At 37.5% G+C, this 71,041-nt stretch overlaps 6 protein-coding genes across 10 annotated transcripts; 4 read left to right on the top strand and 2 right to left on the bottom strand.

Annotated features, from left to right (window-relative positions):
* Positions 1-21,104: 21,104 nt before the first annotated feature.
* LOC133789284 (THO complex subunit 3) lies at positions 21,105-24,574 on the top strand. The gene is made up of 11 exons (XM_062227065.1): positions 21,105-21,222; positions 21,292-21,387; positions 22,434-22,563; positions 22,663-22,754; positions 22,937-23,005; positions 23,108-23,165; positions 23,253-23,352; positions 23,444-23,530; positions 23,622-23,700; positions 23,800-23,932; positions 24,008-24,574. Exons 1-11 carry the CDS (start codon positions 21,160-21,162, stop codon positions 24,043-24,045), a joined length of 945 nt encoding a protein of 314 aa, XP_062083049.1. The 5' UTR covers positions 21,105-21,159; the 3' UTR covers positions 24,046-24,574.
* Positions 24,575-29,761: 5,187 nt separating this feature from the next.
* Positions 29,762-33,213, top strand: LOC133789283 (probable ribosome biogenesis protein RLP24). Of its 3 annotated transcripts, none has more exons than XM_062227063.1 (6): positions 29,762-30,038; positions 30,481-30,603; positions 31,212-31,352; positions 32,292-32,405; positions 32,549-32,685; positions 32,778-33,213. In XM_062227063.1, the coding sequence occupies exons 3-6, from the start codon at positions 31,272-31,274 to the stop codon at positions 32,956-32,958; spliced, it is 513 nt and encodes a 170-aa protein (XP_062083047.1). In that variant the 5' UTR covers positions 29,762-30,038; positions 30,481-30,603; positions 31,212-31,271; the 3' UTR covers positions 32,959-33,213. The 3 variants fall into 3 exon arrangements, with proteins under 3 accessions (XP_062083047.1, XP_062083045.1, XP_062083046.1); XM_062227061.1 differs by having other exon boundaries at positions 29,763-30,038; positions 31,261-31,352; XM_062227062.1 differs by having other exon boundaries at positions 29,763-30,038; positions 30,478-30,603; positions 31,261-31,352.
* Positions 33,214-36,058: 2,845 nt separating this feature from the next.
* Positions 36,059-38,921, bottom strand: LOC133792662 (zeatin O-glucosyltransferase-like). The gene is made up of 4 exons (XM_062230569.1): positions 38,911-38,921; positions 37,207-37,627; positions 36,986-37,104; positions 36,059-36,884 (listed from the first exon to the last, which is right to left on the bottom strand). The coding sequence occupies exons 1-4, from the start codon at positions 38,919-38,921 to the stop codon at positions 36,059-36,061; spliced, it is 1,377 nt and encodes a 458-aa protein (XP_062086553.1).
* On the top strand, positions 38,834-41,196 carry LOC133789281 (small ribosomal subunit protein uS7-like). Its single transcript, XM_062227060.1, has 4 exons — positions 38,834-38,991; positions 40,178-40,449; positions 40,562-40,765; positions 40,858-41,196. Exons 1-4 carry the CDS (start codon positions 38,920-38,922, stop codon positions 40,910-40,912), a joined length of 603 nt encoding a protein of 200 aa, XP_062083044.1. The 5' UTR covers positions 38,834-38,919; the 3' UTR covers positions 40,913-41,196.
* A 673-nt stretch (positions 41,197-41,869) lies between these two features.
* Positions 41,870-50,419, bottom strand: LOC133789280 (uncharacterized). Of its 3 annotated transcripts, none has more exons than XM_062227059.1 (9): positions 49,956-50,419; positions 49,475-49,806; positions 49,189-49,341; positions 48,971-49,063; positions 48,764-48,822; positions 48,251-48,344; positions 48,011-48,133; positions 47,186-47,344; positions 41,870-42,286 (listed from the first exon to the last, which is right to left on the bottom strand). In XM_062227059.1, exons 1-9 carry the CDS (start codon positions 50,311-50,313, stop codon positions 42,272-42,274), a joined length of 1,386 nt encoding a protein of 461 aa, XP_062083043.1. In that variant the 5' UTR covers positions 50,314-50,419; the 3' UTR covers positions 41,870-42,271. The 3 variants fall into 3 exon arrangements, with proteins under 3 accessions (XP_062083043.1, XP_062083042.1, XP_062083041.1); XM_062227058.1 differs by lacking the exon at positions 41,870-42,286 and adding an exon at positions 42,610-42,748; XM_062227057.1 differs by lacking the exon at positions 41,870-42,286 and adding an exon at positions 46,850-46,987.
* Positions 50,420-56,012: 5,593 nt separating this feature from the next.
* LOC133792661 (protein ABSCISIC ACID-INSENSITIVE 5) lies at positions 56,013-58,485 on the top strand. The gene is made up of 4 exons (XM_062230568.1): positions 56,013-56,657; positions 57,914-57,985; positions 58,100-58,129; positions 58,389-58,485. The coding sequence occupies exons 1-4, from the start codon at positions 56,013-56,015 to the stop codon at positions 58,479-58,481; spliced, it is 840 nt and encodes a 279-aa protein (XP_062086552.1). The 3' UTR covers positions 58,482-58,485.
* Positions 58,486-71,041: the final 12,556 nt, after the last annotated feature.

Below are 71,041 nucleotides of genomic sequence, written 5' to 3'. Positions count from 1 at the left end.
GGTCCGTCAGTAAACGCGACCGAGGTCGTAAAAATACTGGAAGCCGCAAGACCCAACCCGACCTGCGGAATCATCTGAATCAGAGCAGGGGGAAGGGAGATCAGACGAATCCGGACCTAAGGAATCACCTAAATGGGCGTAGAGATCCCTCACGGAGATGCGAGCCTGGGATCATAATCAATGACCGGCAATTCCAGACACCCCCTAAGGACCCAGTCCAAGAAAGGATTGATCAGCTCGAAAAAGCCTTTAGGCTTTTGAAGAATGAACGAGCGAGTGGTCGATACGAGGACTCTGATGAGGAGCTCGAGCCGTTTGCTCCCAATATTTCTAATACTCAGTTTCCTCAAGGGTTCCGGATTCCTCACGTCCCAGCATTTGAGGGAAAAACTGACCCATGTAGCCACCTGAGTACATTCAACACTATCATGAGAGCTAGTAATGTGGGCTACGAGCTCAGATGCATGTTGTTTCCAACGTCGTTAGCCGGACCTGCCAAGAGTTGGTTCGAGAAGTACAAGAGACACTCGATAACCTCATGGGATCAGTTGTCTAGGGACTTCAAGAAGCAGTTCCGGGCTATGATGGGAGTCAGACCAGAGGCATCCACTTTGACCAACATCCGACAACAGTCTGGCGAAACACTGAAGAGCTACCTGACAAGATTTAATCTAGAGGTCGCCCGGGCTCGAGATGTGGATGACAGTGGGCACCTAATGGCTATCCGAGCTAGTGTTTTACCCGGGAGTGCCCTTTGGGATGACATGCAAGGGAAACCGGTGAGGTCGATAACCGAGTTTAACAGACGGGCGCAGAGATTTGTCAATGTAGAGGAGGCGAGGTCAACGCTCAAGGCGACCTCGCAGACCGAAACTACAACGATAAACATTAACTCCGCCTCAACCTCGGCTGACCCAGCAGCTCCACAGCCTACCTCGGAGAATCCCTCCAAGAGGAAAAAGAGCGAGGGAAATAATCCCGAGGCTGATGGAGGAAAGAAGAAAAAAGGAGAAAGATATTTCTCCGTATATAAAGTGCACACCGAGCTCAACGAGTCTCGGGAAAACATATACCTGGCTAATGAAAACCAGGTCCCCTTCAGGCGTCCGGACCCTATGAGGAATCAAAAGTCCAAGAGGGATTCCAGCAAGTATTGTCGGTTTCATAGGGACACCGGACACACAACTGATGAGTCCCGACAGCTGAAGGACGAGATCGAAGGGTTGATCTCGAGAGGTTATTTCCGGCAGTATGTCAAAAACCAGAATACTGGACAGGCTACTGCCAGCCAGAGAGTAGCCGCGCTTCCAGCAGCACAGAATAATAACTCCCGATCTCGGGATGAAGACAGGCCTCCGCCGATAGATGGAGAGGACGTAATAACCATCTCGGGAGGTCCTCATCTCGCAGGAGGGGGTAGAAATGCTCAAAAGCGATATGTGAATGAGCTGAAGACAGGGGACGGGTCTCCTTATGAACCCGAACCAAGGGCACCAAAAAGCCAAAGGGTTGAAACTCAGCCTATAACCTTCACCGAGGAGGATGCCTCCCATGTCCAATTCCCTCATCATGATCCACTTGTCATCACCCTACAGCTTGCCAACAAAAGAGTGCGCCGAGTTCTCATAGACAATGGGAGCTCAGTCAACATTCTTTATAAAGCAACACTAGAAAAAATGGGACTCTCCCTTCGCGACCTGAAGGCTTGTGCAACCACGTTGTACGGCTTTTCTGGAGAAGGAACCGCCTGTATGGGGTCCATCGAACTCCCTGTGACCTTGGGAGACTATCCAGTCTCAGTTACCAAGATGATGGAGTTCGTGATAGTAGAGTTACCATCTGCCTACAATGTATTGCTCGGGAGACCCGCCCTGGTCGGGCTGGGGGCAGTTTCATCTGTAAGGCATCTAGCCCTTAAGTTCCCAACTCCAAGCGGAGTCGGAACATTGAAAGGAGATCAATTGGCAGGAAGGGAGTGCTACAGCATTTCCTTGAGGGGAAGGAAACAAACGAGCGCTCAAGCGCTCGTCGTCATACAGAATAAAGATGGGACAATTTTAGAAATTGATGAGGAGATCGATCCGAGGATTGAGGAGAAGGTTGACCTCCAACCATTGGAAGAGCTCGAAGAGGTTCAGCTCGAGGAAGCTGATCCCTCAAAGAAAGTGAAGGTCGGGAAACACCTCCAAGACGAATCAAAATAGCAATTAATTTGCTTTCTGAAGAAAAACCAGGATGTCTTCGCGTGGTCACACTCTGACATGGTGGGAATAAGCCCTAATGTAGCGAGCCACGCATTAAATATAGACAAAAGCTTTCCCCCGAAGCAGCAAAAGCGAAGGCAGCTGGATGAAGACAGAAAGAAAGCACTAAAGGAGGAGGTGGACAGGCTGAAAGCAAATAATTTCATAAGGGACGCTTTTTACCCGGACTGGGTGGCCAATCCAGTGTTGGTCCCGAAACCCAATGGGACGTGGAGAACGTGCATTGACTACTCAGACCTCAACAAGGCCTGCCCGAAAGACTGTTTTCCCCTGCCGAGAATTGACCAGCTCGTAGACGCCACGGCGGGGCATGGTCTGATGTCGTTCATGGATGCTTATTCTGGATATAACCAGATTCCCATGCATGCCCCCGACCAAGAGCATACGAGCTTCATCACAGATAAAGGGCTCTACTGCTACAATGTCATGCCATTCGGACTCAAGAATGCCGGAGCCACGTACCAGCGGCTCGTAAACATGATGTTCTCAGAGCAAATAGGGAACAACATGGAAGTTTATGTTGATGACATGCTTGTAAAGTCTCAATTTAACAAAAACCATGTTGATGACCTCGAAGAGTGCTTTGGCGTGCTCAGAAAGTACAACATGAAGTTGAATCCTCAGAAGTGCACTTTTGGGGTGTCTTCAGGGAAATTTCTGGGTTTCATTGTCAACTCTCGTGGAATCGAGGCTAATCCCGATAAAATAAAGGCCCTGATCGATATGCCTTCACCTCGGAAGCATAAAGATGTTCAAAGCTTGACTGGCAGGATGGCAGCTCTGGGCAGGTTCATTTCGAAGTCAACGGACCGCGGTCTCCCATTCTTCAACTTATTGAAAGGAGGTAAGAAGTTCGAATGGACAGATGATTGCGAACTAGCCTTTCAGAAGCTCAAAAGGCACTTAGCCGAACCACCCATCCTATCGAAGCCTGAGACGGGAGAAGTATTGTTCCTATACCTCTCAACAACTGAACACGCGATAAGCGCGGTGCTAGTTCGAGAAGAAGAGAGAATACAGAAACCCGTCTACTACATCAGTAAAAGAATACTGGGGGCAGAGTCAAGGTATCCACTGATGGAGAAGCTCGCCCTCAGCCTAACCCACTCATCTCGCAAGCTCCGCCCTTACTTTCAAGCGCATCCTATCCATGTACTAACAGATCAACCACTAAGGCAAGTCTTGTCCAAACCAGAGGCGTTTGGTCGACTCCTTAAATGGGCTGTTGAGCTCGGACAGTTCGAGATCACCTACCATCCGAGAACAACCATTAAGGCACAAGCGTTGGCGGATTTTATAGTGGAGTGCACCGGTACAGTCGACGACGAAGTAACAACCACGGCCCACGAGCTGTGGAAACTTTACGTCGACGGGTCGTCAAATGAAAATGGAGCGGGGGCAGGAGTTATTCTGATCACTCCTGCAGGGAGCAAATTTCACTCTGCTTTAAGGTTCGGCTTTAAAGCATCTAATAATGAAACTGAGTATGAGGCTTTACTTGCGGGACTGCGAATAGCAAAAGAACTCAAGGCCAAAGCTATACATTGTTACAGCGACTCCCAGCTCGTGGTAAATCAAATCTTGGGAGAATACCAGGCTCGTGGCACAAAAATGGCAGCTTATCTGGAGAAGGCAAAATCCGCATTGGATTTTTTCGAGTTTTATGCGATCGAACAGGTTCCCCGAGAACAAAACTCAAATGCAGATGCCTTAGCTCGGCTCGCCACTTCCGCCAAGAATGAGGAGCTGAATGTTGTACCCGTAGAACACCTGTCAGCACCCAGCATTACTGAGCCAGACGAGGAAGATGTGTGTATGATCGAGACAGAACCGACCTGGATGAGCCCGATCGTTGAGTACCTCGAAAATGGAATTCTTCCAAAAGATCGAAATCAGGCTCGGAAACTAATGTATCAACTTCCTCGTTACACCATCCTGGACGGAAGGCTATACAGAAGAGGGTATTCCATGCCATTGCTCAGATGTGTGACTCCCCCCGAGGCAAAGAAGATTATTGAAGAAATTCATGAAGGGTTCTGCGGAGATCATACCGGGGGGCATAGCCTATCCAAGAAGATTATACGCCAAGGATATTTCTGGCCAACCATTAAAACGGACTCTTTCGAGTACGTGAAAAAGTGCGACAAATGCCAGAGATTCGCCACGATACCCCGAGCTCCACCTTCCGAGCTGACCATGTTGACATCCCCATGGCCTTTTGCAGTGTGGGGGATCGACCTCATAGGCTCGCTCCCAACTGGCAAAGGAGGAGTAAAGTATGCTGTGGTCGCGGTTGATTACTTCACAAAATGGACGGAGGCTGAACCATTGGCGACCATAACTTCGAAGAAGATCCTAGATTTCGTGATAAAGAACATCGTATGCCGATATGGAGTGCCAAGAAAGATTGTGTCTGACAACGGAACCCAGTTTGATTGCGACTTATTTACGAACTTTTGTAACAAAAACGGTATAATAAAGAGTTTTTCGTCAGTAGCTCACCCTCAGGCGAATGGTCAGGTCGAAGCCGTTAATAAAACTCTCAAAAGTTCTTTGAAGAAAAAGTTGGAAGAAGCAAAGGGACGATGGCCTGAGGAATTACCTCAAGTCCTTTGGGGATATAGAACTACAGCTCGGACGTCAACTGGACATACCCCATTTTCTATAGCATACGGCTGCGAGGCAATGTTGCCCATTGAGGTCGAAATTCCAACGATTCGAACTCAGATTTACGACCAGAGCTCCAATCATACTCAGCTCAAAGAAACCCTAGACTTGATCGAAGAAAAAAGGTAGGAGGCTCAGCTGAGAAATGCTGCATACCAGCAACGAACCACGAGATATTTCAATAAAAGGGTTCGAGATCGAAAGTTCGGAATAGGAGATCTGGTATTGAGACGCGTATTCTTAGCAACTCGAGATCCAGCAGCAGGAGTACTCGGGCCAAACTGGGAAGGACCATACCAGATAGAATCAGTCATCCGCCCTGGCGTATACAAACTTGCGAGATTAGATGGGAGCCTCCTACCACGAGCATGGAATGGCGAACACCTTAGACCTTATTATCAATAGTATAGGAAAAGTGTTGCCTGTAACCATGATTTCCTATCTATGTTTCTTTGTTTTTGAATGACATGTCTACTTTGTTCCACATGTAATTTATTTTTTATTTTTGCAATCTCTCTTAAGTTAATAACCTATGGTCACACTCATAGGATATTAAGGGGGCATCATTGGTATACATACCACCAGCTTAAAAAATAAAAAGTGATAAATAAAACATGAAGTATTTGGATATAACCAAATATGCAAATACGCGAGCTTAGATAGTTCGGACTTAACCGAGTTATCATAAAACATGAAGTATTTGGACATAACCAAGTACGCGATCTTAGATAGTTCGGACATAACCGAATTATCAAAAACAAAGTATTTGGATATAACCAAGTACGCGATCTTAGATAGTTCGGACATAACCGAACCATCAAAAACATAAAGTATTTGGACATGACCAAATACGCGAGCTTAGATAGTTCGGACTTAACCGAGTTATGATAAAACATGAAGTATTTGGACATAACCAAGTACGCGATCTTAGATAGTTCGGACATAACCGAATTATCAAAAACAAAGTATTTGGATATAACCAAGTACGCGATCTTAGATAGTTCGGACATAACCGAACCATCAAAAAACATAAAGTATTTGGACATGACCAAATACGCGAGCTTAGATAGTTCGGGCATAACCGAACCATCAAAAAACCTAAATATTTGGAGTTAACCAGATGTGCAAACAACAGATTTGGAACAAACCAGCCAAATTATCGATCAATGATAAATGGGAGCCTAGACCTATTGCGAAATATGTCGAAATCGAGGCTGGAATATCTTAGAAAAATAGTTTCGAACTCATAACCTCGGAGCCAAGATACTGAGGATGAGGAAAAGTGACAGAGATATAACCAAATCATTCATATTACATGCCATATAAGTACTTTTCAGTTCATGGTTAAAGTAATATCCGACCTTGATAAATAACGAGGTTGGAAGCGGATAATTCGAATAAACTATGCATGAATGCATCGAATTTCGAGCCTAAATCTAAACTATGTTTGTATGAATTAAATAAACATAACTCATCAATGTAAAGCATATAATAGAAAAAGTTAAAGAAATTGTGTCAGCCCCGTGGGCGCAAATTTAAATAGTTACAAGAATGAGGGGACGCAGCCCCGATAACTGATCTCTCCGAGATCAGATTTAAGGAAGAGGAGTATCCTTGGCCTTCTCAGCATCAATATCACCAGACCCTCCAGGACGAATAGCATGACTATCCTGCTGGGCCACCTCTCGAGCAGCTGTACTTGCCAAAAGACGAGCATTCCACCGCTCAACATATGTGGCTTCGAGAGGACCCAGGAAGCTGGTGTCAAGATCGTCATTGTCGGCCCAAAGTTTGTACATGGCCTGGTCGACCGCTTTCTCCCTCTGCTCCTTAGACTCATTCAGGAGGCGGGTCTTCTCGCTCTCCATGAAATTGAAGGTGGCAGACTTCTCCTCTTCGAGCTTGGCTTTGGCCTTCTCGAGCTCAGCGTTTGACTTTTCAAGCTCCTCGAGACGGGTCTTCAATCTTTCAATTTCAGACTTCGAGTCTTTGAGCTCGTCAACCATCTTCAGCTCGAGATCCTTCGACTTTTGAGCCAGAGATAAGCTCGTTTGCACCTCGTTGGTCAGCTTGTAGTTGAGTTGCGCTGAAACAACAAGGGCCTGAAACACAAAGAATGAATCAGAATTATAATCAGAGACATAAATACTCTTAAGACATAAATACCCTAAACAGAATTGAGAAGGCTACCGCGGCGGAGAGTTCGATACTCTTCTCATAAAGAGTGTTGCAGTCCGAGGCCTTGCGCACGAGGTCCCAGTGGTCAGCACCAAAGCCAGAAAAGCTCTGACCCACCCGAGAAAGGACGTCCGAGCTGAGAAGCGCCCCTTCTGCCCCAGCGGCGCCATCAAGTACATATTCCTCAGTATGAGTTCGGGCCGTTGGCAGCTGAACCGTTGAGGTAGAAGGTTTCTTCGGAGGCCGAGCAACTATTAACCGGGTCTCGGTGGGAAGCTGCGAGATGGATGCAGTAAAGCCTGACCCATCGACCTGGGCAGTCGGCTCCTTGGAGGTGTCCGCAGTGATCTGGGCCGTGGGAGTCGTCTCGTGACGTTTAGGTACCTTGGACTGTCGGTCGGGCCTCTTTGGTATCCTCGGGCGCTTGCTCTTCTGGGCGCCAGCTCCCCCATCACTAAAGAGCACGGCGTCGAGGTCGGGATTCATGGCACCTGCATAATGACAGTGAGTTAAACAATGATAATAACTTTGGGAAAAGATGTAAACCAGTTGAAGAAAAAACCTAACTGGGACTCTTCCCCGAGCTCGAGCTTGGGGACCATGAAATTCCCCCGTCTTCAGAAGAGGAGGGGGGAGTGCCTTCCCTATAAGTTGGTGACAACCTCGAGAGGTCCCTATAGACATTGGTCCCATAATGCACCGCTATCCCATTCCACACCTCGTCCGTGGTGTACATGGTATCATATTTCCCGAGCCCACTATCAAACCTATGGACACAGTCATCTACCCAACTCCATATGTAGAAGTGGTATCTATCCTGTGGGCACGAGACTAGTCTATTGGGCCTGTGTTTTAACAGAGTGGGGGACCACATTCGCGAAGTAGGAAGGGTTTTACCTCCTCCGGAGTCCGAGCTCGAGGCTTCGTCATTGGCCTCATTTCCCGACCGCGGACTTCTCGAGCGAATTGGGAGAGATGCTTTCCTTTCTCTCCTCGGAGGAAGGATGCCTGTGGGCAGAGGCACTTCCTTCCAGCGTTCATATTTTTTACTGGACCAGTCAGAGGTTGACTGGCCCTGTCCCAACAACCCACAAGCTCGCAGCTTGTCCTCATGTAGCAGAAATGAGAAAGATCTCCTGCCGTAAGGGAGTCGGAGCAGGCTCTCTCTGTGCTCCTTCATTGTCTCATCAGGGGTAGGACGCTGAAAGTTAGCTGAAAGGCGAGATACACTTCAACTAAACATGGATTCAAGGGCTAAAAGTTCGAGCTCAAAAATAGAAAGTAACGAGAATACTTACGAATCCGCCTAAACGAATGATGTCGAGACGGGAACAGACCGTCTGTCCAGAAAAAAGCCTTCTTGAAGTCAGGGGGGTGGTTCGGAAGGTCTTCAAAGATCTTTGTCTCTTTGGGGTAGCTCGAAAGATAGTAGAAACCATCTCCTCCCCGAGCTCGGGAGGGATTACTCTTTAAACAAAAGAGATATAAAATCTCTTGGGGTGAAGGTCCTATCCACCCCAGCTCGTGGAATAAGGACCTCAGGGCAGACAACACCCTGTATGAGTTGGTGTTGAGTTAGAATGGAGCCAACCCAACGAAATCGATGAAGTCTATGAAAAAGGACTTCAGGGGCAGCAAAGCTCCTGCCCTTATATGTTCCTGGCTCCAGGCCGCGTATTTCACACTGGAATCGCGGCCCCCAGGAGCGAAACAGCTCCGTTCATGCCTTGTCGGAGCTCGACACTTCAGTGTGTCCAACGAGCTAAGGCCATGGATGGCCAGGATGTCAGTTATCTGGTCGGAGGTGGTAACCGAGCTCTGGTAGAATTCGGCTTCAAACATCTCCCTCCTAGGCTGCGAAGACGAAGGCTCCGCCATTAAGGAAAACTGAAGTTCCCCCGGGTGGTATGCTACCGTGACTTTTAACGCAGGGTCAAGGGGAACTGGCCTAGGTCCTGGGTTAGGCTTCGGATAGATGGCTTCCCGAAGAACCCTTCTCTTCTTTTCGATGACCTCGTCTATCTGGCGACGATAGTGGGCTCGAATGTCTTCTTGCTCGCGTGCGATCTCGTATTTTTTAATCCGACGCTGGTTCCGGGCAAAGATCGATTCCGGGCTCGGAGATTTGGGCTCGTAAGGAATTGCTCGTAATGACCCCCACCGTCTTTCCGGATTCTGTGACATCTAACGAGAAAGAAAAAATGGTGAGGGCCATGCATGCAAGAATCACGAGCTCGATGGATGAGCTCGGAGATCTAAGGACAAGAAACTAAGTATTTAGACCCTCACTAAGGGATCAGAGCGCGTGTTCCACAGGAAAGGAAAAGGGGCGTGGATGATTTTTTTTTTAAAGTCCCGAAATTCAAGGGAAAGGAGAGTGGCGGTTAGCCAAGAAAAGCGTTTTTGGGCTTCGTGTATTTGTCAAAGCCCATGTTTTTATCCGAAAGCTTAATGTACAAGAAATGCTGCCTAAGAATTTCAAAACCCAGAAAATGGGAACCACATTCAAACGTCGAAACTGGGTATAAACCAGAGACGAACATCTAGAGTGAAAGTCCAGAAAGCCTAAAAACCTATCAGTTCAAAACCTCCTATCGCATCATGCTAAGAACATATACTAACATACACAGCAAACACAGTATAAAAAGAACAACAAAAATGGCGTACTTACACAGTGATGGTGATTGCAGCGAAATCGTCGAGTGGAGAAGAGGTTGCAAGAAAGAACTCACTGACTCGTACAAACCAGGATTCTTTTGTTTTTTCGGCCTAGAAAACATGCAATGAGAATAAACTGTGGAAAGAAGTTTAGGGGGTGTTTTTCCTTTTTCTGGCTTGTGATGAACAAATGTGAAGAAGACGAAGAGGGAGTCTTGTATATATAGGTGGGAAAACTAAATTAATCAGGAGCGTTGATTAAATTCCTCAACGGATCGAATGGATGGGAATCGGTGACATGATGGCGCCGAAAAGTTGTCAGACGAACGATCGTGGGCGTGTTCCCAAGGTACTCAAGTACCTAAAGTGAGCAATACCCATCTGGCACGTGTCCATTTTCAAGAGTGTGACGGTATGGTTCCCGAAAAGAGTAGTTCAAAAGTTTCCTTCTCTTAGGATTCGAACAAATACTTTTGAGGGGGCAAAATGTTATACCCAGATTTCGAGCCATAGTAAATATGACCTCGAAAGCTGAGTTCGCAACAAATGGTCTCGTGAGTATTAGTGATCTAGGATTGTAAGTCGAGCCTGCAAAGTATGATGTATGATTTCGAATGCGGTGATCTCGAAATGACCTCGATCTCGAAAGGTAGCTCCGAGAACACCTTCATCTTCAGGAACTTCGGAGCATGGTTCTTGAGCTCGATATCCCATCTCGAAAGAAACGTTAGCTCGGGAGATGTCAGTGGCTCGCACAATGACATGAGACCAGAAATGCTGGAGACTTGAAGATACGCCATAACCACCTTGAGTATCTACAAGTGTAATAACTATGAGATGTAGTCCTCATTAGTTGATGTAAATCCCCAAGAATTGTGGGATATTAATTAATACAGTTATACGCCCCCTGATCTTTGGGGGACGTTTCCTTTAATATCTGATTATTGGCATTTAAAGCCATTTATTTGTATTCACAAAAGAGTAACTACCCAAAATATGTGGGATAGTATTCTGCATCCTTCTCTATAAATAGAGAAGGCATGCAACATTGTAAAGGGCGAAATCCTAATCCTTGAGAGAAAACTCTGGAGAATTCTTGCTAAAGAATTGTTTAGAGATAATCTTGAGATTAATAACAGAGACTCGTGGACTAGGCAGATTTAACTGCTGAACCACGTAAAAAACCGTGTTTGATTCGTTTGTATATTTTTGGCCATTGTCTTAAATTGTTTGCGTGCTCTATTCTTTTATCTGTTGACGAAAAACGGCGTCAACATAATTAAACAAGTACGGCCCTCCCGGCCTACTATTCACGCCGTTAAACACATCGAAGAATTCGGGGCATTACAGGTAGTATTTGATGTCTCGGGGGCTGGGATTTGGTTTGGGAACCCTCAGTTATCATTTTTATTGATGAATCCTATAATTTGGTTATGACCAGGTGACCGTCAAGGAATTTAAAGGTTGATCGTTCTCAGGAGTCGTTCATATAATAATTCTCACTCGAACCAGAGGTAAGAAAACAGTGTATGAATACAAATGCACCCTGTATAGGTATATGACATGCATGGCTTGATATTAAGGCATGTTGGTTGGTATATGTGGACGTGGATTGCATATTAAATGCTAGTGAACGCTGATTACCTGTTTATGACACTGACTAGTCAGGGACCGACTCTAAAGTCGATGATCACGCATTGAATAGCTCTATGGCGTTAATGCGGGAGCGACCCTAAGGTCGAAGAACTTATAAGCGTTTGTCTGGTCTACGACCAGATGTCTATAGCCAAGGTATGTGACCCCGGTGATCGTTTGTCACATGGCTAAGGGACATTGTCCATAGCTTCGACTCTAGAGTCGTGAGGAAGGTTATGTTGGTGACTAATCACCTTGCACCTGTCCTGATCAAACTTACGAAAGAACCACTCATCAGTTGAGCCCTGGTGACCCTATCGTCACATGGCTAGAGGAGGTTGTACTCATTATTGTGACTTTTGGCTATTGTCACCTATTTGTTGGACTGATAGTCCCGAATGGTTATTATGATCGTTGTTGATATTATATCATGCTTTATTGTGTTTTCTTGTTGGGTCTTGGCTCATGGGTGCTATGTGGTGCAGGTAAAGGGAAGGAAAAGCTTAACCAACCCTGAGTGGAGAGCTTGGGCGATGTGGTGTACATATTGGGCCGCTTGACCGCCACAGTCAAGGAGTTCTCAAAGGGACTAGGGGTTTACCCTATTTTTGCCGCTTAGGCCGGCGGGGACTGTAAATATGAAACAATAGCGACTCTTTTGTATTATGGACATCTTGTAAACATTTTAAAAGGCTCATGAGCAGTTTATTTACTTAACGAAATGTACCCTTTCCTTTTTACTGGTTTTTCTCCTTAACCTGATAATAACACTTAGATCAAGTTTTTAACCAAAGGACTCGGGTAGCGAGTCAAATTTCCGGTTCACTGTTCACCGTAACTGTTCTGGGGTAACCAGGGCGTTACAACTTGGTATCAGAGAAATGCCAAGGTTAGGGTTCCTGTAGACTGGTTGGGTATGTACACACATCACCGAAGTCAAGCTCGACTCATGGTTTGGTAACTATCTATATGGTTACATGTATAATTGTTTAAATGTGATATATATGCTTTACTTGTGTGCATGAGATACCATGTTGAGCCTGTGCCTTGAAATATTATATCTTCAGCAAATGTGTACTGATTAGTACTGAGATTGCTGGCACCTGCTTATTAGTATGGTTGTTTATGAGTTATTATGTGATACATGTTGAGTGATGAATGCCATAAACATGTATCTGATTGTGAATATTGAATGACTGTGGAATGTGATAATTGTCTGTTGTTCTTGGACCGTAAGGCGGCAAGAGGTTTAGTTATTACTATCTGACTAGCCGTATTGATTATTGTTTCAGTAAGGTATCAGTGATAGAATGAACCCAGGACAGATAGACATGTCAGCTGGCCAGAGTGATCCAGGCCAGAACAATAACAGTCAGGGTCAAGAGAATGACCAATCTCAGGTTCCACAACCAGCACCTGTAAACTGGCAGCAGATGTTTAATGATTTGCACGCTATGGTGTTAAAACAGGGAGAGGAGCTTCGTCTCCTAAGACAGCAGCAAGTGCCTGTTGTGGCCAATGTTGCAGAGGCACCTTCTGTGTCGGTGCCAGTTATTGGACAGCTGCCTGGGGTTGAAAACAGATTGGAACCTCTTTATGAGTGGTTCAGGAAACAACAACCTCCTGTGTTTGAAGGCAGTGCTGATCCCACCAAAGCTGAACAATGGATGAGCATGATTACCACTATTCTTGACTTTATGAGGGTAGTTGGTACTGAGAGGGTGGCCTGTGCTGCCTATATGTTTCAGGATGATGCCCGGATTTGGTGGGAAGTGGTTGGCCAGACCAAGGATGTTAATCTCCTGAGCTGGGAGGAAGTTCAGACCTTGTTCAATGAAAAGTATTACAATGACGTTATTAGAGTGGCGAAGGCTGATGAATTTATGAGGCTACTTCAGGGAAGCTTATTAGTAACCGAGTATGCCCTAAAGTTTGACCGTTTGGCAAAGTTTGCCAAGGAGTTGGTGCCCACTGATGGGACCAGGAAAGAGCGTTTCTTACAGGGGATACAGCCCAGGTTAGCCCAAGATGTGCACGTCACCACTGTGGCAGGAGTGACTACTTATGCACAGGTGGTGGAGAAGGCACTTACAGCTGAAACTGCAGAGACTAAGATCTGGCGTGACAATGCAGCCAGAAGGGATTTCAGGAGGCCAGGTCCTCCATTTGTGGGTTCTGGTAAGGGTGTTGGCCCCAGTGATCAGAAGAGGAAGGTTCCTAACACCTTCCCAGTTCCAGGTCCTGACAGACGGCCCCGTGGTATTTCTGTGGGTCGTCCAGGTGGTAATGAAGCCTGGAAGTCTTATCCCGAGTGTCCTAGATGCAAGAGGCATCACTTGGGAGAGTGTAAGGCAAGGGCCTGCTTCTCTTGTGGAGCAGTGGGTCATCTAAAAAAGGATTGCCCTAAGGCAAGAAAGGAAGAACCCAGGAAGGCAGACAGCTCGGCCCTAGCGCGAGTGTTTGCATTGACTCAGGCAGAAGCTGAGGCTTCCCCCTCAGTTGTTACAGGTCAGCTTCTTAGTGCAGGAACTGCTTATAATGTATTGATTGACTCTGGTGCTACACATTCCTTTGTTGCTAGTAGTGTTATTGATAGATTGTGTAGACCTTGTGATTTCTATGTTGTGGGGTTTGGTACCTTGTTACCCACTGGGGAGCTGGTTGTATCCAGGAGGTGGGTCAGATCTTTGCCAGTGTTAGTGGAGGGTAGAGAGTTGTCAGTGGATCTCATAGAGTTGGTTATGACTGACCTCGATATGATACTGGGTATGGACTGGTTAGCCAAGTATGGGGCAACCATTGACTGCAGAAGGAAGATGGTCACCTTTGAGCCTGAAGGTGAGGATCATTTTGTATTTGTTGTTGTTGTGCATGGACCCCGTATTCCTATGATTTCTGCATTGAGGGCTAGGGATTTATTGCAAGGGGGTTGCATTGGATTCTTAGCCAGTGTGGTTGATACCACCCAGGTCATGCCAGTGAGACCAGAGGATACTAGACTTGTGTGTGAGTTTCTGGATGTGTTTCCAAAAGATTTACCAGGGTTGCCACCACTCAGAGAGATTGAGTTCGTTATAGAACTGGCCCCAGGGACGGAGCCAGTGTCTAGAGCACCATACAGAATGGCCCCAGCTGAGTTGAAAGAATTAAAGGTACAGTTGCAAGAGCTGTTAGATTTGGGTTTTATCAGACCTAGTTTCTCACCCTGGGGTGCGCCAGTTCTGTTTGTAAAGAAGAAAGATGGTTCTCTGAGGATGTGTATAGATTATAGAGAACTGAATAAGCTGACAATTAAGAACCGGTATCCTTTGCCAAGGATAGACGATATGTTTGATCAATTGCAAGGTAAGACGGTATTCTCTAAGATCGACCTTCGTTCTGGTTATCATCATTTGAGGGTCAAGGAGGGAGACATACCGAAGGCCGCTTTTCGTACTAGGTATGGGCATTATGAGTTTCTAGTTATGTCATTTTGGTTGACTAATGTCCCTGCTGCTTTCATGGATATGATGAACAGGGTGTTCAAAGATTATCTAGACCAGTTTGTGATCGTCTTCATCGATGATATTCTAATATATTCTCAGACTGAGTCAGAGCATGAGCAGCATCTGAGGTTGGTTCTGCAGAGATTGAGAGAACACAGATTGTTTGCAAAGTTCAAGAAATGTGAATTCTGGTTGTCTCAGGTGTCCTTTCTTGGGCATATTGTCAGTAAGGAGGGGATTAAAGTGGATCCAGCAAAGATTGAATCGGTCAGAGATTGGCCAAGGCCAAAGAATGCTTCTGAGGTTAGAAGTTTCCTTGGATTGGCAGGGTATTACAGACGTTTTGTGGAAGGGTTCTCAAAGATTACTACTTCGTTGACTGAGCTGACACGCAAGGGTCAGAAGTTTGTGTGGTCAGATAAATGTGAGAACAGCTTCCAGGAACTGAAACAGAGATTGATTACAGCTCCAGTCCTGCGTCTTCCAACAGACCAGGAGAAGTTTGTGATATACTGCGATGCTTCTCATCAAGGTTTGGGCTGTGTTTTGATGCAATCAGAGAGAGTTATAGCCTATGCTTCTCGTCAGCTGAAGGAGTACGAGAATAGGTATCCTACTCATGACTTAGAGTTGGTAGCGGTGGTTTTTGCTTTAAAGATATGGAGGCACTATCTCTATGGAGAGAAGTGTGAAATTTATACAGACCACAAAAGCCTGAAGTACTTCTTCACTCAGAAGGACTTGAATATGAGGCAAAGGCGTTGGCTGGAATTAGTGAAAGATTATGATTGTGAGATTCTGTATCACCCAGGGAAAGCCAACGTGGTAGCCGATGCTTTAAGCCGGAAGGGTCCGGGACGGATTCATGGTATTAGGCTGATAGCCAGGGAGTTAGCTGATGATATGACCAGAGTTGGTATAGAGTTACTGGTGGGCCAGTTGGCCAATATTACGCTACAGTCTACGCTGCTAGGGAGGATTAAAGAGGGTCAGTTGGGTGATCCACAGCTGATCAAGATTAGAGAGGATGTCTTGGCTGGAGTATCCAGGGATTATACAGTGTCTGATTTGGGGTTGTTGAGATACAAAGGACGAATATGTGTTCCGTTAGACACTGCATTTAGGCGGGAGATTCTGGATGAATCTCATACTTCACCTTACTCTTTGCATCCAGGCACCACGAAGATGTACCAGGATGTGAGATCATTATACTTGTGGCCGGGGATGAAGAGAGATGTAGTAGAGTATGTGGCTAAGTGCTTGACATGTCAACAGGTCAAGGCTGAGCATCAGAGGCCGGCAGGGTTATTGCAGCCTCTGGATATCCCAGAGTGGAAGTGGGAAGACATCACAATGGACTTTGTGGTGGGCTTGCCCAGGACTGTTGGTCAGCATGATTCCATTTGGGTGATAGTGGATCGCTATACCAAGTCAGCTCACTTTCTGCCAGTGAGGACTACTTATACTGTTGACCAGTATGCAGATCTCTATGTGAGAGAGATCGTGCGCCTCCATGGAGCTCCTAGGTCGATCGTGTCAGATCGGGACCCTACGTTTACTTCCAAGTTCTGGAAGAGTTTACAGACAGCCATGGGTACACGACTGAAGTTCAGTACAGCTTATCATCCTCAGACAGATGGGCAATCTGAGAGGACGATCCAGATATTGGAGGACATGCTACGGGCATGTGTGCTGGACTTTGGTGGGTCATGGAGTAAGTATCTGCCTTTGATAGAGTTCTCCTATAATAACAGTTATTAGTCTACCATTGGAGTTGCACCTTATGAGATGCTGTATGGTAGGAAGTGTAGATCTCCCATTCATTGGGATGAGACAGGTGAAAGGAGATACTTAGGTCCTGAGGCAGTTCAGAAGACTAGTGAGGCTATAGACAAGATTAGAGCTCGGATGCTTACTTCTCAGAGTAGACAGAAGAGCTATGCAGATCCCAAACGCAGGAATGTGGAGTTCCAGGTAGGAGACTATGTCTTCCTTAGAGTCTCGCCATGGAAAGGGGTGAGAAGGTTTGGGAAGAAGGGCAAGCTGAGTCCCAGGTTTGTAGGTCCATTTGAGATCCTAGAGATGATTGGTCAAGTGGCTTACAGGCTAGCTTTGCCTCCGGCGTTGTCGGTCGTGCATAATGTGTTCCATGTATCCGCTCTTCGGAGGTATGTATCTGATGAGAGACATGTTTTGAGTTATGAAGATCTGGAGCTTGAACCAGATCTCTCCTTTGAGGAACAGCCTGTTCAGATACTTGATCAGAAAGATAAAGTCCTCAGGAACAAGACAGTATCCCGAGCTGTTCAGGTAAATTTCGAGGACGAAATTTCTGTAAGGAGGGGATAGTTGTAATGCCCCAGATTCCTTATTATGGTTAATGGCTGGATTAGTAGGCCGGGAGGGCGACAACTGTTTAATTATGCCATTAAATGTGTTTATGCATGTTTATGAGAATTATATTATAATATGATGTTAAATACATGCATGTGAGTCCACATTTGTTTACAGGGGTGTGTTGGTAATCTGGCCCGTTGAGGGTGTAATTGTATATTTGTTTGCGTGTTAATGATATATTGTGAGACCACATTATAATGTGGATTGGTTCGAGTATTTCGACATGAGACGATCTTTAAACATGATTTATCGGTTTGGTCATAAAAGGTTTGAGCTCGGGGCTCGGGGTGAGTCTCAGGGTGATATTAATGACTATAGCGTTACCGGGGATTTTAGGGTAACGGGATATGAATTATTAGTGTTTGAGGATATTGAGATTAGCGGGAATTGGGAAGCGTTAATTATGATTAACGGGTTAAGCGGAAAGTGCCAAAATTGTCCTTGAAGTGGTTTTAGAAACTTTAAAAGACTTGGGGGTATTTTAGTCTTTTGGCTTTGATATATGTAAAGTTTGGAAGGCTGTAGAATAAACATAGTAAAAACAGAAGCATTTCTTTCCCTTCCCGTACCTTCTCCTTGCTTCATCTTTCTTGTGAATCCTTGTGATCTTGTTGAGGATTTGAGCTTGGGAGGTAGGCCTTGGTACTTTGGGAGAGTGTTCCACTATTGAAGAGCACCATAACCTGAACTTGAGGTAAGCTTTTAGCCACTAGTTTTCATGTATGCTCTGTTTTGGTTGTTAGTTTCAGCCTTAGAATTTTGATGTGGAAAGTGGGAATCAAAGGGAGTTTTAGTGTTGGTTTGATTGGGGTTTGATGAGGGTGAGTTATGGGTGTTGTTTGGGGGTTTAATTTTATGTTTGGAGGAGGATTAGAGATGGTTTGAAGGACTGGTTTGAGAGGAAAGAACACAGGGGAAAAACTGGGTTCGTATAAGGGCGTATTGCTGGTCTGGGCTGGGCGCCGCAGTGCAGCAGGGGTGCGCCGCAGCCCTTGGCGTCTGGCAGGGGGAGAGCCCTCTCTGTTTGAGGGCGCGCCGCGGCGCAGTAGGGGAGGGCCGCGGCTCTTAAGGTCAATTTTTCCAAAATAATGTTTTTAGCTTGGGGATTCAAACCTTAGGCCTCGGGGTTGGACCTTGTACCCGGTTAGGTAGTATTTGATGTCTCGGGGGCTGGGATTTGGTTTGGGAACCCTCAGTTATCATTTTTATTGATGAATCCTATAATTTGGTTATGACCAGGTGACCGTCAAGGAATTTAAAGGTTGATCATTCTCAGGAGTCGTTCATATAATAATTCTCACTCGAACCAGAGGTAAGAAAACAGTGTATGAATACAAATGCACCCTGTATAGGTATATGACATGCATGGCTTGATATTAAGGCATGTTGGTTGGTATATGTGGACGTGGATTGCATATTAAATGCTAGTGAACGCTGATTACCTGTTTATGACACTGACTAGTCAGGGACCGACTCTAAAGTCGATGATCACGCATTGAATAGCTCTATGGCGTTAATGCGGGAGCGACCCTAAGGTCGAAGAACTTATAAGCGCTTGCCTGGTTTACGACCAGATGTCTATAGCCAAGGTATATGTTGACGCGGTTCTTCGGCAACAGATAATTAAGAGAAGAAGAGAAAGAGATTAGTACTAAAATTAGAACCGTCACAGATATGAAATCTTTTGGAAAGAACTAGGTGACTCAAGACACGTTTTTAAGTGGTTCGAAGGTTAAAATCCCTCTACTCCACTAGTCAATATTATTGATCTTCTCTGGGTATTTGGTTTACAAAGTATATAGTTCTTCAAAGACTATTTTTTCCAACCCCTATCAACTCCCAGGGTCTCCCTATTTATAGGAGAAGGCACCTGGAAGTTGGTAGGGAGGTCATCCCGTGACCTTACCATTTGTCATATCAAATCTGTGACATTCATGATTAATTCCTAAACCTGACACACAAGTGTGGTCTAATCAGCATGGAAGGAGATAATGGGCCGCACGGCCCAACCCGTCCGTGGGTGTCTGAATACGCACGTTCCTGCTGCGTGTCCGAGAAGTCAGGGGGATATCGGGCACGTGATGGCAGGAATATGCACGTTTATCTTGCGTGTTGACTTCCCATAGGGTCGGAGCTTCCTGAGAAGCTCGTGACCTGAGCAGTTCGTAACCCGAGCTGCTCCCGTCCGTGGCCTTCGGATGTCACTCTCAGCTCCTGGGCAACAAATGCGAGCTGGAAACAGGACCCCCTCGAGCTGACAAGGGTCCGTCTTGGAAATAGAACCTCCGGCCTGCGGGAGCCTCGGACTAAACCTGATTAGTCCGAGGCTCGTCCTGCTAAACAGCCCGTGGGAAAACCAGGGCGTACAGTATATGACCCCGGTGACCGTTTGTCACATGGCTTAGGGACGTTGTCCATAGCTTCGACTCTAGAGTCGTGAGGAAGGTTATGTTGGTGACTAATCACCTTGCACCTGTCCTGATCAAACTTACGAAAGAACCACTCATCAGTTGAGCCCTGGTGACCCTATCGTCACATGGCTAGAGGAGGTTGTACTCATTATTGTGACTTTTGGCTATTGTCACCTATTTGTTGAACTGATAGTCCTGAATGGTTATTATGATCGTTGTTGATATTATATCATGCTTTATTGTGTTTTCTTGCTGGGCCTTGGCTCATGGGTGCTATGTGGTGCAGGTAAAGGGAAGGAAAAGCTTAACCAACCCTGAGTGGAGAGCTTGGGCGATGTGGTGTACATATTGGGCCGCTTGACCGCCACGGTCAAGGAGTTCTCAGAGGGACTAGGGGTTTACCCTATTTTTGCTGCTTAGGCCGGCGGGGACTGTAAATCTGAAACAATAGCGACTCTTTTGTATTATGGACATCTTGTAAACATTTTAAAAGGCTCATGAGCAGTTTATTTACTTAATGAAATGTACCATTTCCTTTTTACTGGGTTTTCACCTTAACCTGATAATAACACTTAGATCACGTTTTTAACAAAAGGACTCGGGTAGCGAGTCAAATTTCCGGTTCACTGTTCACCGTAACTGTTCTGGGGTAACTAGGGCGTTACAAGATTTATTCATAGATGGGAAAGTGAGACCTAGACCACAGTTCAGGTTCACTGACAGACAACAACAACCATCTAGGAACAGGCCTCGAGCACGGACTGATAGGCGTAGAGAGCCAATGCAGAGTGAAAGGAGAGGACCAAACAAAAGATAGACTGACGATGAGTTGTGTTGAAGGTGCTTGTGCAGCATCAGCAGATGCTCAGGGTGAGGCCCAGTGTTTAATCAAGGAGATGTTTCAGAAACAATGTCTGAGATCTTCAACAACTTTTTTTTAATGGGAAAATCAGAGGTTAGGATATTGAATAATGATCTTACTTCTTTATATAATGGTTTAAGATTCTCTTATTGTAATTATGTAAGGTGAACTTGTGCATGTTATCATCTGTGTCTGTACAAGTTCATTAAGATGGTTTCCATTTGCTAGTGTTTTTTTTTTCTTTTTTAAATATTTAAAATTCTGTGGCACGATTTTGTAATATTTATAGTTTGGGTGGCAAAAATTATATATATTATTTAAATTATAAATGAGGCATTGACGTGGTAATACCACATCGGTGCCTAAAATAACACATTACCATTTTATTAGCGAAATTGGATAGAAGTTCCACAATTCAATAATGTAAGAATTCAAGGACTATTTAGAAAAAAACCTAATAAGCCTTTAGAATGAAGTGTAATTTCTTGGGCCATTAACCCACGATTTTGGGCCCAAGTCAAGGCCCAGAAAGGAGAAGGGTGAAAGAGTCAAAATTAGAGAGTAGAGACTGAGAAAAGTCCGAGCTTTGAGCTGAAGAAAGAATGGAGGAGTCAGTTCCATGGAAGACTCTGCAGAGCAGAGAGTACCAAGGTCACAAGAAGAAGGTATTATTCTCACTCAGTATTCCACAGCTTCTTTTTTTATTAATTAATTAATTTATTTATTTATTGAAGGTCCATTCGGTGGCTTGGAACTGCACCGGCACTAAGCTCGCCTCCGGCTCCGTCGATCAAACTGCTAGGGTTTGGCATATCGAGCCCCATGGCCATGTAAGCTCTCCATTCAAGTTCAATTTCAATTTCAATTTCAAATTCACTTTTTTCTTCTACTTTTACAGACACCACCACCTTAATTTCCATCATTTTTCTCAAAATGCACTGTAAAGCACTATATTAAACTATATAAATTTTCTAAAGATTTGAGCTTTTTCTCATTGGTTTTTTTTTTATCAGTTTGAAGGAATCTTTGGTATACTATGATTTCCTTTTTGGGTCCTTAGTTCTGTATTTTCATTTTGGTATTTATAATAATTTTAGAATTGGGTGCTGTTGTTGGATTTATTAGCTTGATGTTTTTCTGTTCTCATTTGCTACTAAAGAAAATACATTCTTTTTCTGAAAGTGGGCTTCTTCGGAAAGCTTTGTTTCAGTTGCTTTTTACTGTTGTTAGCACCATATAGTTATGAATGAGTGAACTCACTGGACATGAATAATGTTGTAAGTTGAACCTCAAGATCTAAGAACCTGTTCACACAATGCGACCCAAACACAAATAATAGAACAGAAAAATAAAACTGAAACGTAAAGAACAATGAAAACCAAGAATTATACGGGTTGAGCTTATAAAAGCCTTACATCCATTCAGTCTAGAGGACCACCATGAAAATCCACCATCAAAGTCAATGAAAATTCTCCCTCACAGTTGAGTGATAAGCCTCATAATAAATCTCACCATACAATCTGCACTCAGTTATCCCAAACCCCCAGCACAACCATGGAAGCACTTTCTCAACAGTTGTGTTCCAAAACGCTCAAACTCACAACAGCTTTGCACTCTTTCTCACGGGTCAACAAATTTTCTCAAAATGACTTGTGTCCCTCAAATGAATAAAGCTCTAGCTTTTTTAATAAAGGCTTTCCTATATTAGAAGCCAAGAACCATTGCTCTGGTTCTTGCTTACTAAAACAGGTAAGTTAGTTGTTATTTTATTATTTCAGGAAATGAGACTTTGGAGCTGTTTGGTGTTATTCGTTTCTTGTTTGCAAGAGAATCTCCATTCAAATGTTTGGTGGTTATGTGACATTTTCTTTTACAGGGTAAGGCTAAAGATATTGAGCTAAAGGGGCACACTGATAGTGTGGATCAGCTATGTTGGGATCCCAAACATGCTGATTTAATTGCAACTGCATCAGGAGATAAGACTGTCCGTCTATGGGATGCTCGTAGTAAGTGATTCCTTCTCATTTTCATATGCATTTCCATTTATGTTGCGGGAAGTTAGGCAGTACTGTAAAGATGCCTTAATGGTTGCTTTGGTTACGCAGGTGGGAAATGCTCGCAACAGGCAGAACTTAGTGGGGAGAACATTAACATCACCTACAAACCTGATGGCACACACATAGCTGTTGGCAATAGGGTATGTTTCTATGACCTGATGTCACCTCTCACCTGCTAAACTAAAATAAAATCATGTTGCATTTTTTAGTGGTATTTCGGGTCATCTGATATGATGCTGATTTCAGTTCTTGAACCAGTATAATCTGTGTTTTGCCATGAGGAAATCTTATGCTGTTTCTTTTCTTGACCCCGAAAATGTAGGATGATGAACTAACAATTTTGGATGTTAGAAAGTTTAAGCCAATTCATAAGCGCAAGTTTAATTATGAGGTAATTCGAAGTAAATGCTAGTTCTCTCTCTCTCTCAGCTTTATGTCTGTGACAATGCGACAATGTTCTACTATACTGGATTGATTTTTTCTTATTTTCTAGGTAAATGAGATAGCTTGGAACATGAAGGGTGATATGTTTTTTCTGACTACTGGAAATGGTGAGCAATTTTTTGTTATGAGAATAATAGGGTTTTTCTTCCGCCCACTGGAATGGTTATTTGATTTATCTTTGTTCCACGATTTAGGTACTGTCGAAGTTCTATCATACCCATCTCTTCGACCACTTGACACTCTTATGGCCCATACAGCTGGTTGCTATTGCATTGCAATTGACCCAACTGGAAGGTGTCCTACAAAACTATCTTATTCTTTATTTTCCCATCTGTTTGCTCATGGCAATAAACATCTTATTTCATCCTTAATATACGTTTTACAGGTTTTTTGCGGTTGGAAGTGCTGATTCTTTAGTCAGCCTGTGGGATATCTCAGAGATGCTTTGTGTGAGAACATTTACAAAACTCGAGTAAGCTTCCCGGTCATGACAACACTCCTCCCAATTAAGAATCAATATTTATATATAAATTTGGCTCACCATTTCTTTTACCTTAATCCAGATGGCCTGTAAGGACAATAAGCTTCAACCATACCGGTGAATATATTGCTTCAGCTAGCGAGGACTTGTTCATTGATATAGTAAGCATTCAATGTGATTGAACAATCAAGAGTGTGTTTAATGTTTTAAAAGTAATTAGATAGGATTATGACAATATTATTTCTCTTTTAAACAAACAGTCAAATGCGCAAACTGGAAAAACAGTGCATCAAATTCCATGTCGGGCGGCCATGAATAGTGTTGAGTGGAATCCCAAGTACAATTTACTTGCATATGCTGGAGATGACAAGAACAAATATCAGGCTGATGAAGGTATGTTTTAGCTTCTTTTCTTGTTGCAATTTCTTCTCTTGACAACAACTACACATTGTTTCTGTCTTTTAACAGGTGTTTTTCGAATATTTGGCTTTGAAAGTGCTGCCTGAGAGAGATTGCCTGAGATTGGGAACCCTTTTTTCCCTTTATCATCATCAACCTTGTTGTTAATGAAATACATGAATTGTAAAAAATAATTTTCTATTCAGATGAGAGCTTTTTTTAACCATCGGACCAAAATGCTTCATCCCCTCTTGAAGAAGAAGATGCTGTAGAATTCAAACAAGGAAGAACATACTTCTAAAGGTTTTGGTGCCTGGCCAAAGAGAAAAAAAAAAGACCATATAAGGGACTAGACTAGACTAGACTAGTATAAATACTAAACATGTAAGGAACTAGATTAGTATAATCAAATTATCCTAATAGGAGTGTTAAGGAAATTCTCTTTTATTCAAAGTCATTCGATGAGAACAAAGTCATCGAAATATGATGATGATGATCCCAAGTCCTAACATGATGATGAGGTGAGATGAGAACAAAGTCATGCTAGGAACTAGACTAGTATAATACTAAAGAAACTCTTCTATTCAGAGTCTCAGATCCGATTTATTGTAATATATCATATTTTAATTTGTTTAATTATTTATTATTTTTAAATAATTATTATTGTAAAATATCTCAAAAATATTATTTTTTAATTATTTATTTTATTTTATTTAAGTTTAAGTGTTTACAACCCACCGTTAAATATAAGAATATTCTCTTAAATATAAGAATTATGTTAAAGTTAACATTAAAAAAAATAAAAAACTGTTAAAATCAAGAATTTTCGTTATCTATATACACTTATTATATAGAAGAGATATTTAAGCATAACTAGTAAATGTGGCTAAGATTCAATCATAATGATAATGGTATTATACATGTTTCATGATATAATCACAAATATATTATCTCAAAACTTTCATTTTTTATGTCTTTAATTATTATTATTTTCTTTACTAAAACATGAATTTGATATGTTTTTGATAATTTATAATTTAAAAATACTATGAGATAAAAAAATATTATAATGTTTAATAAATTCTATATTAAAATAGTTTGTTAATTTAAACTCTATAAAAATATAAATATCTAATACCGAACGCTCTTAATATTAATATTAAGTTTCAGTGTAGGGATATATTAGTAATTTTATTACTAAAATTGCAAAAGAAAAATTAATAAAAAATATCTCTTCTATATAATAAGTGTGTAGATAACGGAAATTCTTAGTTTTAACGATTTTTTATTTTTTTAATGTTAACTTTAACATAATATTCTTATACTTAACGGTAGATGGTAAATACTTAAACTTAAATAAAATAAAATAAATAATTAGAAAAATTAAAATAAGATTTTTTTGAGATATTTTACAATAATAATTATTCAAAAATAATAAATAATTAAACAAATTAAAATATGACATTTTCCACATATTTTACAATGATAATTATTTTAAAATAATAAATAATCAAATAAATTAAAATAAGATATTTTTGAGATATTTTATAATGATAATTATTTAAAAATAATAAAATCATACGTTTTATAACTTAAATATATTTAATTAAACTTAAACTCACTTAATAGAATAATATCATATTAAATCTATAATATAATCTGCTGTCAATTAGTAAAAAATTACTTTTAAAAAAAATTAGCAGAAAACTTAAATTTAAAATCCACGTATAATATTTAATATTACATTAAACATATAATATATAATCTTTTGTTGTCATTCTCAAATTTAAAAACCAGAACAAACATAAACTTAAATAAAAATAAATAAATTATTTAATTAAAATAAAATATTTATTTAAAATTTATATGACATTAATATAAATTTAATAAAAATAATTAATAAATTATAAATAAAAGTAGGTAAACTTGAGTTCCAAGTTAATTGTATCTAGCAATTGTAAATACCCCATTTTATATTGTGAAAAGAATTTTCGTGAAGGTTATTGGTTGTGTTTCAATCCTCTGGTTTTTTGGTGCCCTAGGTTCGGGTTCATAAGGAGACCCGTCCCCTGTCTTCAACTCGTTAACATACCTCTTTTGGGCATTCCTGCCCCCTCCTGCGAGGTGAGGCCCTCCCGAGATGGTTATTACATCCTTTCCATCAATCGGCGGGGGCCTGTCCTCTTTCCGAGCTCGGGAGTTATTGTTTTGTGTCGTCGGGGGCACGGATACTCTCTGGCTCGCGGCCGTCTGAACAGTACTCTGGTTTTTGACATATTGCCGGAAGTAACCTTTCGAGATCAACCCTTCGATCTCGTCCTTCAATTGTCGACATTCATCAGTTGTATGCCCGGTGTCTCTGTGGAACCGGCAATATTTACTGGAATCCCTCTTGGATTTTTGATTTCCCATCGGGTCCGGACGCCTAAAGGGGACCTGGTTTTCATTAGCCAGGTATATGTTCTTCCGAGACTCATTGAGCTCGGTGTATACTCTATACACGGAGAAATACCTCTCCCCTTTCTTCTTCTTTCCTCCCTCAGCTTCGGGGTTACTTCCTTCGTTCTTTTTCCTCTTGGAGGGGTTCTCCGTGGCAGGCTTTGGAGCTGCTGGGTCCACCGAGGTTGAGGCAGAGTTGATGTTTATCGTTGTAGTTTCGGATTGGGAAGTCGCTTTGAGCATCGACCTTGCTTCCTCTACATTGACAAACCTCTGCGCTCGTCTGTTAAACTCGGTTATTGACCTTACCGGTTTCCCTTGCATGTCGTCCCAAAGGGCACTTCCCGGTAATACACCAGCTCGGATAGCCATTAGGTGCCCACTGTCATCCACGTCCCGAGCCCGGGCGACTTCCAGATTAAACCTTGTTAGGTAACTTTTTAGTGTTTCGCCCGGCTGTTGTCGGACGTTAGTTAAGGTGGATGCCTCTGGTCTGACCCCCATCATTGCTCTGAACTGCTTCTTAAAGTCTTTAGACAGCTGCTCCCAAGAAGTTATTGAGTGTCTCTTATATTTTTCGAACCAACTTTTGGCAGGTCCTGCCAATGATGTTGGAAACAACATGCACCTTAGCTCGTAACTCACGTTACTGGCTCTCATGATAATGTTGAACGTGCTCAGGTGACTACACGGGTCGGTCTTTCTTCAAACGTTGGGACGTAAGGGATCCGAAACCCTTGAGGAAACTGAGTGTTGGAAATATGGGGAGCAAACGGCTCGAGCTCCTCGTCCATTTCCTCGTTCATTCTTTAAAAGCCTAAAGGCTCTTTCGAGCTGATCGATTCTTTCTTGGACTGGGTCAATAGGAGGTATTGTCTGGAATTGGCTGTCATCGATCACAATCCCAGGCTCGCGTCTCCGCGAGGGATCTCTACGCCTATTCAAGCGATCCCTCAGGTCCGAATTTGTTTGATCTCCCTTACCCCGACTCTGGTTCAGATGATTCCGCAGGTCGGGACGATTCTTGCGGCTTCCAGTATTCTTACGACCTCGGTCATGCTTACTGACTGACCTGGTATCTCCGGAATCTTCACTGGTAAAACTCATTTCTTGGCTATTTCGTGATGGATTCTTCCCACGTCGCCTCGTCTCCGCAGTGCGAGACCGAGACGTCTGACTTTTCTCAGACGGGGCGCCTCTCCACTCCTGGAAAGTCTCCCTGTTTCCTTGTCTTTCCCCCGCACGCCCTTCATTCTGATCTCGAACGGGTTGAGCGTTCCTGCGGGAGGGCGAAGGATATCTTATGGGTGACGGAGGAAACCGTATAGGCGGCAATGGCTGACACCCTTGTCGCGGCCTAGAGGGTCCAGAATTCGCCCGAGATGGTTCGGTCGCATTTGGTGCGCTCCCAGGTACCTGAGTCAGAGCCTCTGCAGGGGTTCGGTTATTCTCAGTTCCTGCAGGCATTTCCACAGGCGGGTTAGCCGGGGCCCGAGCCCGAGTACTCCTCTGGGGCCTAGGTGGAGCGGATGGCTCTGCTGGTGCCGGAGGTTGAGTCGGCCTCCTTGTGGCAGCATCTTTTCGTGGACGCCCACGGGGTCTCCGGGGAGGAACATGCACGTCCCTTGGAGGAGGGACTTGGTTTTCGCGCGGAGGCGGGGGCTGAGCCACCTGCGCCTCTACGGCTATCATTGTCAACTCCTCATTCCGTTTGTTGGCCTCTGCCAATAGCTGTTTCAACTGCTGGTTTTCAAGTTCCACAATAGGAACGTACCGCTCAGGATTGTAGTACATATCCTCATCCCTTGGTGGAGGAGGTGGTCCCCGGGAATCAAAAGACACACTTCTCTCTTCAACATCCGGATTCTCCATTGGCTGTTTTCCAGGACGTCTTGGGTAATTTTCTTCAGGTGTGTTCTGATTGTTTGTGGCCATGATTTTCTCGGGGATGAATGCTTAAGTCTCTCAATGAAAGCACCAAACTGTTGACGCCGTTTTTCGTCAACAGTGAAAGGAGAGCACGTAAACAATAACTGATAATGGCCAATTAAAATATCACAATACAAACACACGATTTTTACGTGGTTCAGCAGTTAAATCTGCCTAGTCCACGAGTCTCTGTTATTAAACTCAAGATTATCTCTGAAAATCCTTAAGCATGAATTCTTCAGAGTTTTCTCTCAAGGTTCAGAATTTCGGTCCATTACAATGGCGCATGACCTCTCTATTTATAGAGAAGGCTGCAGAATACTATCCCACATATTTTGGGTAGTTACTCTTTTTGTGTAAATAAAATAAATGGCTTTAAATGCCTATAATCAAATATAAAAGGAAACGTCCCCTGAAGACCAGGGGACGTATAACTGACCAAATAATATCCCACGATTCTAAGGGATTTACAGTAATAAATGAGGATTACATCTCGTATGGACAACACTTATAGATATTCAAGGTTTTTATCATATTATCTCCAAGGCTTTAGCTTCCCAAGTTTCTTGTCAGCTTTCGAGCTAGAGACATCTCCCGAGGTCACATGGCTTTCGAGATCGTCTGTGTGTCGAGCTGGGACCCCTGATCCGAGGTCATCCTTGAGGATGGATGCGTCTCCGGATCTACCTTTCGAGATCATGAACACTTCGAGGTCACCATATTCGAGGTCGTCTATGTCTTGCAGACTCGATATTTAGTCCTGGAGCATACCCTAAACCTTACGAGTCCAATTGTTTGTGAATCTAACTTTCGAGGTCACACTTAACATGGCTCGAAAACTGGGTACAACAACTATATATCAGCTTCTCTATATATTTATTTACATCATTTAAATATTATATCTTTAAACATATTTTATTACTTAAAGTAAAAAAAAAAAAAAAAACTTACTAAATAGAGAGAAAAGTTATAAAAAAATATTAAAATATTATATAAAGATATGTAAATGTTATATAAATATAGATATGGATTAATTGGAGTTTGTGCATAGCTATTATAAATATATGTATAAAGGAGCTGATGGAAGATGTTTTTATGAGTTTTAGCTAAATATTATAAAGAAAGTGTAGTATAAAATATATCACAAAAATATACATTTTTATAATTTTTCTCAAAATTTTTACATTATACCATACATCTGTTTCTTTACATTATTTATATATTATATGTTTTAAAATATTTTATTTATTTTAAGAAATAAAATAATTAAACATAATACACTCATATATATATATATAAAAATTTATAAAAAAATAATAAAATATTTATAACTCGATGAAAAATAATAATAATAATAATAATAATAATAATAATAATAATATTTATAGCTTCACTACATATAAATAAATAAAAAAATATAACTTTAAAAAGCTCATTGAATGTGAGTGCTATTAGGGATTGCTATCTACTTCTCTACACGGTGACAGCCACTGTCTTTCATTCGATTTCTTCTTGACTCCGCCAGCCTCTCTCACTCAGTCCGTTTCTGCACCATCTCTCTCAATCCGCCACCCTCACTCACCCGATTTGTTCTTCGCTCCGCCACCCTCTCATACTCGCTGTCTCCCTCACTCGGTCCGTAGCACCTTCTTCCTCTGATCGATCAATATTGCTTCCTCCATCAAGGTCTTCACCAAAACCGGGAGGCCCATAGCCAGAGCCACCTCCGTCGGTATTACTTTAGGGTTTGAAGTTTAAATCTGTTAATATACATGTTTGTATATATATATATATGTATGTTTGTGTAAATTCTTGATTTGTGGGTTTGTGATCGGTGGGTTTTTTTTAAAGTTTTGAAGACGATTTTGATTCATTATTATCTTAAAAATTTTCTACGGAATTAATTTTCAAGTACTTGATATGCCATTTTTATTATCATCATCAAAATATATAATATCTCTATTAATATGCTTAAACCATTTAAATTGTATGCTTCGTTTTTAAATTATATGCAGTATATACATGTTGAGCAACTCCTTAATTTGATTCCAAACCAAACCCAGACTCAATAATGGGTCTTGTATATATATATATATATATATATATATATTGTTAAACGGTTCAGAAGGTTAATATAAGTCCCGAATTTTCTCTCTTTCTCTTCTCTTAAGAAGACGGGCGCCTCCCTCCCATTCCCTCTCTCACTTCGACCCTGCCGACGGTGCCGTCTCTCCCTCTCAGCCGCAGCTCTGCACCACCCTCTGACCGGCGGTGAAGAGACTTAGAGCCTTAGAGAGGTATAAAGTTCGTTTTTTTTAGTGATATATTCTATACTTTTTGTTGCTTGAGGTAAAATTAAGCTTGTTATTGGTTGATTGAGTCGTGTATTATATAGGGTTGGTGGTTATCTGTTGTAGTGTTTATGACTTCTAATGATATTAGGGTTTTTTCATATTCTGATTGGAATTGTATATATTTAATTGAAGCGGAGATTTATGTACATTATTCTATTTAGACTATGATCCACATCCAGGGAGTGTGGCCTTAATCTCTGAGCACATCTTTAAGATTTTATATTATATATATATATATATATTAAAAAAATTAAGATAAAGAGTTTTAACATGATCCAGTTTATATTATTGTTCACAACCTATTGGAATCAATCACAAGACCATATGCTGCTACTTCATATGTGTCACATGACCCACTAAAATCAAATTTAATAAGTTATTATGACTTGATCTGCTAGAGTTTTATATTCCATTGAAACATGTCATGGGCAACCTTCAAATTGTTAGCTTTTTAAAGGGAAGGAGATACTACTCTTACTTTTTTTTCTTTTTTTTTTCTATTATTATTATTATTATTTATAAAAATTAAAAATTTCTTGAAAAAAAAATAGAATTACACCTGAAAGAGTTGGAACACTAGTAACTCTTTCGTTCCTTCAGTTGGTTCAAAGATGAGGTTGGAGAAGTGTTGGTTCTGTTCTTCCACTGTATATCCAGGGCACGGTATTCAGTATGTTCGCAACGACGCAAAGGTGCTTCCTTTTCCCTTTCTTGTGTGATTATACATAACATACTCTTGTCTGTTTTTGCCTTTTCTGGATATCTAAAAATACATTAGATCAATGGTGTCTCTTTCTAGTTTGATTGGAATATCATTTTGTTGCTGGTTTTGTTTTTGTTTTGCTATGAATGATGTCTTCAAAGAAACAATGATTAGTCATTTAGGCAGGAATTTCAATGGAGTTGCTTTGATTTAGCTTTTTGTGCCCATTGAGGATGTTCCTGCACATGTTAACACTTTAGAACTTGATTACAAGATTGTTGGAGTTTATGATTAGTCATTTAAAAGCTCCATAGTTGATTTTCTTCTGTCTTTTTTGATTTAGTATAGAAAATGCCCAGTTAGCTGAAGGAGAGAAGATATCATTAGTTGGCATTGGTAACAAAGCCACATCGTTGCTTCGCTCCCCCGCCCTCATTTTTTTGTATATATTTTTCTTTTTAGTTATAGGGTGAAAATTAATTCTGAAATTCTGAAAAAATAATGGCATTGGAGGTGAAGCCCAACTAAAAAAACCAAAATGCCATTGAACCCCTCCCCTGAATTCAATTCCAAAAGAACAAAAAAAGAATCCGGCTCTGTATTGGATGCCATCTTTATGATTGCGTTGAATGTTCTCAGCCTTGTGTGTTTTTCATCATGGGATATTGGTCATTGTTTATAATTGCTATTGTTGTAAACCTTGGCCTTTTATTGAATTTTCTGTGTTATTATTAGTCTTTTGGTCATTCAACATTTGAAAGCCAACTCAACACTTGTTATTGAAATTTTCTCTAATATTTTTTCATCAAGTTTTATTTTTGGATTTCTGCTAGAATCCATTGTTATGTTTTGGACATTCTCATTATGTTATTCATTGTACATTGTTACCATCTATTTCTATTTCTCTTACAAGTAAACTCTTCTGCAGATTTTCCGCTTTTGTAGGTCGAAATGCCACAAAAATTTCAAAATGAAGAGGAATCCTCGTAAAGTAAAGTGGACTAAATCCTATAGGGCGCTACGTGGAAAGGATATGACACAGGTTTATATGCTTCTTTCGGTTTTACTCATCGTTTCTTCTACTTGTTTCATTTATTTATTTTGAGGTAGATTCAGTAACTCTTTTCTTATGTCAAGCAAAGATATTGATGGTTATGAGCTTGGTTTCACTTGTTTCTTTTACAGGACTCAACCTTTGAGTTCGAAAGGAAGCGAAATAGGCCAGAGAGATACGATAGGAATGTATTTAACAACACCTTGAATGCTATGAAGAAAATTCACAAGGTTAGAGCCGAAAGGGAGGTTAAACACATCTCCAAAAGGTAATTATTTACTTATTCTGTTTCATCAGTTCTTCGAAAAGCTCGGTAGTGGGGTTTCGGTTCTTTGAATGTAACAGAAACTTCTTTGACAGGATGCGAGGGAAGAAACAAAAGGAACTGCAGGAGGCACAGAAGGAACTGGAGCAAAGCATCTACATGGTCAAGGCCCCATCTGTGCTCAAAGAAGACCAATCTCTCACCCTGCCCGTCGATACCAAGCTCAAAGTCAAGGTCAGCGGAAAACAAGCAGCGGCTCAACAAATGGAAGAATAACGAGTCTGCAAATTTTAATTTTGTCAGGGTATGTAGAATTGGTGAACTGTTTGGTGGGTTTTCTCAATATGTTGTCAAATTTTCCTTGAAAGAATTTTCTTGTCTCACATTTGTTTTTTTGAGGGTAGTGCATTCGATATTAAATCATGTAAAGTGTAGTTGGGCACCAATGTTGCATCTTAACATTAATCTCATATCTATCAACTTTCATGATTGTATGCATTAGAATTTTGATGTGAGAGCTTTTATGTTTCACCACAGCAAATTTTCTGTGAAAGGGATATAAGAATATGTTGGTAGATTACAAGGGTCATCGAAGTCCCCGTTGTCTGTCATACTTGTTCAGTTGCATAGCTATTTCTTTAAAAGCTTCCACTGCATAATAATAATAATAATAATAAATTAACTCTGCAACACATCAAAAATTAAAATATTGAAAACAAACTTATAATTTATAGTTTCTTAAAAAAAAAAAAAACTTATAATATATAGTTTTCTTTTTAAAAACATTGACAAAAATAAAAACCAATAAAGAGATCTCAAAAAGAATATACAATATTCAACAATAATGACTACTGGGAATGTAAATGCTTTAATTTTCGTCTCTCTCATTTATTTACTTGAGTTACTCTAACATTTTCTTTCAAATTGATACACAAAAAAGTCGTTATTCTCATAATAGTTGGCGAGAATTTAAGTATCAACAACTTATTACCTTGTGAAGCAACTATAAAAATAAGTTTAATTAAACTCTTATAAAAGGAATTTGAGAATAAAAGTAATATTAAAATACAATTTTCAAAAAAACTAAACCAAATTTTTAAGTTAATTTATTAAACCTTTCAACAAATTTAAAATCCAATAAAACTAGCTATGAACAAATCTAAAAACTAATTTAGACAAAGAAATCAGGGTTGGGATTTTGGAGAGGCGACAACTTCATAGACACTGGGTGATAAATAAAACAATAAAAGCTATTTTTTTATTTTTCCATAAAAGGAATGATTTTATTATTTTTTAAATAAGGAATAAAAAAATTTATTACAATATTTTATCAAGTGGAATGGTCACATTAATTGTGATTGTAATTACTACTAAGTCAAGGTCTCCCACACACTTGACTTGCGTGTGTCACTGATAGTAATTATTTTTCTACCGACGCTTTTGTCAAATTTAGAATTATTTCATTTTGATTCAAACAAAATCAATATGATCTTTTCTTTCTTACCTTATTTAAAAACAAAAAAAAACTCTACTATAAAATTCAGTATAATTACTTTAATTATCCAAATCTAAAGGATTAATATGCAAAGTCAGTTAATATTATATATTTAATTATTAAAGGCTTCTACATTTAATTATTAAAGTCGAAATCCATAAATATAAAAGTTTAAATATGTTACACCCAAATTTTAAAAATAAATAAATAGCATTTGTTACACCCAAATTTCAAAAAAAGAAATTATGGCCTCAAAATGTAGGCTTGTATAAATGTAAGCTGAAAATAAGCAAGTATCTACATAATGTTAGGATAAAATTGTTTTGCCTTAATGGAAATGATTATAATATTACAACTCTATACAATAATATTACAAATAAATATAGATTGATTAAATAAGGTTACAACTCTATAACTGAAAATACAAATAAACCAAAGAAAAGAATAAGATGATGATGAAGAAGAGAATAGTGAGAATACAACTCTAAGCAAAATATTACAAGTAAAATAAAGTGTTTAGACCAAATGAAAAGATTACAACTCTTAAACAAAATATACAAGTAAATAGAACAAGAGAAATGAGAAGAAAAGTAATAGAATAAAAAGAAGAACAGAAACACAATCAAACTCTCACTTACACAACCTAAGTGAAGAGGATTGGAGATCACCAACTCGAACAAGGTTTAAAACCTTTATCCAAAAGCTTATTTCCCCCTAACTCAAGCACTAAGGGATCTCTCTCAGATATTGGAAAAGCTTTATGGAATTATCAAGTCTCAAGGTGTTTCTAGCCAAGTGTTCTAGTGGATAGAAATGTTGTGTCTTACAAGTGAGCTATAGGCTCCTATTTATAGAGTTTAGAGACACCCTTTGAATTTCAAATTCCACCAACCCCCATGGCTGTTACCAATGCTTAATTGGATTAATATGGAATTAAAAAATAGATTTGAGAGTTATTTGGGTTTTTTGAGCCGTTCAACAAAGATTGAAAAAACTGAAATTTTGGTCAGTTTTTGGCCTGTGGCCGCGGCCAGAGACATTAGTGGCCGCAGCCACTGGTCTCTGACCCACAGGCCGCAGCCACTGAATGTTGGTGGCCGCGGCCACTGACCAATTTCAGCACAAAAATTGTGTTGTTTTTCCAAACGGTTCCAAACCCTCCCAAATGATTTTGTAACTCCCAAAACACATTATTGGGGTTAAAATCATATCTCTAACAGCCATATCACATATGGCTTTTATGAAATTCATCTCAATATTGTGTAACAATAAATGGTAATATTTGGAAGTTACAAATTTGTAACACCAAATATGTTACATTATTTGGATATATCTCATATATCTAAATATTGTAACTCTCTATTATATGTTACAATATGTGACACACTTTGTCACATTTATTTAATCTAAAACATTATATTATAATATAATTTTACATTATATTATAAAATAATATAACATTCCTCACAAGATTAAATAGTTATTTATTGTGTACAGCATCAGCAGATGCTCAGGGTGAGGCCCAATGTTTAATCAAGGAGATGTTTCAGAAACAATGTCTGAGATCTTCAACAACTTTTTTTTAATGGGAAAATCTGAGGTTAGGATATTGAATTGTGATGTTAATTTTTATATAATGGTTTAAGAATCTCTTATTGTAATTATGTAAGGTGAACTTGTGTCATGCGTGCATGTTGTTGCACGCATGACTAATTTTTTTTATGCGATTGGAAAACAACATATTTGAACCTAGTTTTCGGTACTGTAAACTATTCGAAATTTTCTGAAAATTTGCAGGATGCTCTAAATAGCTACAATATACACGGTCATTAAAGAAGGTCGCGTCGAAAACTGTTCACGAATCGAGAAACACTGAGAGCCCTACCGGTAAGGCTTAAAGTAAAACAAACAACTCCACCAACAAAAGACAGGTTCACTCAATTTGGATTGGACTGGACTTTTGTTGGAAATAAAACAAGAAAAGAAAGGACAAAGGAGAAGAAAAGAACAAACACTTGTGTTTTTCTTCCCAATGAAAAAGTTCATGCCAAAAACCAAAGGCATAGAGAAATTTACGAGTGCTCTAATCAACTTCAAGCGAATGTTGTATTTCTTGCTAGTCTTTGCTGAAGTGCTCTCTCTAGTGATATGAGCAACAAAAGAGTCCCACTCTAAACAATTGTCTCCTCCTTCATTGAGAGATCTTTCTACTGCTTTACTCAACTCTTCAACTCTCACTCTGATCTCTTCCCCTTCTTTCGAAGCCATTAGTTTCCTCGCAGCCATGGCGATCATCGATGATGTCACCAACTCATCTCTTTGCTTCCACTCCATTACAGCCACACCTGCTTTGAGTACCTCAGTGATTAACACAACATTCATAGGTTGATCTGAGTGCATTGGCCAAGCTGCCATAGGCACTCCCATGGTTAAGCTCTCCATGCAAGAGTTCCACCCACAATGACTCATAAACCCACCAGTTGATGAGTGTTCCAAAATCTTCACTTGAGGCACCCAATTCCTCAAGACCATTCCCACTCCCATGCTTCTTATTCTTTCCTCAAATCCATTTGGAAGTTGATCATGTCTCTTCCATTCTTCCTTGCAAAAAACATCTGCCTTGTCTGCATCTCTAAATTCCCAAGCAAGCTCTTTGATCTCTTCATCAGACAAAGTAGTTGTGGTTCCAAAAGAGATGTACAACACACTGTTTTGCTCTTGTTTGTCTAGCCAACGAAACAAACACTCATCCTCTTCTTTGAGCTCGTTAGTGATTGTTGTAGTTTGGTGTAACAATGGCCCTAATGCCCCATCTTCTTTCTCCCAAAAATCTTTTTGTTTGACTCGATCTCATCAAGGAAAGAGCCTTCGATAGCTCTGTAAGTGTTGAAAAGACTTCCTGACTTGGTAATATCTGACATCAAACCCTGCAAAGTCATGAAAATCCTGAAAAGAGTTGGGAAACATGATGCCCCGGATGGAAGGTTTCTTATGAGAATCTTGTCTTTGTGTCCCAAGAATTGACATACAAAGGCAAAGCAAGAAAATGCAGAAGCAGAATTGAAACAGTAAGCTTCTGCATTTGGTAGAGAAATGACATCTTGTACTAGGGAAGCCATGAAAGTGTCGTAGACAACTACGAGTCGCGTGGCGGTGTGAGAGAGCGAGTAGAGAAGTGAGAATATTGGCTGGCGGAGGCAGCTGATGGCTTTCAGAGTGGAAAGTCCATGTTGGGGAAATTTGGTTTTGGAGACTGAATTTGGAGAAGGAAATTGAGGAGTTTGGAAGTGGTTAAGAGGGATTGAGGCTCGAGACTTGACCTGGGAATTGTGGAGAGTGGAGCCTAAGTAGTGGACTGGGATGTCATGTGAAGAAAGGACATGGGAGAGTTGTAGGAGCTGGTTGAGATGGCTTTGAGCTGGGAATGGAACCACTGCTACCACAACTGGCCTTAAAGATTGAGGTTCAAAACTTTTGTTAATCAATGAGCAAGAAAAACTAGGGCTGTGCAAAAATTTTCACAACCCGCCCAACCCGAATAAACCGCCCACACCAACCCGAAAAAATCGCCAAAAAATGCAACCCGAATAAACCGACCAAAATTTAAACCGCCCAATTATTACATTGGGCGGGTTGAAAATAATTATCAACCCGCCCAATATAACCCAACTCGCACAATTAAGAATTTATTATTTTTAATATATTCAAATAAATATATAAATTAATTAAGTTTTGTTTTAATTTTTTTACTATAAATTTAAAATATTTTTTTAAGCTTAAAAATATAAGCTTCACACTATTAGTACTAGTATTTAAAAGAAAAAAATTACAAAAATGTTAAAAAAAATACCACTTTTGTTTGGGCGGGTTGACCCGACCAACCCGCCAAAAAAAAATATCATTTCGGTTTGGGCGGGTTAACCCGCCTAAATTATTGGACGGGTTAAAATTTTTTTTTTTTTAATTGGGCAAGTTACGGGTTACTTTTGCTAACTCGATTATGACATTAGACGGGTAAAAATGCCATGTAACCTGACCAACCCACCTAATACTCAGCCCTAAGAAAAACCATTCTATTCTATCATACGCTTTATGCATATTCAACTTGACAACCATTAATCCACATCTTGTATATTACATCATTATTCCTAATAATAATAAGAAGGGTTATTTATAACTACGGTGTCATTCTTTAGATTTTGTAACACTTAGCTCCCAAAAATTGATTTTGTATTATTTAGGTTCCCAATATTTTCAAATCGTATCATTTAGTTCTCTAAAAGTTATTTTTGTTTATTTTTTCTTTGAAAATACATCACCAAGTTATTAATTACTTAAAAAAAAATTATAAGTTTAATAGCCACAATTTTTTTCATACAATGATACACATCACCAAGTTAATCAATTACTTAAATAAATAATATTATAAATTTTAAAAAAAATATAAACTTATACATAATATTTAGTTAAAATTCATGAGTATAAAATAGTAGAAATTCTTGATTTTATTAACACTCAAATTTAATGGTTGACAATGTCACATACCCTCCTAAGTCTATCCACTAGTTGTGAAAAAAAATGTTTTCAAGGATCAAATTGCAAATGAGAGAAATTTAAAAGACCCATAGTGTTAATTAGGGTTCAAAATTATGATATAAAAAAGAGAAACCCTAGCGAGCTGAAAAGCTCTGCTACACTCTCTTGCCGCCTGGGAACTCAACGAGAACACTTACCGTACACCCATGGCGGAAGCTATCGTTCAGGAACAACACGAAGTGAAGCTCTTCAATCGATGGAGCTTTGAGGACGTTCAGGTTCGAATTCTCTCGTTCTCTTTCTCATTTCCCCAAAATCTAATTAAGAGTTTCACAAGATTATTCAGCTGAGATTTGAATTAGTATTTCAATAATGATTTACCAGAGGAAAAGCTAAAAAAAAAAAAGAGAAAGAATGAAACAGGAAACAGAAAAATGGCTTAATTCTTCATATTTTAGGGGAAAAATACCAGTTCGTTTTTTTTTTTTAATGTTATGATTTGGATATCTTGTGCTAAGCATAGCTCTTAGCCGCTTTTGAAAGAATTTTGCTTTGCGTTGATGTGCTCGAGATCTTTTACTTGCTCTAGACAAGTATTGTCTCAACGCATTACTTGTAATTGGCTTGTAGCTTTGATTTGTGGGTATTAGAAGTTTTGAGTGTGCAGGGAAACTTTGGATGTGGTTTGGTGATTGTGTTCATCATGTTTGATGATTTTTTTGCAGAACTTGTTATGTAATTACTTATTTGTAATGATCTTGTTATTTACCTAAGAAACGCCATATTAACTAAAACTCAGTATTTCACTAATGATTTATCAACCAACCAGTCCTTTAGCATTTATCAATTTCCTGCTGTTTAGTTTACCAACCCTATTCTTTTTATGGATTAAGATTATAAACTCTTTAAAGAAAAAGTCACACTGCTGCCACCCCATGATATCTAACAGATTCATTGATTCAGTTTTCTTGTTTGTGGCATAGAGATGATTATTACTCTCTTTTTTTCTGCACTCGATGCTGCTTATGGTTTGCGAGCAATAATGAGAAAAAATTCATGCATTTGTGCTTTTTATAAATCGCTAGGTTGCTTTGATTTCGATTTTTATCAGTACCCATTACATTTTTTGTTCTGATTTTCTTTATTACAAGTTTCAATTTTGGAAAATTTCATTCATGTGCCAAAACTTTTTTCTTCATTCTCAACAAGGTTCTACACTGTAACAGTGATTGTGCATAATGGCTTGATGGTTATTTGGTCATTTTAGAATATTTACAATTATATCATTGTGCTCACCGCTCATGAGCCAGTTCTTTATTTTCTTCACTTTCAACAAGGTTCTTTAGTTACTTGTTACATTCTAGTGTTTAATTTGCATAATGAGTTTGGTAGTTATTTGGTCATATAGAAGATTTTCACTATTACCCTTTGTTTATTCATTACCATATCTTTGTGCTCATGTAGGTGAGTGACATTTCACTTGCGGATTATGTCGGGGTTGTACCGGCTAAACATGCCACTTATGTTCCCCACACTGCTGGGAGATACTCAGTGAAAAGGTTCAGGAAGGCCCAGTGCCCAATTGTGGAGAGGCTTACCAACTCTCTCATGATGCACGGCCGCAACAACGGAAAGAAGATTCTCGCTGTTAGAATCATCAAACACGCCATGGAAATCATCCATTTGCTAACTGACTTGAACCCAATTCAAGTTATAGTTGATGCTGTGGTTAACAGGTATGCAAATTCGTATCTAAGATAAACATGTTTTGTTTTGTGGTTTCTCAAGAGTTTCATGTCTGTTTGTTAGTATAGCTATTAACATAATGTTTTATTTGTTGCCAACCAGTGGACCTAGGGAAGATGCCACTCGAATTGGATCTGCTGGTGTTGTCAGGCGTCAAGCTGTTGATATCTCCCCTCTCCGTCGTGTTAACCAGGCTATCTATCTCCTCACCACCGGAGCTCGTGAGTCTGCCTTCAGAAATGTCAAGACAATTGCAGAATGCTTGGCTGACGAGCTCATTAACGCTGCAAAGGGTTCGTCCAACAGGTGAGATGAACTTCTTGTACGATGACATGATTATCCCTGTTCTAATCGAGTATATTTTTGTTTCTAAATTAATGTTACCGATTTCTATACAGCTATGCCATCAAAAAGAAGGATGAGATCGAAAGAGTTGCCAAGGCTAACCGTTGATTTGGGAAAACAGATTGGAGCAGTAAGAGGAAGGTTTTGTTCATTGTTCTTTTTATTAATTAGAAAGAGTTTGAAGAATTAGTTGAATGCTTGAACATGAAGTTTTGTCACCTTTTGTAAACCTTTTATTTTCTAAAAAAAAAAAATTTGAGTATTCCATATTCATCTCACCTGAGTTGGGGTTGAGAATATTACATGGTTTTCAGCATTATGCATCATAGTATCTTTTTATCCATTGGATTTGGAGTATTGATTTAATATTATTCCCTGGTGATGAAATCTCATATAGATTTGTAAATTTGGAGATTCCATGTACTTGTGAGATTTGAGAGATTTTCTGAAACTATTTTGATCAAGATTCATGGGGTCTTTGCAAAATCCCAGATTTACTGATGTAAGATTATATTGAAAACGAAAATCATATGAGGGAACTTGAAGCAAAATTTGTATAACATTCGAGGTTTTGAGCTTGAGAAAGATATGGAATTATAAGGAGTTTTGAGCGACTAAGGTTGACCCTCCTTGACTTTTCATGATGCTATATAATACAAAGTAAATTATTGGAGTAAATTTTATTTTACTTAAAAAGAGAAATTTGTGAAAATATATATATTTTTTTATAATTTTTTACAAAATAGTATTTGTCTAAAATTTGACTAGTTGTCTAAATTTTTCGACCAACTGCTTAAAATATTCGACGTTATTTGAATTTTTTAATTACCTATCAAATTTTTAAATAGCTAAGAGATTATTTTATAAAAAATTATTAAAACTAAGTTAAAGTGCAAAATGACTTTAAAAAATATCTCATTTTGCCAAATAATTCTATTTAAAATCTTAAATTACAAGAAACAGAAATGAGTGTAAATGTAAATTATCACATTCATAAATTTGAAGATGAGATAAATTACAAATATTTTTTATGTTTTTCTTTAAAAATAAATGGATTTTTATGTCTTTTTATAAATTTTGGAAAATATCAAAAGATGGAATGGCTTATTGTGATTAGGGCTGGGCAGTTTTGAGATTGGACAACCCAATCCGAAAATGGGCCGACCAAGCCTAACAATTGCAAGTCGAAGCCCATTCGGTCAATTAATATTACAACCCGGATTTAATTGGGTTGGCCACGGCCCAATATATTCCTATCCCATACTACCCAACCCGCTCGACTACCTAACGTAAACTAAACCCTAAAAATATAATACATATTACATACGTAACAGATAAACACATTAGACATTACCCCTTGCTTGCCTTGCCTTCTCTTCTCTCCGATTGCACCACCAACACTCCAGACTAGAGTTTACGTCGGTCCACTCCTCGGCAAAGCTCCACCAGCAGGCGAGAGGATCTGATTTATACTGTCAATGCCTAAAGAAAGAGGAGAAATATTGTTGTCAAAGTGTTAAATCTCAAGGAATAGATATGTATATTTTTTTTCTATAATTATTTGATTAATAGTGTTTTGCTTTTGATGATGATTTACGAATATATTGGTTGCTGAAATATGTGATTATTTGTGTATATATTTGTCATATTTTAAAATTATTTATTTGTTAAGTGCTGAAATAAGTGTTAAATATTATGATATTTGTTCAAAATCATACAATACAAGTGCTGAAATATTTTGATATTTGCTTAAATAAATTAGTGATGAAATAAGTAATTGTGTTTTACTATGTGTAATGTAGGAGTGATGGACACGTTTCTTAGCCCAACTAGGTGAAGTGCATGATGCTGTAGACACCACCCCAAAACCCACTCCAAACACAACTTCAAACACTAATCCTATTGATTTTAAGTCACTCAAAAAAGAAGTCGATGGTGAACCACCTACAAATAGGAAAAAGTCTACTAAGAACTCTACAGTCTGGGATCACTTTACAAAAGTGAAGGATGAAAATCCAAACGATCATAGATGCACTTGTAACTATTGTGGGAAATACTATGCTTGTGATAGTAGGAGAGTTGGAACAAGTAGTTTGTGGGTACATTTGAACAATCAATGTAAGAAGTATCCTTATAGGGTGGCTGATAAAAAACAGAAATTGCTTAGCTTTCAAAATGGTAATGATGGTAGGGGAAATTTGTTGGATGTGACCTTTAATAAGGAGAGATGTCGGAAAGCCTTAGCTAAGTTTGTGATCAAGGATGATCAAGTCTTTAGTGTTGTAGAGGGTGAAGACTTTAAAGAGTTTGTTCAGGATTTGCAACCAAAATTTGTTATCCCTAGTAGAAGGACTGTGACTAGGGATATATATATATTAATTATTTTGTGATGAGAGGGTTAAATTAAAGGAAAAGTTAACTAGAGCTGGGCAAATGGTATGCTTAATCACTGATTGTTGGACATCTTCCACCCAAATGGCTTATATGTGTCTCATTGCACATTATGTTGATAGTGATTGGCATTTGCAAAAAAGAATTATAATTTTTTGTCAAATTAGGTGATTGAGGCTTGTTTGCTGGGGTGGGGAATAAAAAAGGTTTTCGTTGTGACTGTTGATAATGCATCAGCTAATGATATGGTTGTTGGTTTCGTCAAGAGGAGGGTGAATGCATAGAATGGATCTGTTCTTGACGGCGAGTTCATGCATTTAAGGTGTGGTGCGCACATAGTCAATCTAATTGAGAATGAGGGGTTGAAAGACATGCATGATTCAATCGCTGCCATTCGCAATTGTGTAAGACACATTCGGTCATCTCTTGCAAGGTTGCTAAAATTCAAGGCTTGTGTGGATAGGGAAAGAATTGATTACAATGGGGATTGGTTTTAGATGTGCCTACAAGGTGAAACTCCACTTTCATGATGTTAGAAGTGACTCTTAAATTTGAAAAAGCTTTTGCAAGATATGAGGAGGAAGATGACAAATTTGTGAGTTTCTTCATGGAAAATGACATGGGAAGAAGAGGGTTGGACCGCCAACTTCTAATGATTGGGAGAGTGCTACAATATTTGTCAAATTTCTCTCAACTTTTTATGAAGTTACTCTAAAGTTTAGTGGCACATTGCATGTAACATCCAACAATTTCTATGATGAGATTTGTGAGATTCATTCACAATTAAGTGACTTGGCTAGTAGTAGTGAACATTTGATATCTACCATGGCTGCTAGTATGAAAATAAAATATGACAAATATTGGGGCAGTGCAGAGAACATCAATCTCATGTTGTTTTTGGTTGTTGTGCTTGATCCAAGATACAAGTTGAAGTATTGTTTTGAGACTGTTTATGATATTGAAACTATTGCCAAGATTGTTGTCAATGTGGAACAAATCCTTCAACGACTGTACAATTCTTATAAAGTTGAGGGTGAGAGCGATGGTGACAAGGTTAGTTGTTGGTTTTTTATTTATTATGATTTGTTTATATATGTTATTGTATTCTAACCCTAACTTTGTGTATATATGTTTAGGTAAGTAAAAGGGACGCACTACCAAAGGGTGGTGTCAAAGAAACTATTAGGATGAGATTATTGGAAAATTATTTGCAACAACAACGAATGTTTGTGACTGAGAAAATGAATGATGTTGATAAGTACTTGGCTGAAGAAACTATCAATCCAATGACTTCGTCATTTGATATCCTACTTTGGTGGAAGGATAATTCTCAAAGATTTAAGATTCTGTTTTTGATTGCTAAAGATGTTCTTGCTATACATGTGTCTACTGTGGCTTCTGAATTTGCCTTTAGTACTAGTGGACGTATTTTAGACTCATTTAGGAGTTCTTTGAGCCCAAAATTGGTGGAGGGGGGTCATTAAGGGATTCAAACAAGGGAGTATTTGGATGATATACAAGCTTATGAGTTTCTTGAAGAAGGTAAACAAAACGACTTCTTAATAATGTCCTTACTTTATTGTTTTTTATTTTCAATAAATGTTTAAAGTTGGTTTTTGAATTGTAGACAACAAACTTAAAGACAAAGCAACAACAAAAGAGAAGACCAATGCACCCATCACCATTGTTCATTGATGGATTCAAGCTTTTTTTTACTCTATTTAAATTTCTATGAGCTATCTACTTACTTTTATGGACGGTTGTAATGATTTTAAGACTTGTGTTTCGAATTTGGATGACTATAATATTTGAGTTGTTAAGTACTAACTAGTAATAGAAACTACTAAGACATTATTTTTGGGCTCAAAGAACTCCTAAATGAGTCTAAAATACGTCCACTAGTACTAAAGACAGATTCAGAAGCCACAGTAGACACAGGTATAGCAAGAACATCTTTAGCAATCAAAGACAGAATCTTAAACCTTTGATAATTATCCTTCCACCAAAGTAGGATATCAAATGACGAAGTCATTGGATTGATAGTTTCTTCAGCCAAGTACTTATCAACATCATTCATTTTCTCAGTCACAAACATTCGTTGTTGTTGCAAATAATTTTCCAATAATCTCATCCTAATAGTTTCTTTGACACCACCCTTTGGTGGTGCGTCAATTTTACTTACCTAAACACATAAATACAAAGTTAGGGTTAGAATACAATAACACATATAAACAAATCATAATAAATAAAAAACCAACAACTAACCTTGTCACCATCGCTCTCACCCTCAACATTATAAGAATTGTACAGTCGTTGAAGGATTTGTTCCACATTGACAACAATCTTAGCAATAGTTTCAGCATCTTAAACAGTCTCAAAACAATACTTCAACTTGTATCTTGGATCAAGCACAACAACCAAAAACAACATGAGATTGATGTTCTCTGCATTGCCCCAATATTTGTCATATTTTCTTTTCATACTAGCAGCCATGGTGGATAGCAAATGATCACTACTACTAGCCAAATCACTCAATTGTGTATGAATCTCACAAATCTCATCATAGAAATTGTTGGATGTTACATGCAATGTGCCACTAAACTTTGGAGTAACTTCATAAAAAGTTGAGAGAAATTTGACAAATATTGTAGCACTCTCCCAATCACTAGAAGTTGGCGGCCCAACCTTCTTCTTCCCATGTTCATTTTCCATGAAGAAACTCACAAATTTGTCATCTTACTCCTCATATCTTGCAAAAGCTTTTTCAAATTTAAGAGTCACATCTAACATTATGAAAGTGGAGTTCCACCTTGTAGACACATCTAAAACCAATCCCCATTGTAATCAATTCTTTCCCTATCCATACAAGCCTTGAATTTTAGCAACCTTGCAAGAGATGACCGAATGTATCTTACACAATTGCGAATGACAATGATTGAATCATGCATGTCTTTCAACCCATCATTCTCAATTAGATTGACTATGTGCGCACCACACCTTAAATGCATGAACTCGCCGTCAAGAACAGATTCATTCGATGCATTCACCCTCCTCTTGACGAAACCAACAGCGATATCATTAGCTGATGCATTATCAACAGTCACAGCAAAATCCTTTTCTATTCCCCATCTCAGCAAACAAGCCTCGATTACCTTACCGATTGTCTCTCCTTTGTGATTGGAAATTTGACAAAAATTTATAATTCTTTTTTGCAAATGCCAATAACTGTCAACATAATGTGCAGTGAGACATATATAAGCCATTTGGGTGGAAGAGGTTCAACAATCAGTGGTCAAGCATACCCTTTGCACACCTCTAGTTAACTCTTCCTTTAATTTAACTCTCTCATCACAAAATAATTGATATATATCCCTAGTCACAGTCCTTCTACTAGGGATAACAAATTTTGGTTGCAAATCCTTAACAAACTCTTTAAAGCCTTCACCCTCTACAACACTAAAGGTTTGCTCATCCTTGACCAAACCTAGCTAAGATTTTCCGACATCTCTCCTTATTAAAGGTCACAGCCAACAAATTTCCCCCATCATCATTACCACTTTGAAAGCTAAGCAATTTCTGTTTTTATCAGCCACCCTATAAGGATACTTCTTACATTAATTGTCCAAATGTAACCACAAACTACTTGTTCCAACTCTCTTACTATCACAAGCATAGTCTTTCCTACAATGGTTACAAGTGCATCTAGAATCGTTTGGACCATCATTCACCTTTGTAAAGTGATCCCAAACTATAGAGTTTCTAGTAGGCTTTGACAATACGAATCAGATCCTCCTAATATACATAAAAATAACATAATTTAGCAATAATATAAAATAAAATTAACATAATAATAATAGTAATAAATATATATGTTAATTTTATATATACTTATAACATATATATATTCAGATAATCCGATTAGTTTATATATAGATACTTAAATATATTTTCAGATAATATATTACATAATATTTATATATATATATATACCTGGAGCAGCAACTTCGCGCCGCCGAGGAGCTTCGTCTGAGCTTCGCCTGCTGGTGGAGCTTTGCCGACGACGCCGAGGAGCTGGAGCTGGACTGGAGAACCAAAGGACCGACGACGTGAGTGAGCTTTGCCGAGGAGTGGACCGACGTGAACTCTGGTCTGGAGTGATAATATTTTTAGGGTTTAGTTTACGTTGGGTTAGGAATATATTGGGCCGTGGCAGGCCCAATTAAATCCGGATTGTAATACTAATTGATCGAATGGGCTTTGACTTGCAATTGTTAGGCTTGGTCGGCCCATTTTAGGATTGGGTTACCCGGTTTGGTCGGCCCAATCTCAAAAATGCCCAGCCCTAATTGTGATGTTAAAATAAAATAAAAATAATCAAAGTTGTAAAATGATACAAATTGTAACTACTTTGATAAAAAAAAATATGTATATAAATAAAACTTCAAATGTAAAAAATAACAGATACTAACAGAACAGAAGTGAAAGATCTACCAAGTTGATTGTCAAAGGAAAAAAAAAACTAGTTATGCCCAGAAAAATACATAAAATTATAGCTATGTTCTTTTGTTCATATTAAACGCTTATATATTCAAACATAGACAACATGGTTTTATTTATTTATTTAGTATAAATGGGATAAATTACAACATTATACATAACAAAGTTTTGTAGTAATTGATGATTATACTTGTCATAAATTCTATCCTATTCTATATTTTGAACTTATATTCTCTTTTGTACAGCAATGAACAAAACTAGAAAAATGGGTGAAACCAGTAAAAATATATATGGAAGAGCTTGACTCAGTGAACTCACTTCATCCTCAACCTCCTTTATTGGGTAGTTAGATTTTTTTTCAACAAAGGCTTCAAAGTAATTCTGGTAACCAGTGTTCTTCAAATAAGGTGAGCTTGTTGTGAACTTCATCATTTCCATGGCCTGCAATGCAATAATGATAGAATTTAGATAAGTTCCCACTTGTTTGTTATGGGATTTGAATATTGGTTCATACACAGAAACTAAAATTATCAAGAAATCTTCACCAGATGTAGTTACCTGGAAGCTGAAAGTGAATTGCCTCGCCTTCTTGCTTACTCGAGCAGTTGGGTGAGATTGAAGCTTCTCGTACATTACTCGAGCTTCATTTCGCCTGTCAATCATCAGAACGAAGACATTGCAGTACAAAGTTACTTTCTCCTTGAAAGTGAACAAACTGAGTTAGTCTTGTATATCAGATTCTTCTTGTAGATCTAGATCTATATAAATAAAAGCCTCAACATCAGAAGTTGGAAGCATTCATAGTTGAACTTCTGAAATTTTCTCAATAAAATGTAGGACATGCTGCATAGTTTTTCTGAAAAAGACCAGTTTAAACCAAACAGTGTCTCTTATAAGCAACTTCAAGCTAGCCAGAACAGTACTAGATTTTCTTAAAGATGGCAAAAAGTTAAGGCTTTCTAAGCGAGTCACTGTCCTAATTATGAGAAAGTCCTTATTTTGCAAATTCATATATTAACAAATCTCATGAGATTAACAAAGCATAGGTTAGTAATCTGAAGATACAGATACCTTCCTAGGGAATCTTCACAAATAGACCACTGCAGAGCTGCTAATCCATAGAGTTCACTCTGTCAAGAAAAAATTTCATCAAATAAACAAAGCAGTAACTAACTGCAACAAAGTGAAAAGCATGAATCTGCATGTACTACTAGTTTTGTTTTATATTGATTATACACTTCATGAACTTTCAACCCAACTTTGCATAAACCCTATTACCTTGAATGGCAACTTCTCCATAATTTTTTCATAATAGGGTAATGCTTCCTTGAGCTGTCCAGTATTCATCAATGAGTCACCATCATTCAAAGCCTGGAAATAAATTTTATCAATAGTTAAGCTGTCCATTAGAGTTTTCATGTTTCCAATTAACTTGGCAAATCAATATTCTATTGACTCGTATGAGTTGAGAATGAACATTTCTCATATGAACAAACCTCCTCACACTCAGCTTTGAGCTTTGCATCAATATTCAACCCGAATTGCCTCTTATAAGCAGCAATCAATTCCTTTGTACGCGCATCTTTAGCCGCTTTCTCTTCAGCTGTTTCAAGCGCTTCTTCGGGATTAATCACTCGCCCACCACCAAACTAAACAGCAATACAACCAAAAAAAACAAACAAGTTTCACTGAATCAACTGCACACTCCAGTCACTCCACAGCCTCCCACACTATGTTGACATAGAATAAACTAAGAACAAACAAACAATCAATCAACCTTACCGTTTTCGAAATGTTGCTAGGCCTAGGAAATACTCCCCAGGAAGATACCTTTGGCTTGTAAACATCAGACTTGTCTCCTTGAGCCTTAGGATTTGATGAGTTTGCATCAGTGAACTTGCTGGAGTCTCCAACAATAAACTCCACCTCAGGAATGTCACCTTCTGGAAAAGGGTCTGACATTGGAGCCAACCCAGCTGGAAGTCCCCTGCCTGTCTTCTTATCAGCAAAGTTAAGCCCCACAAAATCAAGGCTTGAAACTGAAAGCTTTCCTTTCTCGCCAGCTTTCTTCTCCACAGTCCCTGTACTAGAATTTGCCCCATTTTCCTTCAATCCTAAAAAGTTAATGGGCACTACTTTTAACTCACATTATCATCAAAATACGTGAACTTTTCACAAATAACAACCTCAGAACCATCAATACCAGCTTCAGTGAACTCTATCATAACTAAAATACCCGAAATTTTGTTCTTGGCAGCCATACCTGAATCAGGCAATTTCTCAGTCACATCATTAGCACTACCAAACTCTTTAACTGGGTTTTGCTCAATTTTCAAATTTGGGGTCGATTGAGTCGACTTCTTGTACTTCATGGCTTTGGCAAATGCCAGCTTTACTGGATCAACAGGAGCCGGTTTGGGTTCGGATGATGTGTCCGGTGAATTTGGTGAAATGGGTTGTGGAGATTGAGATTCATCGTTGGCTGAGTTCAAAGAGAAGGTGAGTTTGAATGGCTTAAAAGGGTGAGCTTTACTGCCGGCGTTTGTGGAGGAGAAAAGGGTTGGCTTTTTGGGGGAAATGGAGTTGAATGAAGATAGATATGAAGCTTGAAGGGCAGCCATGGATGTGGGTTCTTTAGGAGTCAATATCTGAGGTTGAGAAGAAGCTTTGAAGCCATTGGATTTGTTGGATTATCACAGATTCAGAAAAGTCTGGTTTTTCAGTTACTCTTAGATAAGGAAGACAACTCAATAGGACATTTGAGTGTCGTTTTTGCAGATATAGTGTCGTTTTACAAAAATTAGTTAAATGCCTTACAAATGATTTGTATTTGCTTTTATATTACATCTAATCTTTTTTTTTATTTTCCCATATTTAACTAATATGCACTTTAATTTGGTATTTTTACCAATATTTGATAAATAATATTAAAAACCCTATATTTTCATATATTTATATGATTATTAAGTAATTGTATAAAGTATAGGGACAATTCTCTTATAAAAGCTTCACTTTAAGTCTTATTGATGGGGTTCTTCAATGTTTTCGACTCGTAAACAATTTTCGGTACGATATTTTTTATGACCGTGTATATTGTAAATTGTTTATAGCATCTGCAAATTTTCAGAAAATTTTGAATAGTTTACAATGCCGAAAACTAGGTTCAAACATGTTGTTTTCCATGCGTATAAAAAAAATTAGTCACGCATGCAACATGTTTGAACCTAGTTTTCGGTACTGTAAACTATTCAGAATTTTCTAAAAGTCGCGTCGATGCTCTAAATAGCTACAATATACACGGTCATAAAAAAATTGCGCTAAAAACTGTTCAAAGATCGATAACACTAAGAGCTCCACCAGTAGAACTTAAAGTGAAACATCTATGAGAAATTGCCTAAAGTATAGATAAATACTATAAAAAGATATATAATAAATGTGGTTTTAATTTTTATTTAAAATAATTGACAATGACACATTTATTTATTGCTATATTGTATCACATAATACAACATGCATAAAGGGTATTTTGGTGTGGAATAAAAAAAAAACTAAAAAGCTAGGTGGAGAGGTGTAAAAATAAAGGAATTAATATAGTTTGAATGAATTAATGACATAACTCTAGATCTATACATAGCTATATACGACATTAAAAAAAAGAAGGTAAAAGTTATAACAAATCTTATAATCATAACTATGATTCTTCAACAAAAAGGATCAAAAAACATGTTATTTAAAAAAACAAAAAAAAAATCAATACAATCATAAACAACTTCATCAACTATCTACATAAATTACAAATTACAAGCATGCTAGCTCTTTCTCATATAATAATATGTAACAAAAAAAAATGTAAATTTTGACATAAATTTTGAAAATCGTTCTAAATCGAGTCTATTACGATTTTCAAACTATAAAAAAAAAGGGGCTTCAAGCAATATTTATTAAAATAGTAAAAAAAAAAATGAACTACCTCAAACGAATATTTTTTATTTTATAAAAACCTCTAATTTTTCCCGCTTTTTCTCGGGAACCAAATGAAGCATGAGGCTAGATGCCTCAAATGGTTAGATATGTTTAATTTTAGTTAATTAATATTATTCTGCTTTAATTAAATTTTATATGACATTTTAAACCCGGCAAAAAGATATTGTTAAATCGCAAATAAAACAAATAAAATTATGTCTTTTTTTTGGAAAGGGTTGAAATTATGTACTTTAAAAATAGCCTTATATCTTCTTAGCAAAAAATAAAAAAGAAAAAGTAAATACCATCATATCAAACCAATGCATCACACAAACAAATTGTCTCTTAGACTCATTATGTCAAATACAATTCTTTTCCATCAAAGTACATTTGAGAATTGGTAAATGCTCAATACCACAATAATGTGACATATTGCTATTGGTATAATCTAATATCGGATCTCACATATTTGAATTTAATAAATATTATAAAGTATAACTAATTAACTATAAAGTGTCACCTCAGACACCTTAATATGACAAATAACAACACTCAATACATTTGTATTCATTCTAAATACATATCAACACAATATCACACTACTTGGATGTTATAATATTTATAAAAAAAAAAGAGCCTCAATTTAAAAAAAAAATGCTATTTTGTATATAATGATTATAAAAATATCACTTTGTGCATTGACCCCTTAAAATTTGAAACAATCATGATCAAGTTTATTAACTTTCTTAAAATACAACTTCATTATGTAAAAAACTATGACTTGTTTGTTATAAAAATCTAAAATCTATAAATTTGGAAACTTAAGAAAAAAACCATAGAAACATTAACAAATAGAAATTTTCATATAAACAATTAAGTGATAAAAAAATCATAGGTGAAGTACAATTGAAATTTCGAAAATAATCATACTTATTAACTAATGTGTAAAGATTAAACTAATAAATCCAAAGCCCAATTATTTATTAGCACTTTCATACAGGCATAGGCAAAATATTTCAATTTTGTTTAAATATGAATTTAATATATAATTATTAAAAAATAATTAAAAATACTCACAAAACATGTAATTAAAATTATATATAAAAAAAAAAGTTGAAAAAGTATTTTTAGATTTTAAATTGTGAATAAGTAAAGAAAATAGAAACAAACAAAAAAATGTATAGAAAAAGTCATCAATAACTTCATGAAGAATATCTTGGCTAGCTAATTGACAAAAATGATATGTATTCATGAGAAGTAGAAAAAAATAACCTAAAAATAAATAAAAGTAATTATAATAAAATTTGAAGAAAACCATATGTGTTACTAAGCGAAGCTCAAAGTCAGTACATCTTATATTAAGGGTTTGCAAAAATACCATATTTAAGTAATATGAGTTTAATGTGCAGAAGCCCAATTGTCAAAAATATCAATTAATGATGTGCTAATTAGATATTTGACACTTAGGATATAGAAGGCAAAAATGTATTAACCATGGTAGAATTCCAATCAAATATTGCATTGGATGGTGAAAAAAAAATTAAATTACATCACTTTCTTTTTTACCACAAAAACCAATAAAGAAACAATTATATAACCAACAATGTTCGTGTTGCAAATCGTCTCGAGTGCTCTACAATCATTGAGTAGGTCTGACACTGGGCACAAGTGGGTCAGGTCTGTGCCTAGGACCCCACGTATGAGACCCCAAAATTTAAAAAAAAATCTATTTTTTTTTACATATACAAAATCCGCCAAAATTTTGCAAATTATCGCTTTATATATAATATTTTTAAAATAACATTTTTTTTGTATAGTGCCGTAGTGAAATAACCAACAGTTGAACTGGTCTCTCCCCCATGACCGTTTGGTATGAGGAGTTTGCAGTTTTCATATTACTAGGAAAGTTGAAGAGCGTAATCTGATAGTCTGGAAACTTACATCATTGTGTTTGGTTGTGCCCTGTAATTTTATCTATGATTCTTGGGAATATCACTTTCTGTGTTTGGTTGTGCATATGAATCTGTTAAGTTTTCATATTTTCATAAAATTAATATAATAATATATTTCATCAAAATAATTTATAAACAATTTTACTCATGAAATATTTTTTAGCATAATTAAAAAAATACATCTATTGAATATTAGAATCAAGTATAATTTTTAAAATTACAAAAATACCCTTATTTTATTTTTAATAATATTTCATTTGTTATTTTGAACTAAAGTAATGATATAAGGGCTTTACAAATCAATTTCTTTAAATAAATAAATATTATTTATCATTTTATAGTTTGATATATGTATATTTGTTTTTATATTATAAGCTTCAAAAATAAAATAAGTCATTAACTAAAAAATTATTGGTTTAAGATTTTTCTTTTTAAAAATAATAACAATTTTGAAGTGTTTCACATTCCTGGGTATCTGAAAACCACTTGTCAGATGAGTTTCACTTTAACCTAGAATCAGGAAAAGTTAAAACCCCTGGAGTACAGATTTCCAGGTTAGAAAAACTCAAACCCAGTACCAAACATGGGAAAGTGTTCAGATTCTCATTCCCGTGTCCAGATTCCTGCATACCAAACGACCAATGTTCAATCACATTCTCAAAAGACTCACTACACTATCTTTTATAGATTTTGAAAATATATAAACTCTATTATAGGCTTGTATAATGTAGGGTAGGAATGTAATTTTGTAATTAATAACAAAACAATCAATATATTTGCATGCCAACAATATTTATAGACACCTCATTAATTAAAAAAAAATTAAAATCATTTTCAACATTTTTTCTTAATATTTTTTTTTTGGCATTATTTAATGGAAAAATTACACCTAGCATTATAAATTTAAAAAAAAAACTTGAAAAATACGGAATTTTACAAAAATCACAAAAATACGGATAACAGTTTGTCACGGTTCTATAATCGACTGTTACAATTTTCTATTTAGTTTGTAAATGTTGTTTACAAAATTGTAACATATGATTGCAAACTTATAAATTTTAATTACACATTTGTAAACTTATAAATATTTAATATATGTTTTAGAATATAAAACAATTAGAAAAATATAAGCACCAATTCAAAAAATATATATTAATTTTCAATAAAAATAAGATCTACATTTTGCGTGCAAATTGGTAAAAATGTAATTTTGTCTATAATAACAAAATTACTTGATTCAATCCATTAATAGAATTATGGAATTCTAATTTAAATATATAGCAAATAATAATTTTTCTATATAATGGAATTTTTTTTTATATATATATATAAATTTATTATATATAGAGAGAGAGTATTCTATGGTAGGGGCTTTAAAAAGAGCCTGACTTGTGGGGCTTTTTCGTATTTCTGACTTATGAATAATTTTCGGCGTGATTTTTTTTATGATCGTGTATATTGTAGTAAATTAGAGCATCTTGTAAATTTTCAGAAAATTCTGAAGAATTTACAGTGTTGAAAACTAGGTTCAAACATATTATTTTTCACGTGCATAAAAAAATTAGTCGCGCATACAACATGTTTTTAAACTAGTTTTCAGCATTGTAAATTATTCAAAAAAAATTGAAAATTTGCAAGATACTCTAAATAACTACAATATACACGGTCATAAATATATAATTGCACATTGGGTTCGGGTTTTTGGGTTTCGGGTGCATCAGGTTTGGGTTTTGCAGGTTTCGGGTGGAAGAAAGTGGTACTGAATCAGGTCCGAAATTTTCGAGTTTTGGGCCAAAAATGGGCCTTGGTAAATTTTTTTCAAAAATACTATTTTTTTACATTTTTTTTCACATGTTTTTTTAACTTTGTTGTTAGTTTAGTAATATTTATTTTTTTTACAAATTGGACCTTAGTAATTTAAAAAAAAAAAAACATTATTTGTTTTTAGTTATTCTTCAATTTTAAAACCCAAACACAACCCGAACCATATCAGATTGAGTCGGATTTCACCCGAAGTCAACTGGTTTTACAAAAAAATCAAGTTTTCAAGTTGCGGGTCAAACAAATTTGCGGGTTTTCGGTTAAATGTTCATAACACAAAAGAGCACAAGACCTTATTTATATGTATATATTTAGTACAAAATTTAAAAATAAGAAGTGCAGTGTTGTAAACCAGTAGTGTTCGACGGAGAAGTCGATGATCCTAATCGGGTTTTGGGAGACAGTTATAGAACCATGCATGCATCCCTAACGTGTCAACATTCTAAGCCCTCTCTCCATCTCTATACACCACAAACCACCACTTCATCAATCAATATATATATATATATATATACATATACATATAGCTAAGCTAACCATTCTCAACTCTCTCACTTTCCTTTCTCTCGTCTCAGGTCATAATAATGAAGATGTTGGATGAAAAAGAAGAGTTAACGAGCTCATCATCGATCTTCTCCCTCACTCTTGACGAGATCCAAACCAAGAGCGGAATGAGAAGCTTCGGCTCCATGAACATGGAGGATTTCATCGCCAGCATCTGGAGCGTCGAAGAAGACGACAACGATCACCACCACCACCACCACCAAATCACTCCAGTCGCCAGGCAAGGCTCCTTCTCCATTCCCATTCCCATTCCCATTCCGCTCTGCAAAAAGACCGTCGACGAAATCTGGTTCCAGATCCACGGAGACGGCGGAGATCACGATGGTCGGAATCGCGATTCCGGGCCGCGGCGGGAGCAGACGCTGGGGGAGATGACGCTGGAGGATTTTCTGGTGAGAGCCGGCGTGGTTAATGAAACGACGAGAATGGGGATGAAACGACAGGAGGTGGAGGAGGGTGGGAAGAAAACGACGCCGTATGAGCGAGAATCGGGTGTGAGTGAGACTATGATGAGTCAGAGTCAGAGTCAGAGTCAAAGTCAAAGTCAAAATAATAAGAGAAGGAGGATGATAGGTGGTGGGTCGGTGGAAGTGGTGGTGGAGAGGAGGCAACGCCGTATGATCAAGAATCGAGAATCAGCTGCTCGTTCTCGTGCCAGAAAACAGGTTTTTTATTATTTTTTATTAGTAGTTTTCAAAATATATATATTTTTAAAAAGATAATTTAATGGTTAAAAATTAAAAGGGCGGTTTAGGAATAATGTCAATTTATATTTTGTTTTGACTTTAGTTGTTTTTGTATTTTGACAAATTATTTTTTTTATTTATATTTTGTAAAATGGTTCAAATAGAACCTTAAACTTGATTTTTGTTAAAGTTTTCTAAACTAAAATCACAAATAATTTACCAAATTAACAATTCTTAATAAAAATAAATTCATTCAGCTTAAAAACTGTGTTGTTATATTCATTTTTACATTAAAATTAAGAAAATTAAGTTTAGAGGTCTATTTGAACCACTTTATAAAATATAATATCTAAAAATAATTTTTTTAGAAAAACATGTTCTTCAAAAAATTAATTTTAATAATATGTAATCATCTTTGTAATGAAAAAATATTCGTACAATGAAAAACATTGATGAGTACCCTTAACAAATTTTTTATTTTTAAAATACAAAGTTTTATTAACAGAGATAATAGAAAGAAAAAAATACTATTTTTATATTTTACAAAAAATTTAAACTATTTAGAATTTGATATTCTCTTTTTTTAGTATTTCGAATGAGCCCCTATTTATAATGCAAGACTGTAATTATTGTACCCACTTACTTTTTTTTCTTCAAGAATTTGGGATGTATAATTTATTAATTTGTCATATTTTAACAAGTGAGTATTAATTACTTATGTGATATATATATATATATATATATATGAGAATTCTCCTGTGAGATTTTATTTTAAGTCCTACCGGTAGGGTTTTCAGTGTTTACAACCCGTGAATAGTTTTCGGCTGGATTTTTTTTTATGACCGTGTATATTGTAACTATTTAGAGCATCCTACAAATTTTCAGAAAATTCCGAATAGTTTACAGTACCGAAAACTAGGTTCAAATATGTTGTTACACGCGCATGGAAAATAACATGTTTGAACTTAGTTTTCGGTACTGTAAACTATTCGAAATTTTCTGAAAATTTGCAGGATGCTTTAAATAGCTACAATATACACAGTCATAAAAAAAAGTCGCATCGAAAACTGTTCACGGGTCAAGAAACACTGAAAACCCTATATTTTTTGCTAATATATATGTGATACATAATTAAGATAGTTATCTAAACAATATAATAATATTTTTATAAGCTTATTATATTTTAGGTACAAATTACAAAATATGGAGTGATATATTTATTCATTTTTGTTCAGGCTTATACCGTGGAACTAGAAGTTGAGCTTAATCAGCTCAAAGAGGAGAATGAAAAATTGAAGCAAAATTTAGTAAGTAAAATTATAAATAAATATTGTTCTTTATTAAAAAAAAAACTATTTATATATTAATACTGATATATATTTTATATAATGTACTAATATAAAATTTTCTGTGTCGACCAGGCTGAGTCTGATCTTAAGAGACAGAGAGAGGTATATATAAATATCTATACTATACTATATTATTTAAAATATTAGTCACAAAAATCATAATTTGTTATCACTAAATGTATTTTTAGTCACAGTAAATTTTATCATTAAAAATAATAGAATTATGATTAAAACTATGTTAATGATAACTGGTGATTAAGTATAATTTTTTTGTCACTAAAAAGTACATTTATTTGTAGTGTACTATTATTGTATATAAAATTAATTAATTTATGGTTTTTATTTGTTGATATAATTATAGGTACTGATGAAAAGAAAACAATCAATAAAATCATCACAAAAATTGAGAGAAAAACTGAGAACGATAAGGAGAGCAGTAAGCTTGGCTTGGTGATAAAGAAGGAAGTGGTATGATCTATGATGAATAATTTTGAAGAAGGTTTACATATATTTATATATAATAAGAAAAAAAAAACATATAATAGTGTGTATGTTGTAATGTTTTTACTTTGGTACTATAAAATATCATGCAAATTAATATAAAAATACATAGCAAATTATGAAAGTCTCTCACTTTTTTTAAGGTGGAAATTACAGACTTTTTTTGGTATTTAACTATTTACATGAGAATTTTAATTTCTTAATATTTTTAATTCATATAAACTTATAAGTTAACAAATAATTTATAATTTTTTATATAATTAAGTTGAACCTTAATTGTTTAAAATGTCATATATTAATTTGAGAAAGATAGTAATAGGTAAAATCATATTTTTATAAATTGAGTTTTAAAAACCCATAATATTTTATTTTTTATATAAGGATGTGAACTTCAAAAGTCTTATAACTGTTGGATTTGAATAAAAAGGTTCGTTTTTGGTATCTCACGGGTGACATTTGTCTAAACTAAAAGAGAGGTAAATATAAGCCTTTATACTTTTTTGGATCAATAGAGTTTTTTGTAAGTAGAATGATTTTATTTTATTTTTGAATTGTTAAGTTTGGTAAATTATTTGTGATTTTAATTGAAAATTTTTTGGCCAAAATCAGGTTTAGAGTTCTATTTTAATCATTTTACAAAATATAGAGTCCGAAAAGTAATTTGTCAAAATATAAGGTCCAAACAAGTAATGAAACAAAATATAGGATCCAAAATAATATAACCCTAAATATAAAGTAAAAATCGAGTACTGCCAGTTGTATTAGGATAAGTAATATGTAATCTTTCATTTTGAATAAATGGCTTTAATTTAACATTGGATGTCTTTATTTAAATTTAGTTTTTAGTTTGTATTATTTGCTGGAAAACCTTGCATGTAACGTTTTAAGAAATTAGGGCGTTACAAATTAATTAAGAATTTATCTTGGTGATATTATTTTGAGGATATCTTAAATTTCCCATTGAGGGTAGTTTGATAATTTACTTTCAAGAGAAGTTTTTTAGTAATTTTAAATCGTGTGCTCGGGTTTGAGCCTAGGTTCGGGATCAAGATTTTTGTATTAAAATATGATATATTGACATTTATGTTGTTAAGGTATTACCAAGTAATTAATCCAACAACTTTTTACTTAATGTGTGGAATAAAAAAAGTTGACTGACTGATTAATTAACAATCTATTTGGTTAGAAATCAAAGATGATTGATCAGATTCTTTACAGGGTGCTATAAATGTTAAAAATGTTAAGGGCTGGAAACTTAAATGACAGATGAAATCTTTACATAGTTCAGTTTCCCTAGTCCATGGGACTTTGCCGAGAGAAAAACATGATTAGTAAGAGATTAATGGTACAAAATATAATTGTTTTATGCAGAGATAGACTATCTCTATTCTATTGTCGCAAGATTGAGCACCGTTTTCTAATAATATTTTCTACATCTCGAACACTTGAACTCCCTTCAATGTTGTGGTGTCAAACTTCTCCCAAAGTTGCTACTTGAATCCTCCCAAAACAAGTCTTTCGAGTTCTTATCTCAAATGACACTTAGCACAAAATGCACAACCTGCAATGTAGCTTAACTAATCAATAGATTAAGATGCTACACTCAATCTCACATACAAAAAATCATTCTCAAATATTACAAAAGAATACAATCAATATTTTCTAAGAGTTGTCTCTTGAGTGCTTGAATGTTCTCACTTTATAACTGTACAAATCGACCGGCTAAGGGTGGAGATCTTGCATAATAAATATCAAAATAAGAAAATATATTCCCTTAATTCAGGAAATATTTGGTTAGCAGTGAAAATCAATCATGACTGAACAAGAATTACTCCTTTTTGGATATATTGAAAAAGAATCTAGTACACGATTGTGTCCAAGTTCAATCCACTCTTTTATTTCTGTAATAAAGGAAATTGATATACAAAATAAAGGAAAGAATAAGGTCAATCATAAATTAATTATATTTTTTTGTGTGAAAATAAAAAAAGAATAAATCAAAAATAAAATTAATTATAAAATAGAAATTAAATAATTAAATTATCTTGTTTTATTAACTAGCTGGCCGAGATCACACTGAGATTTTATCCTCAAAGGTCTGAACGTGATCTTTATGAAATAAATAAGGAAACAAAGTTTACTTTTGTGCGCAATTACCCAAAATATCCTCCATGGAAGGAAACCAAGATACCTTTCTATTAATTAAATATAGATAATAAAAACACAAAGGACACAAATAAGGGATACATTAATCTAATTCATCAAATTTACCAGTTCTAATAACCAAATCTGACTCATCACTTTTGACAAAAAAGTGTCACTTTAAAAGAGCATGATAGGTTTTTATGATTGGTTATCTATGCATAGAACAAAGGTTATGATTATTTGGGGGATAGAAACATGTTAGGGTCGAATTTAATTATGGATATATCATTGATGGTTTGAAGCTTGGTGAAGAAGATAAGTCTAGGGTTTTCATGCATGTTTATGAATTGAATGCATGGATCATTTTTGGACATTTAAAACATGTTAAGAATGATTTAGGATCATTGTAGGAGTGAAAAACATGTCTAAATGGGGTCTAATGGAGGTTTGGATCGAAGAAAGGGGGTTGAGATCGAAGAATAGTCGCAACTTGCAACTTCTGGAAGGCCATTGGTACGATCGTGCTACCTTTGTGTAACTCCCATTTCTTTCTACAAATACATTACAACAATTATGAAAAATAAGAGAAGATATTTTTTTATTCATACTTTTGAGTGCATTACAATGCTAACCGAATGTTAGAGCTATTAAGTAAAGTGGAAGAATAACTAATGAATATGCAACTATAACATTCATGGGCATTTCATTAGTATAATACCCATAGAATGATGCTAAATACAAGCAAACAATCACTAAAGTTATGAAAAATAAAGAGAAATTCATGTTTTGATGATGAATTTTATCTAGAAGGTTAAGAGATGAAGAAGTTGTGCAAATAAATGGTTGAAGGAACAAGTATTTATAGGACAAAAACTAGCCGTTTATGACCGTTGGTGAATAGTGATCATGACCGTTGGGGGTATAGTTGTTTTCTATTATGGGATTTTAACAATTCTAAGTTGTTGTAGTAACCAACAGGTGGGAATAATTAATTTATGGGTGTTAGAGAAACATTTTCAGAAAAGTTTGTGAGTCAAAAATGTTAAACTAAGTAATATAAGAAGATTGGGAAATTTTCTTTTTTTTACTATTCACCGGGTACTATTCATAGTGGGTCCCACAGTGGGGTCCGCAAGGGTCCCACAGCGGGGTCCACCCCATGGGTCCCACATGTTGATGCAGTAGTGATATAGTGATGACTTAAGCAAATTACTATGCTTGATATTTTGAATATTTTATTATTTTACTATGCTTGATATTTTTAATATTTTATTATTTTACTATGCAGCATAGTAACCCAATGTTTTTCTATAAATAGAGCCTTTCAGAATTCATTTTGAATTACGAAAAATCTTTCTTTCTCTCACTCTGCCTAAAATCTTCTTAACACTCTTTTAAAGTTTTAAATCTCTAAAATCTAGGCGAAGTTCTGTTTGTAACGCTAGCCTACGAAGACCTTTTTGGGTAAGCTCCTTCCCGAGCCTTTCAGTTCAGTTATTTAACTATTTTTATATATAGATTATTTTATCATGCCGTTATAATGCCAAAATTTATATATAGATTATGCTACTATATTTAAAAATTTATATATAGATTAATTTACTATGTCGTTATAATGTCAAAATTTATATATAGATTATTTTATCCTGCCATTATAATGCTGAAATTTATATATAGATTATTTTACTATGCCGTTATAATACCAAAATTTATATATAGATTTCTTTACCATGTCGTCATATTTTACAATGCTAAAATTGAAATATGAACTATTTTTTTATGTATCCTCATAATACTAAACTTATATAGGCTATGGTCATACTTTGGACTATTATTATTGACTTTTATAACCTTATTCCCTATTATTATGAACAAGTATTATGACCTGGACTTTTTCGTATGACCATGACCACGACTTTTAGACCAAGACCTTGCCATGGACAAATATAGTATGACCATACGCCTGGACATAAAATAAGCAATAAAATAGGAAAAATGGGATAATAACAATTATAAGCTAACATTTCATAATGTAGATTTTATGTAAGTTAATAGTTTGTGTTTTTATCAGGAAGCTAACAATTTCGGTTGTTTTATCAAGACGCAAGGTAAGTAGAATCCTCATCTACAATACAAGTATTTTATGTGTCTTATGTGCATTTATATGCTTTATATGTTAATCTGTCATATTGTTCTTATGCATAAGTTATTTTCAAGAGTGTTATATTATGCATAAGCACGCTTAATGTTCACAGACAAGTTATTGAAAACGTTAAAGTAGAGGTGCTGCTTGGGAGACCTAAGTCCCAAAAATGTAAGGAGGGAGATGTACGTCCCTATATGATGAATGTTTATGCGGGAAATTCCCTATTATCATGTTTATGTTCAGGTGGGAATGTGATTCCCTATGTAATGCCGGCAGCAGCATCCTCTAGGGCCCAAAAGAAAGGAAAGTGAAAGAAAGAAAGAGAATACATAGCATGTTGCACGTTTATTTTAATGCATATGAGGTAGTTATTCTGCTTACTGAGCCTTAGCTCATCAGTTAATGTTTTGTATTGTAGGTAAGAGGCCCCAAATATAAATCGTTGATGAGTATACGTGGAGCCAACATGACTGTACATATGGGGCTGACCTGAAGGGAGTGGAGTTCTGCTATGCTATTTTATAAATAAACAAGAAACTTGGTTTTATTATATTTCATTAAAAGTATTTTGTGAACTTTATCATTTACTTAAAGCTTTAAAAGTATTTCATGAACTTTGTAATTTACATAAAGCTTTTCAATTTATCAGTTGGATACATTTTCATTTCTACGTTAAGATGTAGTAACGTCACGAAAATGATTTATAAAAGTATTAAGATTTGTATGTAAGATAAAGTTTTTATTTAGTTGTGAGTATTGTGTGGTTTGAGGTTATAAACATTATTTATGTATTGTTTAATAAAGTTTTTGTAAATTCAGAATTTCAGTATTGTCGTATTTAGGTTAAAATTTGTTTTTACACTATACATGTATGTTAAGAAAGGAGGTCGTTACACTTTGTCTCATTTTATTTATTTTAAAGGATTTTCAAGCAATATAGGCTAACTAGTTAGTAAGTTCTAGCTCTATCGAGGTGTTCTTACGATATTTGTTTTGTTTGATTTTTTTTAATAAAATTGTTAATTTATTTTTTATATTTGTTAATTGCTATAGGAGGACTAATTAATAAGAAATTAAAAAAAATAAGATTAGGCAAATCGACAACTAGTGTAATAATTTAATGTTTATTAAAATTAATGCATGCAGCATAAAAGTACATTATTATTATTGTTATTATTACATATTATGAATTAATGAATGAGAATTGCTAAGGGGCATCACTGGTGCCCAACACCACAATGAGGTATCATACCGCTATTGGTTCATTCCAATATCGGGTCCCACTTATTTGAATCTAATAAGTATCACTAACTAATCACGGGGTGCCACCTCATATGGTGTTGGACACCTTAAAATGCCAAATAGCAACACTCTTGATAAATTGATCCACAATAATAATAAAATCAACGAGCAGCTGAGATAAAAGGGCCTCCAAAAGATATCATATGGCCATGGGTGCCTTCAAGTCCCCAATCCCTAACATCATATAAGCTTTTATTATCAGAGAAAACCTCAGTATTTGTAGCAATGACTTGCTTATGAGATTCATCAATGGTTGTGATTTGCTCCATAAATGCATCCAATGTTGTGTCTCCTTTTGGACGAAAGCCATTGCCCATTGGAGTATTTTTATTATTAGGTTGTCCTAATGGACTGTAAGCCTCTCCACCCCATTCCACATAGTTACCCAATCCACTATTTAGACTACTAAATATTCTTCCTGGCCAAAAACCAATCTCAGTCCCTGAGTTTCCAAGTAGAAGCCACCAATTTCCATTTGCTGCATCCTATATATATATATATACATATATGGCCAATGAATTAGGAACACAAAAATACCAACTAAGAAAATAGATTTTTTTTTCATTTAGGGAACCACTTCGGTGCAGCCATTTGTGTAATACAACACCTAAATAATTGTTTTTTTTCTAATTTTTTTTATGACAGTTGTTATACCCAGATTTTGAGCCATATTAATTATGACCTCGAAAGTTGGATTCACAAGTCAGTAGACCCATAGGTTTGGAAACATGCTCCAGGATTGTATGTCAAGCTTGCAGGATATAGACGACCTCGAGTATGGTGACCTCGAAGTATTCATGATCTCGGAAGACAGCTCCGGGAACACACTCATCTTCGGGGAAAACTTCGGATCAGGGTTCCCAAGCTCGAACAAACATACGATCTCGAAAGACCATGTGACCTCGGAAGATGTCTCCAGCTCGAAAGGTGACGGGAAACCTGGGAGGCTAAAGCCTTAGAGATACGTGATAACCACCTTGAATATCTACAAGTGTTATAAATATGAGATGTAATCCTCATTTATTATGGTAAATCCCCTAGAATCGTGGGATATTATTTGATCAGTTATATGTCTCCTGGTCTTCAGGAGACGTTTCCTTTTATATCTGATTATAGCCATTTATTTTATTCACAAAAAGAGTAACTACCCAAAATATGTGGGATAGTATTCTGCATCCTAGAGATAATCTTGAGTTTAATAACAAAGACTCGTGGACTAGGCAGACTTAACTGCTGAACCACGTAAAAATCGGGTGTTTGATTTGTTTTATTGTATTTGGCCATTATCAATTATTGTTTATGTGCTCTTCTTTCACTGTTTGACGAAAAACGGCGTCAACAGTTTGGTGCTTTCATTGAGAGCCTTAAGCATTCATCCCTGAAAAAGCCATGGCCACAAACAATCAGAACACCCCTGATGAAAGCTACCCAAGGCGTCCTGGAAAACAACCAATGGAGAACCCGGATGCTGAGGAGAGAAGTGGGTCCTCTGATTCCCGGGGACCACCGCCTCCACCAAGGGATGAGGATATGTACTACAATCCTGAGCGTTACGTTCCTATTGTAGAACTGGAAAACCGGCAATTGAAACAGCTGTTGGCAGAGGCCAACAAACGGAATGAGGAGTTGACTAGGATGGTGTTGGACCCAAAACGGGATGTTTTAATATTTAAACTCGCAAGTGCACGAATCGTTTCGGAATATAATGTTCATGTAAGTACGAGGTCGAACCCATGGGAGTTGACTAACATCAAAAGAAACTATTTCAAACAAAGCAATAATATTCTAACCTAGTTCCAAATATTTGATGAGATTTTGTTTTAGAAAAATAAAAGACAAGTAATAAAAAGATTTAAGATTAAATAGAAAAATGGTTTTCAAATGATATATGTAAAATAAGATTATTAAGATTTTAGAATCCACAAAATGCAAGTTCAATAGTATTTATAAGTATATTGATTCCCAAGTTTTAATATAGTTGAAATAAATCACACTATATATTTTTTTAAAAATATATTTTCTATTCAAGCACAAGTTACTCTTTAAAAAATGTAGGATTTTTCTTCACTTATATAAGATATAATTTCTAAGCATTAGTTGTGTTACAACCTAATGAAACTACAAAAAATCAAAGAGACTATGTTTAGGCAAAATATGATATTTATGCTCTAAGAATTAGATGTGAACAATTTAATGAAAAACATTTAATAAAAAAATATCATATTTTTGCATAATGAAGAACTAAGTGTAATATGCTTTAACACTCAATAATAGATGAAAAATGCATATCTTTGATAGAAAAATCCATAAACAATATTACACAAATGGGAAATCAACATACAAAAAAAAAATACTATCTAGTTACATTTTGCTTCATCATCATCTTAATAACCTTTGAAAAAGATTAGAAGTTCATAACTAGATAAAAATTACAAAATAACAAACTTGACATGCTCTTCAAAAGATGAAAATGGTAGATAGAAAATAGTGAAAAGAAGAGAGAAATATGGAGTGTAGAAGAGGTTGAAAAGATGAAGAAGAAGAGCTCCCCAAATGGTCTTACAAGACTCTATTTATAGGCAAAATATGAAGATTAAATTAATCAAATTAAAATAAATAAATTGATTAATTTAATTGTGTTGGGAAGTGGTAGGATAAATAGAGTAAGTGTAAGAGTATTGGAAATATGAAATGTTTGGTTGGGTAAAATATTAGTGAAAAGCTAGGGTAAAAAAATGAATTAGGAATGTTTATTTAGGTAAGAAAAATAGGGAAGAGTGAATTTATATTTGAGTGAAAAATATTGAGAATGAAAAACATGAATTTTGGCATTATTGGTGGCTATTTGGCATGTGGGCCGAATGGGTGATTGGGCCAAAGTTGTGTTGGGCTTTGGTGGGAAGCTGGCCCACGTTTGTGCTGGGCATGTGGTGTGATTTCAGCTGGCACAGGAAGAGATGCTGGCTGCTGGGTTGGGGAGCTGCTGAAATGAGATGGTGCCAGGCGTGGCTTTGGCGTGATATTGGGCCTTGAGCAATTTGGGCTGCTTTGTTGATGAGGGTTGGCATGCAATGGAGATGATGATATATGATGAAGGTGATGAGCTGGCGTGGAGGCTTCAGGCGTGAGATGCTGAAGGAAGTGATGACCTGATGAAGTGGAGAGTTGGTGCAAGGGAGGGCCAATTGGGCCTTGGTGAGGCATTGGGCTTGGGCCCAAATGAGGTTTTTTTTATAAATGCTAACTCTTTGTCTTGCTTTCTTGAAAATGTCATATTGTCCTTCCTTTTTCTTTCTTTTTAAGAGCATACATTCCTTACAAAATAAATATAAAATAAATCATAATACAATATTTTCATCTCTAAAATAAATCAATTTAATTATTTGAAAATATTAATTATAACTTAATTTATATTTTACATTTAAGCTCAAAATTCCATCTTTATATTCCTAACTTAACAATATAAATTTCAAATAATTAAACTACAACATATTACAACAAAATGACTATAAAAACACACAAAAATCTATAAAATTAAAATAAACCAAATAAATTCAAAATTACTTAAAAAAAATTAATAAATCAATTAAAAACTCAAGGATTAAGCAACAATTAGCACATAAAAAGTGGTAAAATAACTCTATTTTGTAGAGTTATCAGATGGCCGCAGAGACGCAGGTGGCTCAGCCCCCGCCTCCGCGCGAAAACCAAGTCCCTCCTCCAAGGGACGTGCATGTTCCTCCCCGGAGGCCCCGTGGACGTCCACGAAAAAATGCTTCCACAAGGAGGCCGACTCAACCTCCGGCACCAGCAGAGCCATCTGCTCCTCCTAGGCCACAGAGGAGTACTCGAGCTCGGGTCCTGCCTGACCCACCTGTGGAAGTGCCTGCAGGAACTGAGAATAATCGAACCCCTGCAGAGGCTCGGACTCAGGTACCTGGGAGTGCACCGAATGCAACTGACCCATCTCGGGCAAATTCTGGCCCCTCTACGCCGCAACAAGGGCGGCAGCCACCGTCGCCTGTACGGTTCCCTCCGTCGCCCATAAGATATCCTTCACCTCCCCGCAGAAACGCTCAACCTGTTCGAGATCAGGATCAAGGGCGTACAGGGGAAAGACAAGGAAACAGGGAGACATTCCAGGAGCGGAGAAGCGCACCATCTGAGAAAAGTCAGACGTCTCGGTCTCGCACTGCGGAGACGAGGCGACATGGGAAGAATCCATCACGAAATGACCGATCAATGAGTTTCATCAGTGACGAGTCCGGAGAGACCAGGTCCGTCAGTAAACACGACCGAGGTCGTAAAAATACTGGAAGTCGCAAGAATCGTCCTGACCTGCGAAGTCATCTGAATCAGAGTAGGGGGAAGGGAGATCAGAAAAATCCGGACCTGAGGGATCGCTTGAATTGGCGTAGAGATACCTCACGGAGACGCGAGCCTGGAATCATGATCAATGACAGTCAATTCCAGACAACACCTCCTACTGACCCAGTCCAAGAAAGGATCGATCAGCTCGAAAAAGCCTTTAGGCTTTTAAAGAATGAACGAGGAAATGGTCGATATGAGGACTATGATGAGGAGCTCGAGCCGTTTGCTCCACATATTTCCAACACTCAATTTCCTCAAGGATTCCGGATTCCTCACGTCCCAGCGTTTGAAGGAAAAACCGACCCATGTAGTCACCTGAGTACATTCAACACTATTATGAGAGCTAGTAACGTGGGTTACGAGCTCAGGTGCATGTTGTTTCCGACATCATTGGCAGGACCTGCCAAAAGTTGGTTCGAAAAGTACAAGAGACACTCAATAACTTCATGGGAACAGTTGTCTAGAGACTTCAAGAAGCACTTCCGAGCTATGATGGGAGTCAGACCAGAGGCATCCACTTTGACTAACGTCCGACAACAGCAGGCGAAACACTGAAAAGCTACTTGACAAGATTTAATCTGGAAGTTGCCCGAGCTCGAGATGTGGATGACAGTGGGCACCTTATGGCTATCCGAGCTGGTGTTTTACCTGGAAGTGCCCTGTGGGATGACATACAAGGGAAACCGGTGAGGTCGATAACCGAGTTTAACAGACGAGCGCAGAGGTTTGTTAATGTAGAGGAGGCGAGGTCAACGCTCAAGGCGACCTCGTAGACCGAAACTACAACGATAAACATCAACTCTGCCTCAACCTCGGCTGACCCAGCAGCTCCACAGCCTACCTCGGAGAATCCCTCCAAGAGGAAAAAGAGCGAGGGAAATAACCCCGAAGCTGAGGGAAGAAAGAAAAAGAAAGGAGAGAGGTATTTCTCCGTGTATAAAGTGCACACCGAGCTCAACGAGTCTCGGGAAAACATATACCTGGCTAATGAAAACCAGGTCCCTTTCAGGCGTCCGGACCCAATGAGAAATCAAAAATCCAAGAGGGATTCCAGTAAGTATTGCCGGTTCCACAGAGACACCAGACACACAATTGATGAATGTCGACAGTTGAAGGACGAGATCGAAGGGTTGATCTCGAGAGGTTACTTCCGGCAGTATGTCAAAAACCAGAGTACTGGACAGACTACTGCGAGCCAGAGAGTAGCCGCGCCTTCGACGGCACAAAATAATAACTCCCGATCTCGGGAAGAAGACAGGCCCCCGCCGATAGATGGAGAGGATGTGATAAACATCTCGGGAGGGCCTCACCTCGCAGGAGGGGGCAGAAATGCTCAAAAGAGATATGTTAACGAGCTGAAGACAGGGGACGAGTCTCCTTATGAACCCGAACCTAGGGCACCGAAAAACCAGAGGATTGAAACACAACCAATAACCTTCACTGAGGAGGACGCCTCCCATGTTCAGTTCTCTCATCATGATCCGTTGGTTATTACCCTTCAGCTTGCCAACAAAAGAGTGCGCCGAGTTCTCATAGATAATGGGAGCTCAGTCAACATTCTTTATAAAGCGACCCTCGAGAAAATGGGACTCTCCCTTCGCGACCTGAAGGCGTGTGCAACTACTTTGTACGGATTTTCAGGAGAAGGAACTGCCTGTATGGGATCCATTGAACTCCATGTGACCTTGGGAGACTATCCAGTCTCGGTGACCAAGATAATGGAGTTCGTGGTAGTAGATTTACCATCTGCCTACAATGTACTGCTCGGGAGACCCGCCCTGGTCGGGCTGGGGGCAGTTTCATCTGTGAGGCATCTGGCCCTTAAGTTCCCAACCCCAAGCGAGGTCGGGACATTAAAAGGAGATCAATTGGCAGGAAGGGAGTGCTATAGCATTTCTTCGAGGGGAAAGAAACAAACGAGTGCTCAAACACTCGTTATCATACAAAATAAAGACAGAATAGTCTTAGAAATTGACGAAGAGATCGATCCGAGGATTGAGGAGAAAGTTGACCTCGAACCTTTAGAGGAGCTCGAGGAAATTCAGCTCGAGGAAGTTGATCCCTCGAAGAAGGTGAAGGTCGGAAAACACCTTCAAGACGAGGCAAAATAGCAATTAATTTGCTTTCTGAAGAAAAACCAGGATGTCTTCGCATGATCACACTCAGACATGGTGGGGATAAGCCCGAATGTAGCGAGCCACGCATTGAACATAGACAAAAGCTTTCCCCCGAAGCAACAAAAGCGAAGACAGCTGGACGAAGACAGAAAGAAAGCATTAAAGGAGGAAGTTGACAGGTTAAAAGAAAACCATTTCATTAGGGATGCCTTTTACCCTGACTGGGTAGCCAATCCAGTGTTGGTCCCAAAGCCCAATGGGACGTGGAGAACCTGTATTGACTACTCAGATCTCAGCAAAGCTTGCCCAAAAGATTGTTTTCCGCTGCCAAGGATTGACCAGCTCGTGGACGCCACGGGGGGGCATGGCTTGATGTCATTCATGGATGCCTATTCTGGATATAACCAGATTCCCATGCATGCCCCTGACCAA

The sequence above is a fragment of the Humulus lupulus genome, chromosome 7, assembly GCF_963169125.1.
Source record: "Humulus lupulus chromosome 7, drHumLupu1.1, whole genome shotgun sequence".
Lineage (NCBI taxonomy): Eukaryota > Viridiplantae > Streptophyta > Magnoliopsida > Rosales > Cannabaceae > Humulus > Humulus lupulus.
The sequence above is the reverse complement of the archived record's forward strand: the minus strand, read 5'-3'. Positions and strand labels throughout refer to the sequence as shown.

Coding starts and splice junctions, on each gene's coding strand:
- LOC133789284 (XM_062227065.1), top strand. CDS start 21,160: ATGGAGGAGTCAGTTCCATGGAAGACTCTGCAGAGCAGAGAGTACCAA. Junction 21,223..21,291: donor ACCAAGGTCACAAGAAGAAG/GTATTATTCTCA, acceptor TATTTATTGAAG/GTCCATTCGGTGGCTTGGAA. Junction 23,701..23,799: donor AGGACTTGTTCATTGATATA/GTAAGCATTCAA, acceptor TTAAACAAACAG/TCAAATGCGCAAACTGGAAA.
- LOC133789283 (XM_062227063.1), top strand. CDS start 31,272: ATGAGGTTGGAGAAGTGTTGGTTCTGTTCTTCCACTGTATATCCAGGG. Junction 32,406..32,548: donor GTGGAAAGGATATGACACAG/GTTTATATGCTT, acceptor TTTCTTTTACAG/GACTCAACCTTTGAGTTCGA. Junction 32,686..32,777: donor GTTAAACACATCTCCAAAAG/GTAATTATTTAC, acceptor CTTCTTTGACAG/GATGCGAGGGAAGAAACAAA.
- LOC133789281 (XM_062227060.1), top strand. CDS start 38,920: ATGGCGGAAGCTATCGTTCAGGAACAACACGAAGTGAAGCTCTTCAAT. Junction 38,992..40,177: donor GGAGCTTTGAGGACGTTCAG/GTTCGAATTCTC, acceptor GTGCTCATGTAG/GTGAGTGACATTTCACTTGC. Junction 40,766..40,857: donor GCAAAGGGTTCGTCCAACAG/GTGAGATGAACT, acceptor ATTTCTATACAG/CTATGCCATCAAAAAGAAGG.
- LOC133792662 (XM_062230569.1), bottom strand. Junction 37,105..37,206: donor CATTTTCTTGCTTTGCCTTT/GTATGTCAATTC, acceptor ATGACTTTGCAG/GGTTTGATGTCAGATATTAC. Junction 36,885..36,985: donor TTTGGGAGAAAGAAGATGGG/GCATTAGGGCCA, acceptor AGAGCAAAACAG/TGTGTTGTACATCTCTTTTG.
- LOC133789280 (XM_062227057.1), bottom strand. CDS start 50,313: ATGGCTGCCCTTCAAGCTTCATATCTATCTTCATTCAACTCCATTTCC. Junction 48,823..48,970: donor TGGAGAAGTTGCCATTCAAG/GTAATAGGGTTT, acceptor TTTTCTTGACAG/AGTGAACTCTATGGATTAGC. Junction 47,345..48,010: donor TAAAGGAGGTTGAGGATGAA/GTGAGTTCACTG, acceptor TTATCACTCCAG/ACCAGAGTTCACGTCGGTCC.
- LOC133792661 (XM_062230568.1), top strand. CDS start 56,013: ATGAAGATGTTGGATGAAAAAGAAGAGTTAACGAGCTCATCATCGATC. Junction 56,658..57,913: donor GTTCTCGTGCCAGAAAACAG/GTTTTTTATTAT, acceptor ATTTTTGTTCAG/GCTTATACCGTGGAACTAGA. Junction 58,130..58,388: donor ATCTTAAGAGACAGAGAGAG/GTATATATAAAT, acceptor ATATAATTATAG/GTACTGATGAAAAGAAAACA.